Source organism: Sceloporus occidentalis, unplaced genomic scaffold (assembly GCF_023333645.1).
Source record: "Sceloporus occidentalis isolate IW3139 unplaced genomic scaffold, rSceOcc1.0.p SCAF_55, whole genome shotgun sequence".
NCBI lineage: Eukaryota > Metazoa > Chordata > Lepidosauria > Squamata > Phrynosomatidae > Sceloporus > Sceloporus occidentalis.
The window spans coordinates 5,942,634-6,012,885 of record NW_028317035.1 but is presented as its reverse complement, the minus strand read 5'-3'; the positions used below and the strand labels follow the sequence as shown (position 1 = coordinate 6,012,885).

The 70,252-nt window shown below is 42.4% G+C and overlaps 6 protein-coding genes across 7 annotated transcripts; 3 read left to right on the top strand and 3 right to left on the bottom strand.

Annotated features, from left to right (window-relative positions):
- Positions 1–13,473: 13,473 nt before the first annotated feature.
- LOC149287997 (AT-rich interactive domain-containing protein 1A-like) lies at positions 13,474–22,548 on the top strand. The gene is made up of 19 exons (XM_089492236.1): positions 13,474–13,662; positions 13,744–14,142; positions 14,262–14,375; positions 14,774–15,014; positions 15,515–15,604; positions 15,695–15,862; positions 16,122–16,404; positions 16,811–16,950; positions 17,032–17,141; positions 17,236–17,445; positions 17,534–17,738; positions 17,860–17,992; positions 18,075–18,229; positions 18,363–18,498; positions 18,897–19,013; positions 19,128–19,266; positions 19,631–20,519; positions 20,675–20,805; positions 20,899–22,548. The coding sequence occupies exons 1-19, from the start codon at positions 13,474–13,476 to the stop codon at positions 22,546–22,548; spliced, it is 5,499 nt and encodes a 1,832-aa protein (XP_089348362.1).
- A 3,485-nt stretch (positions 22,549–26,033) lies between these two features.
- On the top strand, positions 26,034–27,673 carry LOC149287996 (GPI alpha-1,6-mannosyltransferase 2-like). Of its 2 annotated transcripts, XM_089492344.1 has the most exons (3): positions 26,034–26,114; positions 26,201–27,289; positions 27,431–27,673. In XM_089492344.1, the coding sequence occupies exons 1-3, from the start codon at positions 26,034–26,036 to the stop codon at positions 27,671–27,673; spliced, it is 1,413 nt and encodes a 470-aa protein (XP_089348470.1). The 2 variants fall into 2 exon arrangements, with proteins under 2 accessions (XP_089348470.1, XP_089348471.1); XM_089492345.1 differs by lacking the exon at positions 26,201–27,289.
- A 7,140-nt stretch (positions 27,674–34,813) lies between these two features.
- LOC149287995 (GPN-loop GTPase 2-like) lies at positions 34,814–37,673 on the bottom strand. The gene is made up of 5 exons (XM_089492369.1): positions 37,266–37,673; positions 35,556–35,712; positions 35,285–35,445; positions 35,001–35,128; positions 34,814–34,886 (listed from the first exon to the last, which is right to left on the bottom strand). Exons 1-5 carry the CDS (start codon positions 37,671–37,673, stop codon positions 34,814–34,816), a joined length of 927 nt encoding a protein of 308 aa, XP_089348495.1.
- Positions 37,674–39,619: 1,946 nt separating this feature from the next.
- On the bottom strand, positions 39,620–42,995 carry LOC149287994 (G patch domain-containing protein 3-like). Its single transcript, XM_089492314.1, has 6 exons — positions 42,680–42,995; positions 41,631–42,031; positions 40,572–40,746; positions 40,276–40,451; positions 39,882–40,009; positions 39,620–39,794 (listed from the first exon to the last, which is right to left on the bottom strand). Exons 1-6 carry the CDS (start codon positions 42,993–42,995, stop codon positions 39,620–39,622), a joined length of 1,371 nt encoding a protein of 456 aa, XP_089348440.1.
- A 483-nt stretch (positions 42,996–43,478) lies between these two features.
- LOC149287993 (nuclear migration protein nudC-like) lies at positions 43,479–49,314 on the top strand. The gene is made up of 9 exons (XM_089492362.1): positions 43,479–43,559; positions 46,953–47,030; positions 47,111–47,299; positions 47,531–47,596; positions 47,687–47,809; positions 48,426–48,620; positions 48,744–48,827; positions 49,035–49,153; positions 49,263–49,314. Exons 1-9 carry the CDS (start codon positions 43,479–43,481, stop codon positions 49,312–49,314), a joined length of 987 nt encoding a protein of 328 aa, XP_089348488.1.
- Positions 49,315–50,028: 714 nt separating this feature from the next.
- Positions 50,029–53,778, bottom strand: LOC149287992 (keratinocyte differentiation factor 1-like). The gene is made up of 3 exons (XM_089492313.1): positions 52,845–53,778; positions 51,983–52,057; positions 50,029–50,111 (listed from the first exon to the last, which is right to left on the bottom strand). Exons 1-3 carry the CDS (start codon positions 53,776–53,778, stop codon positions 50,029–50,031), a joined length of 1,092 nt encoding a protein of 363 aa, XP_089348439.1.
- Between the last annotated feature and the right edge of the window lie 16,474 nt (positions 53,779–70,252).

Below are 70,252 nucleotides of genomic sequence, written 5' to 3'. Positions count from 1 at the left end.
ATAACAAAACATTTATCGGAAACCAACCGGCCCAACGACTTTGATACCTACCTACATAGTAACAGAGACATAGACCACTCCATCAGCATCTTCTACAAAATGATCAGAGCCTGCAAAGCCTCAGCCTCACATTGAAGGGCTGGATAAAAATGATATTTGCAAAGCACTCCCCATGGCATCCTACATTGAAATTTTAAATGGCACACAATATGTACCGTATTTGCTCGATTATTAGACAACCCCCCAAAATCTGAATATTTAGAAAAAAAAAGCCTGAATATAAGACGACCCTATAAGAAAAAAGTTTTACTAGTAAATATTCATTCATGTAAACTATTTTTTCGTCTTTAATAAAAGCTATGATTGAGAAAAAATTATTTTGTTTTTATTTCCTTTTATTCGCCACTCTGCCTCCAGAAATGCCTTTTACCCCCTATATGCCACTCTGGCATAGAGGGGGTTAAAAGGCATATCATGGGACAGAGTGGCATAATGGGGGTTAAAAGGCATATCACTCTGCCTCCAGAAAAGCCGTATGCCCCCCATATAACACTCCCCCCCGACTTACCGGTGCTTCGGACTCCCTGGTGTCTGGTGGGGGCATTGGGTGGAGGCCGCGTTAGTTCCGCTGGGGCTTCTATGACTGAGCAACCGAAGGTAATGTGACGCCGGGGCGCTGTCATAGAAGCCTATGTTGTTTTTATTTGGTTAATTTTTTATGCTCTGATGGCATATTTAAAAAAGAAAAAAATAAAGCATAACAAATGTTAAATGTATTTCTGACCTTGTGCCTCTCTTCATGGCTTATATAAGTTTAGTGTTAAAACATTTTGACTACACACGCAGCAAGATTTACTATGATGGTTTATGCATTTGAATCTGAATTTATTCTGTTCATTAAAAAAATGGAACGAGACGTATCGCAAACTTGTATTGTTCAAAATTTATTGTATGATCTTGTCTGCAAATACACAAGAAAACATGTTGCACATCAAAAAATAGCTTCCAATGTAAAAAAAAAAAGGTCAAGATGTATTTACGTATATAGGACATTTTCAAAGTTTGGTCCTAGCGCCAGGATGCTTTTAAAGTTAAAGTTGGAACTAACCTTAGGTAGCTTTTTTTAGTGGTGCTTTTTTAAGCACTCAAACTAATCCAATGATTATGATTTTCTGGAATTGTTACACTCTAAGCAGATAATACATAAAAAGTATACACCGACTAATACCAAGATGAAATATGGCAGGCATACTGATTAGATGAATTTTCCTGGGCAAACTCCAGAGCCTGCTTCCTTTGCCCCATACTTACTGAAATCAAAGTCATAAACAGAGCACATGCTAAATATAATCCAGAAATATACTCTATTAACGCATCCAAATACAATGTGTGGCACCAGGATGACTTATTCTGCGTTCACAAAGCAAGGGACTCTGGTGAACGCACGAGAGCTACAATACATTTCAGTCGCATGTACAGCTGTTGTTTCCTCCCTCCTTTGTCTCCTGCCCATACAGCGGGCCCCCACTCCTCTTAGAAGTCCAGGCCGGGTTTTGCACGTAGCCTATTCAAATCCCGGTGCATTATGGTCAATTCTGGTCAGCCAGAAGCCGAGTCTGCCTGTTATTAAAAAAAAAAAAAAAAAACACACACACACAAAAAAAACGGAGCACATCCACCCCTCCCCCAATGCATTACCCCGGAGTCTTCTCTTTGTGCCGCTGCCTGGCACTGGATTACACCCGCTCTCCCTCGTAACGCCATGCAACACCCAGAAATGTTTAGTAATAACGAGTTAGTAATAACGAATTAGCATACGCATTATGAATGCAGATACCCGTTTAACTTAATACAACCTTGGTTAAATTTGCATGTTTTTTTATAGCAGCCAGAAACACACATATCACGTTTATTTATCCAACAAAAGACTCGGAGAGAATGCTATCGTATAAACATGAGTACATGTATGTACGTATATACATATATATATATACGTACGTCCACACACGTGACCAGCACGTTGCTTAACCGCACAATGAGCTTGATGCCGGACGTACACACACACACACACCTTGTGACGCAGCCGCGCTATAAGGACGCCCTTCGCGATCACGTGATATCGATCCTTCCAGCTTCCCGCGCTCCCCCTCCCGGGTCTTATCGCCCGATTCGCCTCCTTGTTAGGCTATCATATATAAATTACCAATCCGGTCCTTTTATGCAGATCCAGGTCTTGCTCCCTTTCCCTGTTCTTGAACCTATGGGATGAAAGTTCCTTTTCCGTTATCCAATGCAGGTTCCTAATCCTATTCGTATCCTGGCACCTGTATTGTTCCACTTTCCAAGCGTTACTTAGCCAGTAAAAGAAAGACGTCCCAGTCCATAACTTATTGCCGGGTTTTACGTCCCGTGCTCACAGCTCATGTAAGATAGCAAATGTCCTAGCCTGTAGCCGGGTCTTGGCCGATTTCCATGCCCATGCGAAATATCTCCAGCTCCAGATTTTCCAGCTTCCATTATCGTGTGAATGATTCAACACAGCCTTTCCTCCCCTTACACTGTGCTTTGCAGGTCTCGTCCGACTCCAGTTCCAAATTCGATCTCCAGGTCTTACTTCAACTAGCCCATAGGGGTCGGAGTTGTACATTGATTCCCTGGCTTTATTTCCCCTTGTGGACGGTCAGTGATCCTGCTCCAGTTCCTGTGAGTAGTTCAGTTCCGGGTCTTACAGGGGCTCTCCCCTTGTGAACACTCCAGTCCCAAGGCTTTAGCGCTTATTCCATGTGATCCGGTCCGTGCTCCATTCCGCGGGTTTCTCTGTGTCTGCGCTAAGTGCAAGAAGCCAGCCAGCCAGGATTTCATCTTTTTTTGCCAGGTACCGGGTTTTGCGGCCTGTAGCTCCCCAGTCCTGGACTCCAGCTCCGCGCTTTGCGGCCTGTCACTCCTCCTCCTCTCTCGGTAAAATGGCCTCTCCTCCTCCTCTCAACCGCCTCGTGTCCGACTGAGCGGCTCCCCCTCCCCTCCTGCCTGAACCCAGCCCGAGAACACCGGGGGGGAGGCCTCCTTCATCCCCAACCTCTTCTCAGACTTTCATGGCTGCCCAGGTGGCCCCGGCCTCCGGCCCCAATTTGGGGGGAACCCCGCCCGCCGCCGGCCCCGAGCTAAAGAAGAGCCCCGGGGACCCCCCTCCTCCCCCGTCCGAGACACAAACGGAGGCCCCGGCTTCGGCCTCAAATGACTCTGACGCACCGGAGGCAGCCAACGGGACACGAGCTGCTTCGGCCTCCTCTCTCCAGGAGTCCGGTGATACGCCTGCGGCCTCCTCCGCCTCTTCTCACCCGCCTAGCGGGTTTGGCTTTTCTCCTTACCCCAGGGGAGTCTTCCAGCCGGGTCCCGGCCTGGACTACCCGCCGCCCAATGAGGCCTACAACTCCTACCCGGCATACCCCAACCGGGCCTACCCTCCGGGGTACCCTCCTCCTCGTCCGGCCGCCTCCTCAGGCAAACCCCAGGCTCCGGCCTACCCACCACCACCTCGCTTCGGGCCTGCGCAGCCGGCGGCCGCCACCCCAACCCTGAATCAGCTGCTGACAGCGCCGAGCCCCGGGCGCGGATACTCTGGCTACCCCGGGGGCGACTACCCAGAGCAGCACAAAGGACCTGAAGGCTATGCATCTGGCTGGGCCGCGGGTCAGAGGGGCGTTCATCCGCCGGGTAGCCCCGGGAGCAGCAGCCAGGGCCTGCCCAGGACACCGCAGGTAACAACATTGGCAACAACACAGGGAGATAGAGGGTATCGGTGCAATAATCGGTAGGGCTGAGTCACATTGTGTGTGTAAGGGGGTTAAAAGGAGACAGTATAACCAAAAATAGGGGAGGGATCATCGTGGACTATTGTGTGTATGTGTGAAGTGAACATGTGCAAATGGTGAAATGCTATGTGATCTTATGGGGTACTTTATCATATCGTATTGATTACTATAGAGGGGTAATAAGGAGGTAGCCTATGGAGAGTAAGTAACAAGGTATACAAAAAAACCATAAGGGGCTATGAAGGCAGTGCTGTAGAAGGGCCATACATCGAGTTAATACAGAAAGGCACAGGCAATGTGGGGAGGGGGGGTGCAGTGGCAGTTATCAGGAAAGACTGTATTATCAGAAGCAGAATGGAACCCAGTCTTGGTGGGAATGGTGATTGCTAATGACATGACCCTCAAGTTGATGCACAGGCTTGCACTTTTTAGGTAGAAATGTAGCATTCTTATTGGCGTGTCTTCTCTATACAAGGTATTGTGCTCATTTTAGGGTTGTGCATAGGTGAAGGTTAAGAAATCTCATTGCATTGTCTGGATCCTAAATAAGATAATCTAGGACTAATGTTCATAATGGAGTACTATGAGGGATATTGTTCTGATTTGTATTCTTCTGTCCATATACTTGGTCTGAATTTGTAGTTAATGCTCAGTCTTGGTGGCCTCCAAGGGGAAGTATTTTTGCGGGTGCATTCAGGTGAATGCAGCAGTTTATATATTGTCAAGGTCGCTACTGAAATGCCAATTTTAAGGTTTGAAGTGAGTCTCTGGTACATGCTCGCCCTGCATGGTTTAAAATACATGTCAATGTAAAGACTTGTCTTTCTGTCTGGACCTTCTAGTGAAAACGTAATCTTAGGAAGGGGCCAAAAAAATAACATAGTATACACTGTTGAAAATACATTTATGGAATAAATCATTCTTACAGCACTTGGTAAATGTACAGGGATGAAATATTAAAATATGTATAGGAATGCTATAACGCTACCAATTTTCTTATCTTGTGTTAAATGTAAGGGGGGATATTGGCACAATATGGCAACTAAATCATTAGAAAAGCACAACTACTATTTATATTCCTGCTGATTGTAATCAACTCCTGCACATTACTAGACTCAGGTAATTGTGATACAATACCTCCAAAGTTGGTGGAGTTGTATTATGTGGATGCAGATCTCTGTTTTAATGTGGAATTTTTTTCCCTTTTGATTTTTAGATGATGTTACTCATCTCGTGTATTGCCCATCTCTTAGCTGACTTGTATGTAGACTTTAATTAAGTTATGTTGTGTGCAGGCTAGTATTGCCCTTAAGTCTACTAAATTTAAATAACAGGATGTTTTAAAATATTAGTCTTTTTCATAAGATCTTGTGTTCAGGAAGCCTGAAACTTGCTTGGTGCAGTCTATAACTGTAAACATTTAATACCCACAACGGCTGCCTAGGATGTTCTGGTCAAACTGCATTATTTATTTCAGTAGGAAACTAAGCTGGTGTATACACATTCCCAGATTTTATTGAAAGTTTAGATATGGGATTATATTAGTTTTGCGTATTCAATCTGCTGCTTGAGTTGCACACTAGTTGGGTGCTAAATGTCAATGGGTTGCCCTCTCCTCCACATCAAATATTGTAAGAACGGTTATAGCTCTATAGTAAGATAGTATGTGTTACTCACTTAGTTACCCAAGTCTAAGAGCTCAGCCTATGGTGAGACATGGCATGTGCGAGTTGCTTGGTTGATTGTCCCTGGATCTCTATTCTCTACCACAGGGAGGTAGGTGGCATAAATGATCATGCCGTCCGCGGTACCGCAGCCTTTATTATCTAGTGTCGGATAAATGGTAATGCAGAGCATTTTGGCAAAGTGCTGTTGCCACAATACCGTAGCGCTTGATCGTCATCTTGTTCGATTCAATTTAAATAACTTTGTTTCTTCAAAAATAATTTACGTTTAAATCAACTGTGTAACCAGATTTCTAAATGACGTATCTACATGTCAGTAGAACAAGGAGTCATATGCTCTGTAAAGAAGTGTGTACGTTGGAAAAGTGGGCCCAATGTGCAACAGAAGTCTGACCTTTGCTTAAGTCAACACATGCTTTATTTGTGAATGTGAATATTAGTGGTCTTTGTCCCTGTGATAAAAAAATAATCTAATATCCATGCACCCTCGCCAGCAAATAATGTATATTAAAGGGACTCTTCAGTGTCCAATGCAGCCTTAAAGTAGTTTAATGTTCTTTTTTGGTAAGTATTTTACCATGCGTTTATTAAAACTGTTAAAATTTAAATGCTTATCGTTGGACGTTCCAGGGCTGCTGTGTACCACCCTTTCTGCAGTCATGTTTTTCTACCACGGGCTACTTAAAGCTCCTCCTTAGTCCCTGGGTTGGATGCCCTTTCTGTGCATCCACACGGCAGGGTTTTATTATAACTCCCCTTGAATTCTTGCTGAGCCGATGATGATGGAGAGGACTGGCGGCAAGTATGTGTGGATGCAGGTGATGTGTTCGGCAAAACACATCACCTGCAAACCAAGGAGCTTGGCATTTGCAGTTATCAGGGAGACCCCATGGAAAAAAGCATCAGTCGGCTATTGTATGCACTAAATTGTCTAATGGCTAGTGTGCTTTTTAATGTGCTAGTGCTATGTTTAAAGCTTGGTAGCTATGATGCTCCCCATAAAAGCGTATGTATAAACTGGAATTGTGTTCCATATGCACATTTCTGGGAGTAAACTGTGATTGATCTGCAAGAAAAGAATGAGATTGCTGACCAAGGAAAGTGTGCATGTAACGGTATTTAGTTATACTAGGCTCTGAGGCCCTGATTATGAACCGTCTTCCTTGATATAACCTCTTTCCATTAGTAGTGCTTTATAGTCCTGGCTGAATGCTTCTGTTCTCCCAGCTGTCTATGCTGTGTGGCAGATACCAGGCTAACGGTTGCCCTAAATAATCAGGACAGAGTTAACCTTTGCAGACTTTTATGCACAACTCTAAGACGGCGTGTGTTTTTGGTTTTTTTTGTTCTTTTTCTTACCACACAGAAGTTGTAAACTAAATGCTGAAAGGTTGGAGTCATGAAAAATCCAGGTAAAACCTGGCAAGCGCATAGGTCAGTCAATGTTTGCACACTTATGTTGCCTACTTCTGGACAGTGGCCCTGCACAGAGGACTTCATGGTACACGAGTGGTCAATCACACACCATAGGCTTGTCATGTTGCACTTGCACACAGTTGCATATGTGCAGTGTGAATGTCCTGCTGTATGTCCATGACAACTTCTAGAAGCATCTATACTTGTCCTAGAAGCTTAGTGATTTTTTTTTAAGTTTTTTTTTTTGTCTTGATTGTTACACCTTGTGTAGATGTTTTTAGTAACGTGGAATATCACCGGAAGGTTAGACAGCTTTTATAATGTGCATACTTGCAGGAGAACCTTTACTTAAATTAAGTTATGCAGAGGATTTCTACACTCTTAGAAAGCCAGAAATTTGTTGGTTTACACACACATTAGATATTAAGTATAAAGGGATACTCCAGCCTCATATGCACTTTGTCTGTCCTGTGACAGCGATGTGATCCCCTTTTTAAACGGTGTTTCTCTGGTACGCACAAAGTGCATTGAGGAAATTTTTTTGCAGAATCTCCACTACACATTTGTCCGCCCCCCCCCCCCCATCTCTTAGCTATTTTCCCATGCAGGAGGTGTTTGTCCGAACAATTACACATACTCATCTCCAGTCAGTTTGAGCGCTGGATAGATGAGACCCCCACTCACATGCATGGAATGCTCTCCAATTGACTTACTGGAGGTAAGTAATATAGTTATTTTGGAGATTTTACTGAACGCATATGAATGTACTTACAAAATACTTTCATGAACATGCATTCCCTCTTGCTTAAATCACTACCCTTTACTGTTCCTTTAAGCAGTAATGGACAAAGCCAGTGTGTCACCATATATAAATCTCTATGGATTCCACAGTCCTACCTCTTTAAAGGGATGCTTAAGTGTCCAAAGCAGTCTCCTAAAAAAAATAAAAAAATGTGTATTATAGTGCTATGTAAGTGCCTTTAATGTGTCTTAATTAAAACTGCAAAATATGCACTCTTTTAGGAGAATCTGCAGTGTCCCACTCCTTCCATGGTCTTATGTTTGCCACTGATTGGTAGTTTCCTGGGCATGCATGTGGTGGTCTCTTTAGATATTTAGGGCCAAATGCATTTGCTGGGGGGGGGGGGGCACCACAAAATGAAGGGGACCACTCAGTCATCATGTACACTAAAGTTTCAATAAACACACTTTACCTACAGACTGGAGGCTGCCATTGTCAGTCTTGTCGTGTTTTGGGGGACTTTCCTTGTCCAAACGCATTGGGCAATGCCAGTGAAGTCTGTTCCTCCTTAGACTTTCATTAGCTAGTGTCCAGCTGCGTGGTTAACGAGCCATTTCAAGTGTTACCTCTAAAGCAGTGGTAGAAAGAGTCAGGGTGTAGAATTATTCTGGCAGCTGCATATGAGCCATTTGGCATAACAGAGGTAGATTGCAAACAATCTACCAAAGCCGGTTTCCACAAGAAAATGGCGCATCAATTTTGATAACTTTCAATACCATACTAGTTATTTAAAAAAAACTATATGGAGTTATAGCTTTTGAACTTACCATTGGCTCCTAAATTGTGTGTGCTTTGAACAGGGGTTTGAGTTGGCTCTAAGTTTGATACATTACCTACTACTTGTCATGTCCTGTTTACCCATTGTACAAAGCTGCAAAATATAATGGCACCATATAAATCGTGTATATATTTGTTTTATATAGCGCCATTATATTTCTCAGTGGTATATAATGTAACAATCATAGTTGCAGAACCGACTCAAAACACACATAAATAGTCATGGTTAATGGTTCAAAGCCATAACTCTTATATATTTTTATATATAAATATATAATTACCCTTACTTTCTTTGAACAGACTGTTTAGTATTGGGATTCATGTCTATCAATTTGTCATTTCCTGTTCAATATTCTGTTGACATTTTTTATTTGTGAAGATTAAACAACATGTTAATGAAGTACAGCTAGAACACAAACAAAAAGTTTATATTTACTTTCCTTGCAAGGGCCACACAGTACAAATGAGAATGAAACATGTCAAAACATTAACAAAACTACCGTATTGGCTCGGATATAGGCCACCCCCGTATATAGGCCGCACCCTAAAAGTTTGTTGCTTTTTTAAAGAAAAAAAAGTTTTTTTCTTTAAAAAAGCACCAAAAAAACATGCTGCCACTCTGTCCTCCTCCGAGGTATGCTGCCACTCTGGTGTCTCCCGGGTGTCTTGCGGGGCCGGCGGGGGACATCTACGCAATACGCCGGCACTCAGCGGATGTGCCGGCACTCAGCGGATGTGCCGGCACTCAGCGGATGTGCCGGCACTCAGCGGATGTGCCGGCACTCAGCGGATGTGCCGGCACTCAGCGGATGTGCCGGCACTCAGCGGATGTGCCGGCACTCAGCGGATGTGCCGGCACTCAGCGGATGTGCCGGCACTCAGCGGATGTGCCGGCACTCAGCGGATGTGCCGGCACTCAGCGGATGTGCCGGCACTCAGCGGATGTGCCGGCACTCAGCGGATGTGCCGGCACTCAGCGGATGTGCCGGCACTCAGCGGATGTGCCGGCACTCAGCGGATGTGCCGGCACGCGTATTGCGTAGATGTCCCCCGCCGGCCCCGCAAGACACCCGGGAGTCTGCTCTGGTAAGTCTTGGGGGCAGAGGTAAAACGCATCGTGCGGACGGTCACCGGCTGCGGCGATGCGGGTGAACAGCCTCCGCAGCCGGTATCCTAACCCCGCTGCCTGCCCGGGACTGTATGTCCCAGGCGTCGGGCGCTAGACCCCGAATATAGGCCGCACCCTCACTTTAAAGACTTAAAGTGGGGGGAAAAGTGCGGCCTATATTCGAGCCAATACAGTAAGTACTCAAGCCTCTTCCATGTGGTTGAAAGGAACATTTTCATATCCGTTCTCTTCATACAGGCACACCCCACATTAATGTACGCATTGGGGTCCAGGGCATGCATGTAAAACCAAAATGTACTTAAAGTAAAGCACTACTTTTTTTTTTTTTTTCTATTAATGTGTGTACTGCATTTCCACCACAAAATGCTCCAAAGACTAACTTATGTGCTGGCGTCAAGCTAGGATATGTCCATTCTCCCAAAGCGACTGTACATGAACAGGAGTAGTTGTGCTATAACTGTCCTTAAAGTAGGGGTCCTTAAAGCAGGTTTATGGCTGTCCATTGTATGTTTTTACACAATTTTTCCACGGACCGGGCGTCGGGTGTTTTGGATTTCATTCAAGTGCATTATGTTGTGCATTTTACTTCTATTAAATTTATTATAATACTCCACTTTCATTCTCACTATTTATTTCACTATTCTTACTACCCCCCCTCACTATCTACCCTTTCCCCCTTTAAAGTTAACTTACCGTCCAGGAGTCCTACAGTGGGAGCGAGTGCGCACTGCTGAGCGCCGGAATATGACATCATTCCGGCGCTCAGCATGAAATGCGGCACTGCAACTGAGCTAGAGGTCTCGCGGAAGAGACTGAAAAATTAATGAGCGACCACTCAGCGCCCCTCTCTTCTCTGCGTCGGGGGTGGGGGGGGAAGACGGCGTTTGAAGCCATTGATTCTGGGACATGTGGTCACCCTATCGTGTGGGCCAGTTGCTTATAGGCCACTTACCGGTCCACGGCCCGGTGGACTCCCCTCCTGATTAAACTTATCGGGTGTATAAAATCAAGCACATATACAACATAGACCGTAGTTTTCAAACGTGGTCATAGAGTTCCACCTTTGCCCCAAGTCAATGGTGACATTTCTGGCCTGCTCCACCATAAGTGCTATTGTTGTGAAGTGGAAGTATCCTTGAGTAAAGGCTCACCTACAAAGTGATAGACCAGACTCGGGTATAGCGTGTAAAAAATCACCGCCCTCTGTAGAATCACCCTCTATAGAGTTCCAAACTGCCTCGCAAGAACTGTGAGTAAGGAGCTTTATAAAATGGATTTCAATGTCCAAGACACTGCACACAAGCCAAATATCATTATGCTCAATACCAAGAGCCGACTGACATAAACATCAGTGCCTCGTGTTCCCAGAACAGTGGGGGCTGTTATACCCACAAAGATTTAGAATGGGATATCCAACAAGCTCGTATGTGTCTGGTGTCCGCAAGCTTTTGGTCAGTCTGTATGGCACTCAAACTGACAGATGCGCAAGGTTAAGAAGCAGTTCTTAAATGTGTGTTTAAAAAAAAAAAATAAAAATAATAATAATCTTACAGAATTTGTGATACTACTTCAGTCTTCCTTTAAGTACAGAATAAAGTTCACAAAGCAGCGCAGTATATGGGGCTGGTACACAGAAACCAGGTGTAGTCGCTATTTTGTTTATGCACCAGGATAGAGCCCTGCGCGGGACTGTTTTCTTCCCGCTGAATTTCTGTCCATTACACGTTGCGGGAACAAGCGGTGTTCAATCCCGCCCGCTTCCGTAAACATTCTGTCACAGCTTTTGGAGACTCATGCTCGTTCATTCCCTCAGTCACGCATACTCGTTATTCCCTTACCTGAACTGCAGATTTCCCGCACACTCCCGCAAGGCTGCCTTCCCTTTGCTCGCACTATTGGTCTGCCCAGGGGAAGCAGGAACAGAGCAGAGTCATGTGACTTAAATTCACGTGACTCCACTGGGTTCCTGGACGGAACAAGAGAAGACTATGTATGCGAGCAACGCGAAGGCAGCCTTGCGGGCGTGCACGGGATTACTGGGACCCGCAGGTACAACACATGAAAAAACGCCCACACCCTCAAGTTTTTTGCATCCCGATGCAGTCCTCTACACCAGGTTAAAGTGTTACATCACTTATCACAATTTGGGGGGTGGGAGAATTGTCTCCAGGATGACACTGTGGGATAGACTTGGTTTGGGGCTTAATTATAGTCTTCATACAGAATCAGAGCTTGGAGTGTGTGTGTGTGGGGGGGGGGTTATGTAAATAGACTAATATTTATTTGGAAAAGTGTATATAAGCTGCAAGTCTGACAAAATTGTGTGTGTGTAGTGGGGGGGGCTTGTGCAACACAGGAGACAGTACATGGGAGCAACGTGTGCAATACAGACTTATATTGGGTAAGTCCATGTATAATGCATAGTTGGGCTGCACAAAAGAATGCATGATGCTTTGGCAAAGTTGAGTGAGTCTCCTTGTATTGAGAGCAAGTTAATTCCACCTATGGAAGGAAAATTGCACTTGGGCAGATAGGGTGGCACAAGTGTCCTGTGTGTATGGGCAGAATGCTGTTTGCTCATTCAAAGGGACAGCTGCCCCAAATATTAAGAAAAATATTACAGCTCTGTAAAATTCCTACTGGAAACAGCCATTCGCTGTCAGTAAATATCTCCCATTGAAATTGATGGCTGCCTAGACGTGCATGAGCAGCTAGCTGGCGGAGAGTAGCTCATGATCCAGGGAGTAATCGGATTGCTGCTATGGAATCAACAAGGAATTTGTTTCCCCTGTTGTGGCATAATTGGTTATTGCCCCAAGTAGGGTTTTTTGCCTTTTAGAACTAGGTGTGAAAGATTCAACTTGAACATTGTTTTAACATACTATACTATACTATACTATGATCACTCATTCCTACATGGAACTGTAGCTAGGAGCAGGGAAGCATGCTATTTGTATTGAGTGTTATGAGGAATCCCTCTGTTTGCATGAACAAAACTAATAGCGGTAGTACATTTTTAAATGGCATATGAGGGCTGGTGTGTACCTCCATTGAGAAAAGAGAAAAAAAAACCTGCTTGCACAGAGTGTTCTCAATTGTTGGGACCAACGTTTAAATGGCAAGATGGTACAACTACAAAAACTAACATACTCTGTCTATGGTATTTCTGGTTTTTTGTTTTTTTTTTGTGCTGGACAGAATAAGATGCTAAGAACCTTGTGTTCTGGGTACTTTTTATTTACTCTCAACTCTGCTGCTGTTCTCCACCCCCTCACTATGCTTACCAGTCATGCAAATTAGCCATGTGGCCAACTCCCAAGGCCAGAGTCCTCTGCCCCCTCCTATTTTATCTCTTCTCTATGGCAGAAGGACTCTTGGTTAGGTGTGGCGGGCTCAGGAGGACAGATCTAGAATTGCAGCAGTGAGTCCTCCCCCAGCCCCCACCTCGTGTCCCTACAACACAGATCCTGTCATTCATTGCCTGCCAGCGCTCAGCACCAGACAGTCGGCTCTTGGCCGCACTTCAGATGGGTGTACAGCTGGGACCTGTTATACTTCGGCTGCTTGCCCTTCTAGTTATAAATAGCTCTTGCTGCCTGCCTTCATTAGCCTAGTCCCGGAGGTAATGAGCAGGTTAATTATTGTGGGAAGAAGGCATGCAATGTGATGTTGGCCTCAAACATATAAATGGATAGTTTTTCACCCATGTTAACTACACAGCATACAAACATTAACTATATGGATATTAGAAGTCAAATGTACAAAATTTGTAAGTGTACAGTTTGGGTTAAATTAGATTCTTGCTATGAGTGATTTGTTTTTTGTTTTTTATGTCCATAGCCTGCTAGTCCCATGGATCAGATGGGAAAGATGCGACCCCAGCCATACGGTTCAGGTAACCCATACGGTCAACAACAGGGAGCTCAGCAGGGACACTCTGGGTACCCAGTGCAGCCTTACTCCTCACAGACCCCACAGCGATATCCCATGACTATGCAGGGTCGAACTCAGGCAAGCATGGGCATGCAGTATGGGCAACAGGTATAGTTGAACATCAGTGTTTTCTCGTTTTTTGTTTTTTTTTTCCTGTGAATTTTCTTAATGATTCTTTTCTCATCCTAGATGGCTCCATATGCTCAGCAGGGTCCTGGCTCCTATGCCCAGCAGAGCCAATCTCCATACTACAACCAACAGAGCCTTCATCCTCCTCAGCAGACAACACCCCCACAGACGCAATATTCGCAACAGCAGCCGCAAGCTTCCCAGTCATATTCCCAACAGACCCCTTCTTCTCAGCCACCCCCTACCCAGGCTGTGCAGCCCACATTTACCCAACAGCAGTCTCCATCTCCTTCTCCTTATACACAACAGCAGCAGGGTCCCCCGACAAGCTCTCAGAGCCAGTCACCATACACACAGACTCCACAGTATCCTAGTTCACAGCAGCAAGGGTCATCTTATCAGTCACAGGCAGCACAGCAGGGTGCATCTTATTCCCAGCAGCGCTTCCCTCCACCACAGGTAAGTGGTCTTTATTTCCATTGTACTTTGTTTTTAAAAAGTTTTGTGCCAGGTCCTAGTTACATTTTCTCTTACTGTTCATGTCAATGCCTCATGCTCTGCTCCTTCTTCTCTCTCAGGAGCTCTCTCAGGATTCTTTCACATCCCAGGCTTCATCCACTCCGTCTTTAGGTTCCAGCAAAGGACAAGACGACCTTAGTTTAGGGATGCAACCACGGCCCTCAAGTCTCCCGGTGAGCGAAATATGTTCTCGAATGCATTCCTGCTTATGCATGTTTGTGTGTAGAATCCTTGTGTCGCATTTGGGTTGGTAATGTGGAAGATTATTCCAAGGTTTTCATGGACAGACGTTTGACCCAACGTTAAAAAATCTGAATTTAAAGAGCTAAATTGTAATTTGTTTTCTGCCCTGTTCACAAGTAGTCTTCCTATATTTGTTTACCATTCGTTCCACTGTAGGGAAGCTTGCTAATGTATCGGTTGTCAATTTTAACCTTTTATAGTTTTATGCTGTACAAAATGTTAATATGGATCTAAATCAGCTAAGTGGATCTTAAGAGAATATGTATATACCCTTTATGTTTTTGTGTGTGCAAAATCTTATTTGTAATTTTACTCTTTCACATTCTAGGATCTCTCTGGCTCTATTGATGATCTTCCAATGGGTGCAGAGGGTGCTTTGAGCCCTGGAGTTAGCACTTCTGGGATTTCTAGCAGCCAAGGAGAGCAAAGTAATCCAGCCCAGTCCCCTTTCTCTCCCCATACCTCTCCTCACTTGCCTGGCATTCGTGGGCCCTCACCATCTCCAGTAGGATCCCCAGCAAGTGTGGCTCCATCTCGTTCTGGACCCCTTTCACCAACTGCCGTTCCTGGTATGGAATTTCAGACTCAAACTAAAATTTGTAAACAATAAAAATGGTTAACAGAAAATTTTGTAATACTAAAATTACCCTAATATCTAAAGATTTAATTTGCAGCGCTAAATATATATTGCTTGTATTGAACTGGTCTGTTTTTCCCCAGCTGTGCCACCCTGGTAACCCTGAACTGGGTCAAGCAATTCCTTTCACAGAATATGAATAACTAGTACTTTCTACTTAACAGTAACGAAGACTAGCTAAAAGCAAATAAGTTACTTTTACGTTTCCCCTTCTTACTGTTCCTTTTGGTGGCTGTTTGCTTTTGTGGGTGAAGGGGAAATAAACAGCACAGGCAACTGATATGATAGTTCTGACATCTCAGGCAGTTATCTGCTTTCGTTATTTTAAATGTTATTTTGTTTTTAATACAATAACACTGATTTGAAAGGTGGGTTTTAATACATTTTTAAAGTGACAAGATCCCCTTTAACTTTACATGGCCCTATTCACAGGAACTCAAATGCCTCCACGTCCACCAAGTGGGCAGTCGGATGGACTGATTCACCCAGCAATAAACCAGGCTGGCCTTGGACAGGAGAGGGGTGAGTTCTGGACAATTTTGACAAAATACATTTTGCAGTGACCATCTATGTATATGTAGATCTGTCTACTAGTATTTCCTTATTTTTCAGGGTACATGCAGAGGAATCCACAGATAACCCAGTATGGCTCGCCCCAGCCTGGCCCTGCGCTTTCCCCACGCCAGTCAACAGGGGCGCAAATGCATGCAGGAATGGGTCCCTATCAGCAGAACTCAATGGGAAGCTATGGCTCTCAAGGGGCTCAATATGGGCCCCAAGGTGAGTTCCTGCTCCTTTTTATGCAAAATCAGACAAGCTAGCCATCAAGTGGCTTGTAGGTCATAACAAATTGATGGCATGTCTATAATGCCCCAAGTTAGCTTTCATGGGAACTTGTTATGTATGATTTCTGCCAATCAACAGTAAAATGTATTTTTGAGCATTGATAACTACACAGAATATTCATTTGTTGCTATGTGATCATACGTAAGTGTTTCTTTTTTTTTAATAAGTATTTCTTCCTCTCCTTTTTCTGTAGGAGGGTACCCTAGGCAACCAAATTATAACACAATGCCTAATGCAGGCTACTCTGCAGGAGGAATGGCTCCATTGGTTGGAGGAGGGCAAATGCATGGACAAGGAGGCATGTCTCAGTATGGGGGACGGATGGGCCACTCTATGGGTAACAGGCCATATGGGCCAAATATGGGTGCAATGCCCCCACAGGTGGGATCTGGGATGTGCCCACCCCCTGCTGGTATGAACCGCAAAGCACAAGAAGCTGCTGGCATGCATGCCACACCCAATTCCCTTCAAAGCAGGTGAGCGAACAGAGCGTTGGGTTTCTTCTACATTATGGTTTCTCATCTTATGCTATAATCCTTGCTGTACTTCAAAAATGTTTAATTCCAAATATTAAATTTGGAGAGCTTTGTTATACACTTGTGGAAACTTGGTTTAAGATGTCCTATACGGGGGTGCACTTCAAAAATTGAGAAGCTCTGTATATGGGTTTCAGTTCTGTGTCTTGTGTAAAATGGTATAAATATTTTTTGACCATTTGGTCTCCTAACTTTTTATTGTACTGTCCTGTAAGTGCTTGTGCATGGTATGTTCTCCATATTTAGTGATAACTTGCCTAAACATATATCTTGGTAAATGTTCTCAAGGACAGTATGTATGTTTGCTATTGAGTCACATGTATTTTTTTTTCTTCATCTCGTGTAGGTCTCCAGGATATCCTAACATGAACCAAGGTGGGATGATGGGATCTGGCCCTCCTTATGGGCAAGGAATGAACAGCATGGCGGCTATGATGAATACGCAGGGCCCTCCCTACATGGGTGGCAACATGGCCAATAACTCAGGTGTTTGATTGTTTTAGGCCTTTGGTGTTTAATTTTGTGCATGTCTGTGTTGTGTACTGATGCTCAGGATCTCTCTTACAGGCATGGCTGGCAGTCCCGAGCTCATGGGTCTGTCAGATGTGAAATTAACACCAACTCCAAAAATGAACAACAAAGCAGATGGAACACCAAAATCAGAACCCAAATCTAAGGTAATATATTGGATAACAAGTATTAAAAAAAAAAAACTAAAAAAAAATTATTTTTCCTATTGAGGAATTTTTCACAACCTTGTTCTACCCACAGAAGTCAAACTCCTCAACTACTACAAATGAGAAGATAACAAAACTGTATGAGCTGGGGAGTGAGCCAGAAAGAAAGATGTGGGTAGATCGATATCTGTCATTCACAGAGGAGAAGGCTATGGGCATGACAAACCTGCCAGCTGTGGGCAGGAAGCCTCTTGACTTGTACCGACTTTATGTGTCTGTCAAGGAGATTGGAGGGCTCACCCAGGTCAGTTGGTGCATTTTTTTTAAGTGCTTTTTTATTTATTTTATTTTTTTCTCTCGAGCCTTTTTGACATTGGGTAATTTACTTCCAGGTAAATAAGAACAAGAAGTGGAGGGAACTTGCAACAAACCTTAATGTGGGCACATCAAGCAGTGCAGCCAGCTCCCTAAAGAAACAGTATATACAATGTCTTTATGCCTTTGAATGCAAGATTGAGAGGGGAGAGGACCCGCCACCAGACATATTTGTATCAGCAGAAGCTAAGAAACAAGCTAAAATCCAGCCACCTTCACCTGGTAAGTGGTTCTGGAGCCCGCCTTGGGTTTTTCTCAGAACTCTCCAAAAAAAATGTCAGTACTCTGAAATTGAATGTGATTGTAACTCCTGCTAAAGTTGTTCTAAAACTGTATCCTCCAGCTGGTTCTGGATCCATGCAGGGACCCCAGACTCCACAGTCAACCAGTAGCTCAATGGCAGAAGGAGGGGACCTTAAGCCCCCAACACCAGCATCCACTCCACACAGCCAGATGCCTGCCATGCAAGGCATGAGGTGAGAATTGCAGTTAGTGGGGCACACTCTTGGGAATATCAAAATGTTAATTTGGTTTTAACCCAACTGTCTGTCTTCACAGGAACAACTCTGTGGGTTTACAGGATGCATATGACGGTTCAGATACCTCCTACCAGAAGAGAAACTCCATGACTCCTAATCCTGGGTACCAGGCTGATATGATGGGTAGGATGTCATATGATGCCAGCAAGGATCCCTATGGGGGCATGAGGAAAGGTTTGTGGCTGATAAACCTCTAAATTAAAATATCCTTTATTCCTTTCTCCCTCTTAGCACCCCACCCTAACGCACTTTATCTGACTAAAGGGTTTAGTGTGGTCAGTATATTCATGATTCCTTTATCCTTCAGGTGCAGATGCATTCATGTCTTCAGGGCAGGGACCTAGTGGGTCTATTGGAGATCCCTATGGACGGACAGCAGGTCCTCCAATGTCAAACATTGCACAGCGTCCTCATTATCCCTACAGTGGATATGACAGAGTGAGGTGAGTGAATATTGCAAAGGCTGATATTCAAGGGGAAGCTTGATTACACTTCATTCTGTCTTTAAAACATTCGCTGGCTTTTTTTGGGGAACCTATGTTCTGCTCAGTGCTTGATAATGATCAGCCTTGGCCTCGTTTAGGATTTTTAGCTGATGGCAGTCAATCCTAATGCAGCATGACTGGTGGTCTTTTAATTATAACAAGATTAGTCTCTTGCATAAATTCCTCTGTATAAATTTAAAAACAGATCTTCATTATGACAGTTCATCCTTTTTACATGCCTGTTGCTGATTCAATTGTTATATTGCATTGATCTGGCAGTAAGCTTTGGCACTGGGTGGCTTTGTGGGAAGTTGGTAAGGTAAGATTTAACTTTTTTTTTTTTTTTTTTTATTCAGAGGGGACCCCAGCCTAGGCCCTGAAGGGGGTATAGTGAGTGGGGGAACTCAGCCAAATATGATGCCCTCAAATACAGACAGTGGCATGTACTCTCCTGGACGCTACCCGCAGCAGAGGTGAGGACTTGATGGCTTGGTGTATGTGCTTTAAGAGAGTGTTAAAAGCATAAGATATAGTTGAGTTATATATGGCGTTTGGATGTTACAAAAGTGAAACCTTCATGTTAAAAGGAGATACAGTAATCATAGAATATATGCTCTATCTTCTCTTAGGCATGACTCCTATGGTAACCAGTACCCAACACAGAGCACAGCCTCAGGCAGCCCCTACCCCAGTCAGCAGAACCCAATGTACCAGCAACCTGTAAGTGTCACAATGTGCAACTTGTATTGCCTTCCTGCCTTGGTTTGCTGTTACCCATTTCATATATTTTTTTTTCTACGCTTCCCAATGCTTAGTTTGCTTTTTATTTTCTTCTATGGGTCAGTTTTCAGTGGTTTACAGCTCCATGGTTTATCCTCTTCCTGTGTTTCATTACCCTTAGCTTCTGAGAAGAGAGAGCATGCTGTTTTCTTGGCAAGATTAGACCATTTTATCTGCCAATCTAGAATTGCATAATTCTCAGTCCCTTTCCTACTATAATGTGCTGGACTGAACTATGCATTCAATATGGCCTTTCACACAGTTTGTGTCTTTAAAGCTTCTTTATCAATCCACTTTGGTTCTTCCTCAGAACTACAAGCGACCAATGGATGGTAGCTATGGACCTTCTTCGAAACGCCATGAGGGAGAGATATATAGTGCTCCATACAGTGGGGCACAGGGTACCCAGGGTCAACAGCAGCCGCCACCCCAGCAACAGCAGACCCCTGTTTCTGGAGCGCCAGCTCCACCTGGGCCACCCCCTGCTGCTGCCACTTCTCAACAGCCCCAGGATCCTTATGGGCAATTTGGGAGCAACTATCCACAGGGGGGAGAACGACGGCCAGCACCATCTGGGCAGAATCAATTTCCATTCCAGTTTGGACGTGAGCGGGTGTCTGCCACCCCAGGCAGCAATTCCCAGCCACCTTTACCCCCTAGTGTAATGGGTAACTCTGGGGAGGCATCCCAGCAGGGAGCAATGTGGCAAGGCAGAAGTGACATGAGTTACAACTATCAGGGCAGGCCAGGGCCGCCCCCTGCAGCTACTCAGGGGCCTGGCTATCACACTGGACCTCCTAGAGGAGAGGAAATGATACACTCAGACCAGCGCCTTAGTCATGAAAACCAGTGGCAACCTCATGTTAACAGGCAACAGTCCCCTTATGTGCCTGCCCCAGGCCCACCTCTTACACGTGCCCCACCACAGCCTGGGTACCAGGCTTCCCCTAGCATGCCCAATCATCTGCCTCAGGTAGCTAGCCCTGCCACTCCTCGGCCCTTGGAGGCCCACACTTCACCAAGTAAGTCCCCCTTCCTGAAGATGCAAAAGGCTGGACCACCTGTGCCTGCCTCACACATTGTGCCCACACCGACCCAGCCACCGCTTATCCGTAGGGACATTACTTTCCCTCCTGGGTCTGTAGAAGCCACGCAACCTATTCTGAAACCAAGACGAAGACTGACATCCAAGGATATTGGTGAGTGTTTAAGAGTGGGAATAATGTGTGTATTTTTGTTAAGGTACAATGAAGTCCAACTTACAGAAGCATTATTTTTGCAATCCGTATGATAGGGAGAAAAGCGGTGGGTTTTTTTCTACTTTCTCTCTAGCCTAATATCCCATTCTTTCTAGGAGCACCAGAGGCTTGGCGCGTCATGATGTCTCTGAAATCTGGTCTCCTAGCAGAGAGTACCTGGGCACTGGACACAATTAACATTCTACTGTATGATGACAACAGCATCATGACCTTTAACCTCAGCCAGGTGAGTTATACTAATCTGTATATATGTGTGTGTGTGTGTATTTAATATAGAAATCAAAATCAGTCAACCAAAACGCTTTTCTTATATTTGTAGCTTCCTGGGTTGCTGGAGTTATTAGTGGAATATTTCCGTCGCTGCCTGATTGAAATATTTGGCATCCTCAAAGAGTATGAAGTTGGAGAGGCTGCTCAGAAAAGCCTTCTGAAACCTTCCATCAATGAGATTTGCAGTCCTCTTGCAAGTGATGCTGAGCTAAGTGAGGATGAAGACTGCCAGTCTTTGACAGACGGTGAACCCCAAAGTGAGGCAGAAGGAGAGGAAGAGAGGAAAGCATTTTCTGCCCCCTGTGCTGCTGGTGATGATTGCCTTAAGCAGGCCAGCAAGTTTGATAAACTCCCTGTGAAATTGGTTCCGAGAGAAGATGCCTTTGTGTTGGACTGCTCACACAAGTTGGGCCGACGACAAGAGTTTGACAGTGGACTCTTGCATTGGAGGCTAGGAGGTGGGGACACAACGGAGCACATCCAAACCCACTTTGAAAGGCGCACTGAACCATCTGCCCGCAGACGGCCACAAACTAAACGACGCTCCCGAGAACAAGTTTCTGCAGCAGAGGATACTGCCCCCACCATAGATGATGTCCTGTGTGCCCGGCCTGATTCCTTGTCACCAGTGGCCAAAACAGCAGATTCAGAGTTTGCATTGGGAGGTAGCTCACCTACACAAAGCAGGCATGGTCTGAAAATATTAGAGGATGAACCACGCAGCAAAGATGAGACCCCACTTTGCACACTTGAGGAGTGGCAGGATGCGCTTTCACGGCGATGCGTGTGCATATCCAACATTTTGCGGAGCTTGTCGTTTGTTCCAGGCAATGACTTGGAAATGTCGAAGCACCCAGGGCTGCTGTTAATCCTTGGGAAACTTGTGCTTCTTTACCACAAGCATCCGGAACGCAAACAGGCACCTCTCACTTATGAGAAGGAAGAGGAGCGGGACCAAGGAGTGAGCTGCAACAAGGCAGAGTGGTGGTGGGACTGCCTGGAGATGCTACGTGAGAACGCACTGGTCACGCTTGCGAACATCTCAGGACAGCTAGACCTTTCCCCTTACCCAGAGAGCATCTGTTTGCCCATACTCGATGGCCTGTTACATTGGGCGGTTTGTCCATCGGCTGAGGCTCAAGATCCATTTGTAACTTTGGGCCCCAATGCTGTGTTATCTCCTCAGAGACTAGTGCTGGAGGCCTTGAGCAAGCTAAGCATCCAGGACAACAATGTTGACCTTATCCTGGCCACACCTCCTTTCAGTCGTCTAGAGAAGCTGTATGGGACCTTAGTGAGGTTTTTGAGTGACAGAAAAAATCATGTGTGCAGGGAAATGGCAGTGGTGCTCCTAGCTAACTTGGCACAAGGGGACAGTTTAGCAGCCAGAGCCATCGCGCTTCAGAAGGGCAGTATTGGAAACCTGCTAGGCTTCCTGGAGGACAGTCTAGCAGCCACCCAGTTTCAGCAAAGTCAGGCTGCCCACTTACATGGTCCTTCTGCCCCTTTTGAGCCCACCAGCACGGACATGATGCGGCGGGCATCCAAAGCCCTGCTGGCTTTGGCCAAGGTGGAGGAGAACCATACAGAGTTCACACTGTATGAAGCTCGCCTGTTGGACATCTCTGTCTCTCCACTCATGAACTGCTCTGTGTCACAGGTCATCTGTGATGTCCTGTTTTTGATTGGCCAATCATGACGGCAGCAGGGGGACATCCTCCCAGCATCCTCTGCGCCTCCTGTCACCGTAGAACGGAATCTTCCCTGACTGGTTCCTCACCCACTTCTTTCCCGCTCCCTTTTTTATTTATGCAAAAACTTTGTCTCAATCCACTGTCTGCCCCAGAGAGGAGACATGGCCACCATTGTGGACCTTCCCTTTGCCCTACTTCCTCTCTGTGTTTTGGTGTTAACCAAAGCTACTGTATTTCAGTGAATTTTTTATTATGTGGGGGAAGGGGCTCCACTGTACTTTACCTCCCCTCCCCCTTTCTCTACTGCCCCATTTTTCCCAGACCTCAACTAAGCCAAGCATTGGGCCTACAAAGTCTAAGGAGATAAAGACTTCTAAAGCACCAAGGAGGGATGTGGAATCCCTTCTCAAACACCCCAAAAAATTAAAAACTTGCAGGATTGCCACCACCCTCCACCTTTAGACTAGAATTTGTGTCCTAACCCTTTTAAAGAGATGAAAACTGAAAAAAGCCTGACATAAGACTTTACCTTTTTTAACTGTGCTGAGCAACCCTGCAGAATCCAACCGGAGCTGGAAAAACCCCACAACCTCAAAGACTCCAGATTTAGGTTTTTAAATGGAGAGCGACTGAGCGCTTTTTAGTTTTCCGGATGAGAGACGCAGAAAGGTCGCTTTTCCCCCAAAGTTTCATGTGAAGCAACACCCTTACCTCTTTAAACTTAGATTGTAATAATCGGAGATCGCCTCTTATAACTGGTTTTAACCTTTAGCTTGTAGGTTGCAAGCTGCGATGTCTGTATATATATGATGATGTACATTAAAGACACACCTCTTGTATTCCTTATCTTTCCCTCACTGTCATCACACCCCATTCTTCCTCCTGCAGCTAAAGGGCGCATGGTTACTCTTAAAGATTTAAGAGTATAAGATGAAAGGCCCTAGCCACCTTGCGGAGGCAAGAGTTTCCCAATGGACTGTCCCGCAGCAGTTCCCATTCCCCCGTTTCTTCCTAACCCCATCACCTTTGTATATCCAGCAATCCGATCAACTTTTAAAGGATTATCTTCCCGTTTCCAATCAAGGTGTGAGGTTTTGTTTTTTGTTTTTTTTGGTTTTGTTTTTTATTTTGTTAGTTTCAGTTCCCAAAACCATTTGAGATTTTTTTCCAGCAGTTTCTGCATATTTGTAGCTCTGAAAAATGTAAATTTCTGCCTTTTTTTTTTTTTGCTTAATGAATATATCATTTATTCAGTATGAAATCTTTATACTCTATGTTCCCGTGTTAAGAATAAATGTACATTAAATCTTGTTAACAGTTTGTGAGGTGTTTTATATCCACACTTATGGCACCAGTGAAGAACACGTAGTGTTTGCTGAGTAACTGTGGTTACTATTAACATTATCGCAACACTGAAAATGCTCCGTTCCTAGTGCTTATTTCCAGTCGGCCTCCAGGTGCATCTTGCCCATCTGTTGCAGGCGTTCAATTGTAACATCTGCAGGGCTTGGTTTGAGATTTTTGGGGCGAAAAAGTTCAGCATAGGATTGGTCTGCTCAATTTCTTTTGGCAAATGAGTATTGCTGCAAATGGCGAGGGCATTTGTTTACCATTGGGCATCAATGCAGAATACAGTCACGCTATATAAATTGATTTAAGGTTGTCCTTGGGGGTTCAAAATCTCGCCAGAGAATTTAGTGTATAAAAACAGCATAACAATTCTTGTGTTGGGAACATAAAAATTCCAAGTCTAAAACTGTATTTATCTGCACTTGTAAATGAGCTGCAAGTTTGTAGTAGGTATCCGATGTATTTAAAGCAAGAAGTAATGGGCACAGACATAGGCCAAACGGTTCTTATTTGGCATCATTTTGTTTCTAGGTTTTGTCGTCCTTTTATTTTTTTTATTTACATTTTTTTTGTAGCACTGGGAAAACTGTTTGGCCCTTCAGTTTAAAAATGTCAGAAGTCAGCAAGGGCTGGGCTTTGTTGAAAGTGCTCAATGCTCTAAGATCATTGTTGGAGCTTTGATGGAAGCACACCATGAAATCGTTATTATATATATTTCAAACAATGATTTCACAGATCCCACACATATTCCAAACGATTGGCACGTGAGTGTGGAAAGGAGGGCTGTCTGAAGAGGGTGCGCTCGGTGGTATAAATGTGGATTATATTCTTTACTTTGTCTCACTTTATATTTCTGCCACGAACAGAAAGCAGTTGCTCTCAGCCATTCCCTCTCATAAACCCGTGTGTGGGTGGTTAATATGTCTGTATAAAAAGTAATATCTTTTCTGTTCATACAGTTGATTAAGCATTGTATATTTTATCTGAGAACATTAAGTATCTGGCAATATTCTGGTAGTGGCAGAAGTTGCGTCACTGAACAGCATCTTTCTGTTCAGCCGAACAGCTGTATGTATTACTATATGCAGTTCAGGCAGTATTAACGGATTATGTGCGTGTTCGGTGTAGCTGTTCTAGTTTTATTGTAAATACTGTCCATTGGAGAATCACAGGGGGAATATTTGCCTAATGGCTGTCTCGTTTTGGGCTTTGCAATTGTCTGCCAAGTGTGTGATTTATAAAGGTTCCCTTGTGGATATTTGAGGGGAAGAAACATATGGCCACTAAATGTAAAAAGTGCGCGTTATTATAAAAAAAAAAATCGTTCCGTTTTGGATTTAAGCTGACGCGGTCATAACTCATTTTAACGTCCACACCACCAAGTAACAGACTGATGGCGGTTTTCCGGAAGTTGGCGAATTTCCTGTCTGGCGGAAGTGACGAACCCGGAAGACCATAGCGCAGGTGTGCTTTACTCGTGTTTCATCGTTAACAACGCCCTATTTGTGTTAATTCTGTCGCGCGATGATTTCTAAAATAGCATAAATCTTGGTACACTATACGGTAAAACAGAGGAGCAAGTCCAGGCTGTTTCGCGAATGAAGCTTTGCAGCGGCTTATGTTCGAGGCTGCTTTATTATTTCTTGTTCAGGCGCTCCCTCTACCGGGAGACGTGAAGTTAACTCGTGTGTGAATGCGTATATAAAATGTATAACGGCATCGGATTTCACTGCGTTCTGTATCGGGGAGAGATTAATTAACGAGTAGCGCATAACGGTTTTGAAGTATTTAAACAAAATGCATTCATTTTAGATGCACGTGGTATATTATAGGTGTCATACACGGTAAAAATGCCTGTTTCAGTGTTTGGAATCCGATAGATGAGCCTGTGATGTGAAACAAGAGTTGGAAGGAAATGCACTGGCATTTTAAACCTGCTCCCAGGGGCCAGTATAAATTGTGCATATGGACGCTTTGAACCCACAACTATTTAAAAGGAATCAACTCTGCTTCTCCATGTATTTATGAACATTAACACTCCATGCAGCAGATCCATGTTTTATTTGGTTCATGGAAACGGAAGTTGCATTGTCTACCTTTCCAGGTCTTGTTCCAGTGACGTTTACTGAAGCCTACCGAAATGTGGGGTGCCCAGGACCCATTCATAAAGGAAATAGTCCGCTTTTCCTTATGCTGTCGAGGAATCACTCTTGTAATGCAGGTAAGAGGTGTCTTCCTTGTGGTGTTATCACTATAACCATGCACATAGAATGTAAAGTGCTTTTTTTTTTTTTTTTTATCCAACAGTTTGTGTTCAACAATTTGATACCAGATCACCAGGCTGATGCCTTTTCCCCTCCACAAACCTCTTCACCCAGTTTTGCGGACCAACTGATGGAGCTGCTTGTAGGGGGCCTAGGACGATGGGATGCCAAACATTTCCTCTTCATTGCAGAGCATGGATACCTGTATGAACACAACCTGGCCTTCTTCCCTTTGCTCCCACTTAGCATTGCTGGTGTGGCACATGGCTTACTTTTGCCGCTAGCGTCGGTGCTCGGCTTGCACAGTAGACTTTTGCTGTCGGCTGTTTTGTTGAACTGTATATGTTTCACCCTAGCCGCAGTCTCCTTGTATCTTCTTGGCTGTCTGGTTCTGCAGTCACGCCGTAATGCCTTCCTGGCAGCGTTACTTTTCTGTATGAACCCAGCCTCCATCTTCATGACTGCTGCATATTCAGAGACAGTGTTTGCATTAGCCACCTTCATTGGGCTATGGCAGCTGGAGAAGCGCAAGACTCTTAGAGGTTGGGTCTTTCTATCCTTTGCCACGGCTGCCCGTGCTAATGGCTTAGCTAATGTCGGCTTCTTTTTGCATTCGGTAGTACAAGCAATTGTGGTGGGACCGTGTAATTGGGTCAAGACTAGGAGGATGTTTTTAGGAAGCCTGGTAGTCATTCTGCCATTTGCCATATTCCAGTCTTTTAGTTACTGGAAATTCTGCATGGTGTCTTCAACAGAAGATGTACCTAAAGAACTACTGCAATTGGCATTAAACCACGGGTATCGTATATCGGGTAAAAGCATACCTGTCTGGTGCTCAGCCTACTTTCCGGTAGCATATTCCCACATCCAGAGTGAATACTGGGAAGTTGGATTTCTCCGTTACTTTCAGCTCCATCAGGTACCAAACTTCTTTCTGGCAGTACCTGTAGTATTGCTAAGTTCTAGTGCAATATGGGAGTATGTTCGTGCCAACCTACATCTATGCGTGACTCTGGGACTTTTTGGAGTGCAACAGAAACCCTCTAGTGGATACTGTGGACCTCGAGTTTTCCTGTACATTGCTCATATTGCCGCACTGATGGTTTTTGGAGTCCTGTGTATGCATGTGCAGGTAAAAAGATATTTGCTATATGGCAGTATGTGATAACGGAGTATATATACATGTGACACTTAATGTAGGTTGTGTGAATATATCACTCTTAGGTGCAATTTTCAATTTGTGCTGTCTCTAAATTGTTTCTCTTTCCCTTAGGTTCTCACGCGTCTACTTTTCTCTTCCTCTCCTGTGCTATTTTGGTTCTGCTCTCATAGACTCCAACAGAATGAGCCATGGATGTGGGGGCTTGAGAGAGGTTATTTAACATCCAATCCTGCCCTGCGCCTCCTCCGTTCTTGGACATCACTACAACCCCAGACAAAAGCTGTGCTGGGGTATTTCCTAACATATTGGATCCTTGGAACAGCTCTGCATGTCAACTTCTTACCTTGGACGTAGCTGTTGAAAAAACTGCCGTGTTAGCATATGCGCTGTAAACATATATACACCCTTGTGTGTTATACACACAGCATTGGGTTTCCTGAAGGGTATATACTAAATATAGTATACATACATATATATTTATTTGTTTAAGCTGTGTGATCAAAGCAACCTGTGTAAAGCTTATTTCTCACAGCACACTGACATCGCATCATTGTTATTGAGTAATAAAATTAAAACATTTCTATATAAGTATGTATGTATCGTCTTCTTTCATGGGATGGTGGTTAAAATTAATGCAGAAGCTGCTGCATGTGGCAGACTACAATTTAGTGTACTTGTAGGGGTAACAGGATAGTTTGCAAGAAAGGAAATTAGAGATTTGGACACTAGATCGAGTCTATGCTCTTGCGTGCAAGCCAATGTGCATTAGGCCACACGGCGTTTTTTTGTGAAAAAACGCTGCGCCCAGATGTTAGCTGTTCTTCAATAGGAAATCGCACGATGCCATATCCACTTGGTGTTTTTCTGTTTGGTGTTTTTCTGCACTGTGGCAGTTTTTCAAAATCGCAGCATGTTGACACTGGCGTTTTTTGCAAGTAAATCTTGGCGTTTTTCTCCAATAGAAGTCTATGGGAGAGAAAAAACACCATGAAAAAGCCATGTGGGTTTTGCCTTGGCGTTTTTTATGGCATTTTTTTTCTACAGTTACAATGCAGAGGATGGACCCAGTATCTGTGTGTCCTACGAGAAATAGGCTGGAAACAAACAGTTTCACACAAAACAAAGTTCATATTGAACTTTACACCATTTGGAACAAACATCCCATTACAAACAAACCAACTGGATCCTGCGTGCCAAAAGCAACAGCAAACAATTTGCACCATCATTTGGGGCCAATCTTCCTAGAGGAGCAGACATTCGGAATAAAGCATGCTTTACAAACCACAGAAAAGACACAAAAGGGTCCGCCGGGGCGTTTTTAAGTAGAACTGTACCAAGGAAATGACATCAGGAGGGAGCAGATACTTGCCATTTATCCTAATCCCTTTTAGCTGGTTGAAAATTCCAACGTGTAAAGGCTGGAAAAACTGCCTAAGGTCAACAGCAATTTCCACAGAAAGGCCAAAACGCAGGTAAATGCAGTGGCAGTTTTCTTGGTGTTTTTCCTGGCGTTTTTACATCAAGAAAATAGCGCAGGACAAAAACCTAAGTGGAAACCTAGCCTTAGGGTAGTTTTTGTTTTCTTTAGATTTTATAAAAACTATTTAGTTGTCTTTGTGGATCAAGCAGCATACCAGTGTGGGCTATCCTCTCTGTAGTTTATTTGGCCCCTAATAATGTTTAACTGGGGAGATAAACCGGCAGTCTTAGGTTCTGTACAAACGTACACAATTTGTTGAAAGTTCTTTGTTTGGAATCCTATATAATATTTACAGCCAGTTTGCAGGATGAAGTCTGTTCCATCTTGTTGCTGCTATAAGGTTACCCTGTCCACTATTATTGGTGACTTAAGAATAGAGATTTTGCCCTAGGAGTATGCTGTTTCTTCGTTGATTTTTAATTGGTGCAAAATGATACATACACTGTAGCTTAATAATATATCAAGAGATGGGCAGCCTTCTAAAACTGCCTGGCTGCCCTGAATTTATGGGAACTAGCAGAACAGTACATTTTTTTGTGACTGAAATGCAAGACCGTACAGCCAAATTAAAAAGGTATCAAACACAGTGGTCAGTTTACTGACTTAAAATAATTATTGTGGAAAGAAGAAATATTAGCACAAGAATTCCAGGATAAAAAGGGATGCATATGTGCAATCTACACTTGTCTATTAGATCAACTGGTTCAACAATACCCTATAATACAAAAAAAGCAGTATATATGATGCATCACACACTACAGTGCTTATCAGCCATCTGCGACTGTTACGTATCTTTTTTCCTCTTTATAGCTGTCCATGGCAGCATTATACATTATGCCCGTACATAATTCTTATATAAATAAGTGTGTGGTTTTTAGAGTGAGTCTAAGTACTCCACCCTGTACTAAGTACTGCACCCTGACACTTACCGTAGGCCCATCTAACACTAACTCTTGTCATCTAAATATTACAATTGCAAAATTACACAACTCGACCTGTCCTACCAGGGCATAAAATATGCATCAACCTGCGCTCAAAGGGTTAAATGTGGGCTGGCAGGTAGGCTCCAGACAAAGGCCCAGTGCCACGGCAGTGTAACACAATGTGCACTTGGTATAACAGAACTTTTGTAAATGTCCCCCAAAACAGATGTAACGGCTCCATAAAACAGAGACAAAAATAACCGTGTATTCTTCTGCAAATAATTTGTGCGTGCACGAAATATGCAGCATTTCCCCAAAAAGTTACAAAATACAACCAAATATGGTATATAGCGATAGCACAGAGAACAATAAAAATCCTGTAAATCCTATTTGTGCACAAATTTGGTGTGTCTATTTCTAATTGAAAACGCAATTCCCCGAAATAAAATACTCCGCTACTGCACTTCCTCACTGCCTGGGGGTTGTCATTACCTAAGGACCGGAATGCATCATCGGCCATTCCTTATATGACTGTGTACCGGTGCTTGTGCCTGGCTGGCTGGCTTCTGCTGCCAAGAGTCCAGGCAGTCGTTCTAATGGGCTTCTTGGCACAGGTTTTAAGGACGTACCGGCGCATCCTAGGGGAACAGAAACAAAACCTTTTTTTGGTGGTGGTGTAGCTGTTTAGACAATCGGGCAACCTAGTGATGTGTGACGCAGCGGGCTGGAAAAAAAACACTTTGCTTCCCATGGGTGTCTTTGTTTCTGCCCCTGCACAAGTGGTCGCTTTTTTAGCACTCCAGTGCGGACGCAATCTGGGTGGTGACATCAGATGCCACTTGTGTGAGGATGCATCTTGCTGGAAATAAGGCTGCAATTTGACACCTTAATCAGAAATCCACAATCTGTACTTACTAATGACATCGGACACTACGCCCCAGGAGACACTTAAGAGTGCCAGAAGCTCATAGGTAGAGGGGCATTCCTATTAAAAGCTGGTCAAATCAAATGTTTAAAACAAATTAAAGCATGTACAAGCTTTATTTCAAAAACTTTGGCCAGGGTTGTCTGAAAACTGTAAACTTCATGGTTGAATTTTGATCTCATAAACATACCAATGCATGTGAGACAATGCTGTTCTCGTGGGATGTTGAAGCAAAACCAGAAAATGTACCAGCAAAACAACTACATTGTCTATAGTAAAGAAATTATTTATGGAGGTAACTGACCCAGATCAGTGTCCCAGAGTGCCCTTCTACTTTGCAGGGCTTCTTCGTGCAGAGCTCTGGAATAGGGTGGCATATCGCTGCTCTCCATCTAACACAGTAAACCAATGTTGGTTGGCCGGTCCACTTCCGCTTGGTACCCGCAAAAAAAGAGGCTGGAGATGCTGGCTGTTAGAGATGTTCCCTGCGTCCCCATCATTCAGTAAAAATCAAGAATAACTATTGTATAAATATACAACAAAACATTATGTGAACAAATGTTTCAGCCACAGACAGCCTTCTTCAGAGCAAAAATTATATTACAGGCAAAGAAGCAGAAGACATACCTTCTATTTATGCAGACATTCTCCTATGATAAGACTATTACATCTGTAACAGCCTTTCTTACTAGTACTCAAGAAATTAGTTGGAACCGTATTACAGTGTAAGGGACGATCTTCTCTAACCAACATTTCTTCAAGATTCTGTCATGGAATCTTTATCTTTATGGAAAAATGGATGTATCCCTGCAAGCTAGATCTCTAACTAACTGTTCTATTGTGTTCGGAGTCCTTAACTTTGTGGCTAGCTAAAGTGATCATTGAAGGGTCATAGCCTCCATCAATGAACCTTTGTGGTACAGCATCCATCTCCTGAAGAAGAGCATAGAAGTGCCCAAATTAAAGACGCAGTGGGAAAACTCTTCAGATTTAAAATAGTGTTTCTATCTGTATCTTTTCAATAAATTTTAGCACTCCTTTTACCTGATCGTTCCAACCACAAAATTCCTAAATTTCACTGCATACCGTATGGTACCTTGGATACTCTTAAGATGATCTACAAAACTTGAAAGTGTGCTTTCAGAGCTCTGCCAGATGAAGAATAAATTATCAATAAAACAAAAAAGCATACAAAAGTCCTGTTATTCTAGCTTGTAAACTCATTTGAGCAGGACCCTCCTCACCTGTTGTCTCTGTAAGTCATATTGTTATGTTACATACTACTTGTCTACCCATTGTACAGCGCTACAGAATTTGATGGTGCTATATAAAACAAATAATAATAATATTGTATAGATCTGTAATATCATATTGAGACATAAACAAATTGGGAGTGAGAAAGGGTCATATTGCTCCCCATGGCAGTGCCCTGAATTTGTCTATAAAATTTGTTTAAATTTAAAGCAATTGTTAGCAAGAATAAAATGTAGTCTACAGGAAATATTTTGGGGGTTTGTCATCATGGTCCTGACTTTATCCCCATCTTTATATCTTATATGTTATTTACTGAAATGCCCTTTTGGGCGCCTCCATATTGGCAAAACTATAAAAAAAAAAAAATGAAAGATCATTTCATCAAACACAAAAGCATACTACGCAAAGCTGAAGATACTATTCAGAACATGTTCCTATAGGACATTTGGAACTGGGCAGAGACTATTCTACTCAGAAAAGAATCAGAATTGATGTTTAAACTGAACACACTTGCTCTTAAAGGTTTCAATAATGATTTGTTTTTTCTCTTGATTAGATAATCAAAAATATGTCTCACCTTCCATCGTTGCCTTCTACATGCAAACCCTCTGCCCCATAAGTAAATTTGTCCTCTAACTTAAAAAAAAATATATATATATATGGTTTTTATATACATTTTTATTTCAGGACATCAAACTACAAGCATAAAGACATCAAACTGATGACAAGGTACATGTCTGAATTCTGCAGAAAGAAGGCAATCCCAAACATCCCAATATGCAATATGAAATACTTTTAAGAATCCATCTTTTATTAATAAAGAATTTGCCTGCTTGAGAAACACATTGTTGTCACTCCCCTTCAGCTGGTATGAAGCTTTAACTTGCAAATCCTAACACAGAGTCTCTACGAGCCCCCGATTTGAAATAAAACAAAAACAGAAACTATATTTGAATATTTTTTTGATATTGAGATTATATCTAACCATTTATTCTGTGCTTACAGTCATGCCTTGAATCCTGGTGACTGTTTCCTCAAGAATATTTATATGGATGGATAGATTTAGGATTTGCAAAACATTTATTTATATTTTGGACATTTATCTATTTATTCATCAACTAAAGGATTTGTTTTCAAGATCTATTTATGTATTAAGGTCATCTATTTATATATAAGGAATTATTTACATATTTGAATTGATTAAATACTATTTATACTTACTGTGTCTTACAAAGCTTACCCCGGTAAGTGGATATTTTATGGCACAAGTCTTTTGACCTCAGCATGTTTTTGTTCTTTTGCTATTCTGCTATTTTCATGTGTATTTAATATTGTGTGAATAGGAATAAAATTATTATATAACAGTACGTTACCAGGTGATGTTTTTCTCACCCTTTGACCCCCAGGGGATGGGACTTCAGGTGCATTTTGGTGCTCAGACAAGCAAGCATGTGCCTCAGATCATTCATGTCTGCATAAATAGAACGTATGTCTACTGCTTCTTTGCCCGTAATATAAATTGCGCCCTGAAGAAGGCTGTCTGTGGCTGAAACGTACGCTGGCCTAACAAGATTTTTACTGTGTGCCGTAGTCTTTCTCGATCTCCACCTGAGGTAGGACAGAAACGTGGCCCGCTTCGGACAAGATGTCGCTCCTGAAAAAAACCCAAAGTATTATTGGAGTGGGTACACTAAATGAGAAAGAGCACATTAAGGTTGAACAAAGACAGAAAAAAATACTGAAACTGCTTCCGTCCTTAAGTGTAAGATTTGTGCAACCTTAAAGAATTAACCCGCTTTGATATGCGCTACCAAATTATATATTTTACTGTTATCTGCAATGGGGGAAATGTTTGTGAAAGTTTCCCTTCCACTCAATCACAAGACTTTGTAGGGTTCTCAGTCTGCTGTGTACCTGAAGTCTTCTTGTATTTGCTCAATTATAAGACGACCCCCCAAAATTTGAATATTAATTTAGGAACAAAAGAAAAAGCGCTGCAGGGGATCTGGATCTTAGTCTTGTAGTCAGACCTCTACTTGAGGTCTGATTAGACGACGACCTTAAATGTAAGACAAGGGGTATTTTTCTGAGCATTTGCTCTGAAAAAAACCTCTTCTTATACTCAAGCAAATACGGTACTAAGAAAAATAGTATAAGCTTAAAGAAAGCAGTCACTCTTTTAAGCTACAAGACATAATACAGAGCATTTGAGATATTACACATAAAAGTTGTAAATGGCTGATAAATACCTCCCATTTATATCTAGCAAGCAATTTTATTAAAAAAACCCCAAAGGTTATTTCTAATTGGGGAAAATGGTACACAGGCTCTCTTAACTTATTAACTTATACACGCTATTTGTGGCAATCCCTCCCCCACGTACCTCGTACCTGTAGGTCTGGCGCTTGGAAGTAATTGTGTAAATTGTCTGCCTCTCTTCTTGTTGCAGATATGGTTGATAATCCAAAAAAAATGCAAATGGTCTCCTACATTTTAGTTAACAATATGTGCAAGGCCATGCATGTTTATTCGCTTCCATATATCCTTTCCCATTCTGAAGCTCTGCACTTCTCTTAGCATCTCTTTTTTTACCTGCGCGCCACAAAAAACATTCTGTTTCAGTACAACATGTTGCAATATTTTGTGCCATAAAAAAGATGCAGTTTGAACACTGTCTTCCTGATGACAAATGGAAAAAAAAAAAGCTTGGACTGCAAAGAATAACTTTTCTTTTGTTTAACGATAAACCTTCCTCAAGTGTCCATATTTATTCAAATTCAGTACAAAAATAACACATTGGCCACGTTACAATAAAGAAAGTTGTCTAAACTTCGGGGCACGGCCCCTTTTTCATCCTGTGCCAATCTTTGTTTTAGTCTCTGAAGCTGTAAGATTCCTTTAGATCAAGAGCATCACAGATCTAGAGTCTGCTCCTCCACTGTGCGCTTCTCTTGTTCCACATATTTTTCTTGGAATGCCAGAGTCCTGCAGCAGTAAAGGTTAAGGAATGAACAAGTACAGGCCGGGAACAAGTAAGGATAAATACAAAAAAGAGAATGTGCGTTAAGAGAGGAAAGACAAAATATTTGACTAGGATACGATGTGAAGTGAAAGTCAGCTCCCACTGCAACAGACATGAGGTTCCCGAGAGATCTTTGATCCTCCCCAAAGCAAAACCCACTGGCTTTATCCACTGCAGCTAGGACTTTCCGCAGGCTCTGCTCATCCTAGGGAGGAAGAGTAAGTCATTTTAAGTAGACTCAAACATTTTAAGGCACACACGTGCGTTTCAGCAGTTTATGTTCGATTGAAACTTTCTTGAACAAGTACCCACAAGTCTTTATTTTACGTTTTTTCAACTCATCTCCTTATGACCCTCTGACCTTGATGCTGAGTGGGATGAAAGTCACCAGCCCATAATCCTCAATGACCTCAGCCAGCTTCTCATGAAGTCGCCGGTGCCGTTTGAAGAAAGGGTCTGCGGTCAGGTGATCGACCAGGTAGGAAAGGTCCATAACTTCAGTGTAGTAGTCCAGATTAAATGCTGCAGAGAGAAGGAACAATTAGCAAGCATCATATCTACCTTCAAGATTTCACCTATGAATTTACACTTCCACTCTTTTGGTTTGTTCTACCCATTGTGTCCATCCTCACCCAATCGACCATATTGCTCAATAAGGTCCATCTTGGACAGGATGTTGATGTGTGGTAGCTCGATATGGAGCATGGTGCCTAGTGAAGTACACAGCACAGAGATGTACTTAGCCGGGTCTGTGCAATAATGGGAGTCCACAAGATGTACGGCACACAGCTGAAGAAAAAATGTGAGAAAGAGAGAAAAATACGTTTAAAATCAGTTCTCACCAGACACAATGTGTTAACTATGTCATCCATGCACACAATGTGTACCATATGCATAAATCTGTGGACTGGTTACAAAAATAATGCTGCACCTTAAAGAGGAACCATCACCTCTTCAGCTTTTGCTATATATATATAGTTTCTTCAATGTTTCATTTACAAACGCTGTCTGAACCAGAAAGAATCAGTGATGGGAAGAAGTATTTGTTTCCTTTGCGCATACAGTACAGTCCTGCATACACTAACGTAGGGGGGAAAAGACAAAGATTTGGGTGCATCGTATTTTATTTCAAAAGGCTTCCTTTTTCTGAAGACCTAAAAGCTGAAATTGTCAGTCGTATCATATTGTGTGTGTCCCTCCCTGTGTGTCTGGCTAGGTAATTAAGAACAAGCCATTCTGTTGCTTAACACATGTAGTACAACAGGGTGTTTTCTAGTAGATTGAGCTAGATTGTAGCTAAAGTAACAAAGCTATTTCTGATTTCAAATATCTTTTACCGTATATATTTTTTGGCTGGTACAATGTATGGTCGAAAAGTCACCCCTACAAATGGAATACTGTCATATTTAATTGTCCCACATTGAAAGCTCTATCTAATATTCCTGCTGTTATGCTATAAGAAAAAACACAAATATACAAATGGAAAAAAGGAGTTCCACTTAAACTTTTCGATTAGCAGAGCATTGAGAGCATCCCCTAAATCCCTATGCCCAGAAATATTACAGAGCTTTCAATGGGTTCTCCTTTACACGCGGTAAACCTAGTGTTCACTACTGACGAGTATCACCTTTCATAACGGCTTCGGGGACAACATGGGTTGTGTAAGAATGTTTGACATCATTTGCGGCACAAATTTTTATGCAAATTAGTTACACGCTGTGTGCAACACAATCACAACTATTTTTTGATTTCCAAGTCGAGAGACCTAGTGCCCTGAACAGCAGAGGATTATAAGAAGTTGAGTATTATGTAAAACATAGGAGCAAAGTTACTATTTATGAGATGTCGGCGGCAAATATTACATTATATATATACATACCGTATATATATATATATATATATATATATATATATATATATATGGCTAGTAATCTTATGACACAGCTAAGGCAGTGAAGCTCTGCAGAATGTTTCACACTGACACACCATGCAGCGCAACCAGAGCATGAAGGTAGTCATCACCTAAAGGAACTTGCCATTGTTGGGATAGCAGGTAACTGAGGCAACTGAAACTACAACCCCAGTTAACTGATGCCTATATTGTGCCCCCTTATGGAAGAAAACCCCAACAGCATTTAGGCTTGCGGGCTATATATCTTCCTCCAATCATCCAGACATACGCACATTTCTTTCCATTTAGGATCATGAGAAGTGAGGTTTTTCAGCATTTGAAACAGTGTATTAATTACTCCTTTAAAAGCATAACACATCATGAAGTGAGAACCCGTCAGCCTCACATGTTAAAGACCCCTGATAATGTTGCCCCCTCCCTCTGTTCTTACCCGAAGCCCCCATTCCCCAAGGCAGCGTAGTATCTGTGGTAGAGCCGGGTGATGTGTGTACAGCTCCACCTGCCCTGGGCAATCAAACAAGAAGTACGTCCCCCGCAGGCTTTCCAGCTTGGCTCGCAGCCAATCTAAGTTACTCTGTAGGTACTCCATGCAGTAGAGCAGGGCCCCATTGGGCCCCAGACGCAGTTCTGACATCACCTCCCCGAGTCCCAGCAGCTCACGCAGACTGACAGCTGCCCCGGGTTCCTCCTCTCCAGCTGGGTCCAGATTGATAATGGAGGCCTGCCGCCCCATACCAGTAAGCAGAGCGTGCATGGCCCGTACATACGTAGTTTTCCCTGAGCCCGGGGGGCCGATTACTGCTTGGCCGAAACCAAGGAGCGAGCGGCGCTTATCCATTTGCGCCTCCATGTTGCGGAGGAACGAGGGGGAACTAAAATACTAAGGCAACTTCCGGCGGTGTAACGAGAACGCGAACCTTCCAAACAGCGGCCTTACTAAAAGGTTCCGTGTGACTTGTCCACAATCAGCGCTGCACAGGCGCCACCCAGGGACGACATGTGGGATTCTTTTTAGAGGAGATGTAAAAGAACAAAATAACACAATTCACAAAAAAATTCACTAAGTAGGAGATATATATATATCTCCTACTTAGTGAATTGTGTTATTTTATATATATATATATATATATATATATATATATATACACACATATATATACACTAGGGCTGAAACAACGAATCGATAAAATCGATAATAATCGATAACGGAAATCGTTGTCGACGATTTCCGTTATCGATTAATCGAGTGATCGATTCGTTGTTGGAGCACTCGCCTCTTTTTACTTACCTCCGCGAGCGTTCCCCGCTTCCGCTACACGCGCCTTCTTTTAGTTGCGGTTCGCTCTGTGCGAGTGGCTCCGTTCGCACAGAGCGGTTCGCTCTGTGCGAGTGGCTCCATTCGCACAGAGCGATTCGCGGGGGTGGGGGTGGGGTTTCAGGGGATGCAGGGCAGAGTGGGGGTGGGGGGGGCAGGCCAGGGTAGGAGACTGAGTGCAGGGTGGGGGTGGGGATGCAGGGCAGGGTGTGAGTGTGGGGGCAGGGCAGGAGACTGGGTGCAGGGCAGAGTGGGGGTGGGGGTGCAGGGCAGAGTTGGAGACTGGGTGCAGGGCAGAGTGTGAGTGCAGAGCAGAGTGGGTGCAGGGTGTGGGGGCAGGGCAGAATGTGGGGGCAGGGCTGGGTGCAGGGCAGAGTTGGAGACTGGGTGCAGGGGCACAGTGCAAAGTGCCAGGGCTGGGTGCAAAGTGCCAGGGCTGGGTGCAAAGTTCTGGGTGCAAAGTGCCAGGGCTGGGTGCAAAGTGCTGGGTGCAAAGTGCCAGGGCTGGGTGCAAAGTGCCAGGGGTGGGGCAAAGTGCTGGGTGCAAAGTGCCAGGGCTGGGTGCAAAGTGCCGGGTGCAAAGTTTCTTGAACAGTAATAGTCCACCTCTTTTCAGAATGTTTGGGGTTATTTTGTTTCATAAATATTGTGTTTGGGTTTTTGTACTTTGAAAATATTGTTTTTTTATTACATCATAACAAAATAAGAATGTTAATGTAAATTTTAAGTTGTTTTTTAACATCCAGTTCATTAAATTATTTTAAATAAACAAAAAATTTGCATATTGTTTTTTTTTATCCGATTAATCGATTAATTGAAAAAATAATCGGCCAACTAATCGATTATTAAAATAATCGTTAGTTGCAGCCCTAATATACACATATACACACACACACACGTAAATAAAAAAATATACCACTTTTATTTAAATAGACCTTTTTAGACATTATAAATAAGCATTTAAAAACATAACCATTACATTTTAATGTAGTTTTCAAAATACTAGAACAAAATGTCACTCACGGAGATTTAAGATCATTTCCCACACATTACACTTCCACATTTTTGGGTTCTGACACACTGACATCTGCAACATTGTGGAGCCATAACCACTGATCCTCTCATTTGCAAATAAATATTACTGTTCATGTGTTTATAACAAAATTGACCCCAGAGCATGCTGTACACGAAAAGATAAAAACGTATAAAAAGCGATCGTACAAGAATAATCAGCTCTCCATCTCCTTATAAATGCAGAACAAGAAAAGTATCTTTTTTTTTTTTTTAGTATTTGTAGAGTTGGAAAAACATGCATATATCAGGGGCCTGATAAAAGTTGTCTGCACCCTCAATGGATGCCCACAATCGTAAAACTTTTGGGGAAAAAAATATAAAATCGCTGATGCTGAGGTATGAGGCTTTTTCACAGATGATCCACACACTTGCGTTCCATTTTTCAAACCCGCTCTTCACTTTCTATTAGCGTAGACTTTATCAGCGCGATGCTTCATGGCAGTGGAAGGCTGGCGTCGCAGTAGCGCGTCTCCCATGTCTACAGAAAATGGCTCATCGTACACAGTAGAGATAAAATGACTGGATTTTTGTTTTTTGGAGCAAAACGTTTGCAACTTCTCTCCATGGTAGCTGTTGGAGACAGTTATGTAAATCATAAGTCAACGTCTTAATATAACGTATGCAATATGCATTCTACATTCAAATAACTAAACTCACCCTAGGCCTCTCCTGCACTTAGGGTTCTGCCCTTCATTCTCCAATGCATCTGGCATTCCCCTTCCACTAGCCCCTAGACCAGAGCCATCTGTCCATCCCTGACGCTCCATCAACCGACGTCCAATGCCCTGAAAAGAGAGGAAATGCTTATCTACATGTACACGAATACATTTAAGTTTATGCTCCAAGTAGGTGCCATATATAAACCCCTTTAAAGCTATTGTCTTATTGCTTACTTTAAATGTATAAGCATACAAACATTCAAAATCGGGTCTCTTAAAAAGGATTGTTGACAACGAAAAGCCATATGTATGAAAAGAAATGACAGAGGATTCATTTGAAGATTGTCACAGTCATGTCATTGGGTAACACAAATTCAAAGCGCACCCCCTACCTTTGTGAATCGTTCAAAACCACCCAGGCCACGAGAGCCCCCAACTTCCAGACCTTCACGCCTCCTCGTCTCTAAGCGCATTTTCAGGTAATCTCTGGCATCCTTGTCTCCAGCCCCGTCGTCATAATATCCACTCATATCCACATCCCAATCGTCTGCTGTCTGCTCATCAAAATCTAAAACCAGAAAGGCGAAATTAGCAAACAAGTGGCCACACGCAGTAAAAACAGAATTAACTAAGAGGGTTTAGTCCTTGAAGTAGGAGTTAGAATAAAAAGTGTTTACCAATCCATTACCTCCTTCCTTTTCCTGCCATGTCTGAGCATCAGTATAGAAAACTAGACCAGAGCCACCCTTCTCCCACTTCAGCTCAATTTTCTCCTCGTACAGCCGTTCCTTGCTCCGTTCCTGTGTGGTAACATCATCATGCAGGGCCTCGTGTCTTTCCCACTCTTCACACGTGTCGTTGTCCTAAAAACATAATACAATCTATTAACAGCAATAAACTGAAGGTTTTTCTATACACCAAATCTAAAGATTCTCCCAAATGAAGACCCAATCATAAGTAGACAGCAGATGAAAACCCACTCATCTACTCAGGTGTGTCCCCCCCCCCTGCTATAAAGACGTTAAGCTTACTTAGCCTTGTCTTATAGTCATATCCCATACATGTTTAAGTGTCCCTATACTGTACATACAAAACACGCTACGTACACATCAGGACTTTTTAAAGCGCAAAGCACCAGTTTCTGCATGCATCGGCGAGAATAAATGAATCGCTAGTGCTATAGTCTAAATTTATAGCTACGTACACCAACTTCAGTAGTGATGTCAAATTCAAGATAAGCTACTATATATGAAGCAGCATAGCTGGATGTAGATGTAACTTATATGGAAGAAAGGACTGGATCCTACTGATATGAGTTACATCTATCACCATCTGTGCTACTTCCTATAGTAGCTTATCTTGTGTTATCATCAGAAAGTATGCAAAAGCAGTACATGGATCAGGGGCACATGTAGAAAATGTACACGTGTGTGCCAGAGTACTTAAAAGCAGGTCAGGAAATTCACTGTATACACATTGTGACACTAAGGGTTTATCTACTAAACCTTGTTTAAAGCGGTCAACTTAAATATGCATTATTAAAAACGAACTACGGTGAGGTTCTCCTAGAAGATGGAGCGAGTGGGTCCTGCAAAATTATTGTCATTATACAGACAACTGAGCCTCCTTTTCACAGCAAAACTTTGGAATTGGCCTTCTCAATGGATAAAGAAGTTAGTAGGTTGAAATGTTTTAACTCACAGATCGGCCCAAGAACGTTTTATATATAAAATAACGGTACACTTACATCATCAGAACCAGAATGCTCATCTGAAGCCACATCTGGTCTCACCACTTTGATTTCAGATTCCTCCGTAATTTCTTGTCCACTAGCAGTATAGACTCCTTGCTTCCCCTTCGCAGTCTCAGTCCCACGATATAAAAATGGAACCTTGCCATATCGCCGGCCCTTGCCGGGGAAGTGTAGACCCAATTTGTTGATGAGCCTGGGGGGCAGACGACAAGAGCGGATCATCTGCAGGAAGAACTCTGTGGGGGTCCCCACATTGCCCTGAGGCATTAGTGTTGGAGGGTTGAGCTCAGACAGCTTTCTTAATTCCGCAGCAGTCACAGGCTTCTCCTCTTCAGATCCCAGATGTCTTCCTTCAAGAAGCTCTCGACGTGTCTTGTAAGGGAAATCAGGTGGAGCTGTTGGGTTGGAAGAAAAATAACGAGGCTATTTAGCAACATGTTGAGGCTACAAACAACTTTTTATATGTAAAGAGACCGTTGAGACTGGGGCAATCCATACCTGGGAACGCTCAGGGTTTTGCCCCAATCTCATTCCCAGTGTCATAGTCTGGAGCGAATGTCTTCATACTCTATGTTGTGGTCATATCTTAAGATTCAATCTTATTAAGATTCAATCAATTAAGTGTATCTTTGAATAAGGACAAGTCAGTTTTGATGAGGACTGGTATTACAGCCATTTAGTTAACAAGCATTACGAGTAGCTACATAATTTCAGGAGTCTCAGGGTCATCTCTTCTAGAAAATTCCCAGCAGGCCAAGACCGGCCATCTGGCACACCAAGCAAATGCCCGACGGGCCGCTGACCAACAGCACCACATATTCTCCTGACACAAATGTCAGTCAGGCCCTAATTCCCAGGTATGCCAACATGGCTTTAAATTATATAAAAATCTACTTCACTACAGCTGTACAAAAATACTAATGTTAGTTTCAGATTTCACTATAAATCTAGTAAAGATTTACCGAGCACAGCCATAGAGCAGACAATAAATGACTTTGGAATACTACATTTCGGTATTTAGTTAGTAGTGCCCTTAATTGTACCTGGCTCTGGACCTTCGCTAACCCTGCGAATCTGACACTGGCCGGGGGCCAGGCTCCCGTCTGTATCCAGCCAAGGCTTCCCGTGATACATTTGCACGAAGCTCCCGGCCCTGTCCGGTTTGACGGCCACAGGGCAGCACCGGGTGCCGGTTCTCATTGGCGCGGGCCCCAGGCTTTCAGGCCGATGTCGATAGTGAAAACACACAAAATCGTCACTCTCCGTGAACTGGCTGAAATAATTCCGCAGCTGGGCCGAACGAAAACGGCACGGAATCCCAGTAACTACAAAGAGAACCGACTTGCACGGTTCCGCCATCATGTAAGCGGAAGTAGTTTAATCATGTGACTGACCGCCATCTTGGTGGAGAACACAAATTTTGACGAGAGGCCAATCTTACTGAAGGAAAATAATGTATTGCATGGGAAGAGCCATCTTAGTGGGAGGGAAAGGGCACGATCACATGCCCGTCCGCCATTTTGCTAAACTTTTTGCTGTACTTCGTATTTATTTCCTCTATTAAAAATTTAGAATTAATTATTATCTGCCGTAAGCGATACTGTCCTTATGGAAACTGTGCGCTATGAGCTGCATTAAATAGTTATGACTCTGGCACTGGTAATCATTCATTAGAGAGAACGCCAACCATTTTCCCACAAAAGCTGCGGTTATGTGCGTTGCTTGTTGTCATAGCAACCTATAGCGTAAACCGTAAGGTACGCTGATTGGTTGAGTTCAGTAGGAAGGAGAAGAGCTGATCATAGATCCGGAAGCTGTGTGGCGTGCGTTGTACGGATAAGGATGGCGGGTGCTACGGATGATGAGCGGTTTGATGGGATGCTGTTGGCCATGGCCCAGCAACACGAGGGGGGCGTGCAGGAGGTGAGGGCCCCCCACACACCCTACCACATGCTTTTATTGCATTCAGCAGGCCGATTGCGTTAAGGTGTCCCTTTAAATGGCCAGGATTAACACTATCGAGATCCATTCATTGTCATTGCCCAGGCTCCGCTTGGCGTTAATGAACTTGGCGATCTTCGCTTAATATGTATTCCTGTCACGCCTTGTACGTTTTCATAGTGACCGGGTTCACGCGCTCGAAGTTCCTTCACTAGAATGTCTTAATGTAACTATTCACCTTGACACGTGCTTCCACATTTTCTACGTCCATTGATTTATTTTCCACTTTGAATTTAGATCAGACTATAGACCGATCGTTGATCACTATTAATTTACCCGGTAGATTCAGCTCTGTATGTCAGCCTCCTGCGTTTACATGTGTGAACCTCCACACATATTATTCTCTTCTCCGTTTTTCCGTATTTTTTGCGTTAAGTCTATTCCGTTGGGGCTATGGATAAACGGTTATTGGGGTCGAAGTATGGAAAGTGGTCTTATCACCATAGCAACCGATGCTTTGGGCATATTAAGTAGAACCATTCCATTGGTCATGCGATCCAGGCAGTCAGTGGAATATTCCTGACCATTTGCGATGGCTGTAAAACCATCCCTTGCATTTAAATCTCTTTATACTTATGTATGAGCTGACACAATGCATGAAAACTATCCTCTTGATATCGTAGTATCAAGTTTTTTGCTTTGCAACTGTAAATTTACCTTATAACACCCTGATGAGTTTAAGCTGTATGAAAGATGACGTGAGACAGTAAAGCACATTTGGGCAGATTTTATATCTCATCCCTTCTTCAAACCTGAGTCACTCATGTAGATCAGAGAAAAAAAAAGGACTCCACTAGACATATGAAGGTGTGCTGTTGTATCTGGCAGCAAGACATTAGCAGCAGATCCTTCAACAGTACTTAAGTGGTACGTGCCAAAGTAACATCCACATGAATGGCCAGGATCCAAGGTTTCTTAGTAGAACATTGCCCAAAGCATCACACTGCCCCCACCGACTTGCCTCCTTCCCATAGTGCATCCTGGTGCCATGTGTTCTTCGGGCAAGGGATGCACCCAGCCATCAACGTGATGTAAAAGAACATGTGATTCATCAGACCAGGACACCTTCTTCAGTTACTTCATGGTCAAGTTCTTATGTTCACATGGCCATTGTAGGCGCTTTTGGCCGTGGACAAGGGTCAGCAAGGCTGGCTACATAGCCCCCTACGCAATAAACTGCAATGCACTGTGTGTTCTGAGACCTTTCTATCAGAACCAGCATGAACTTTTTCAACAATTTGAGCTACAGTAGCTCGTCTGTTCAGTGCTTTTCCTTCCTTGGACACCTTTTGATAGGTACTGACTGATGTAGACCCGGAACACCCCAAGAGAGCTGCAGTTTTGGAGATGCTCTGACCCAGTCATTTAGCAATCACAATTTGGCCCTTGTCAAAGTCGCTCAGATCCTGATACTTGCTCAGGTTTCCTGCTTCTAACACATCAACTTTGAGGATGAAATGTTTATTGCTACCTAATGTATCCCACCCACTGCAGTGATAACAAGATTACCAGTGTTATTCACTTCACCTGTCAGTGGTCATAATGTTATGGCTGAATCAACCACATGCGTCTAACACTCAAGCTTCTTAAGTCTTCTTAACTTTCACATGCTTTATTTATGATGTACCATCACATTGTCTAGTTGCTAATGCACCATGTTTTATTAATGTAGTGTTTTTGTTTGTATATAGTTCATCATTTTCTACCATCCATGGGTGATGACACCCGCCCATCCATGCCTAAATTAAAGTACAAGACTGGTTGTTTGTGACTGTTTTTATATGATCTGGTCCAGCAATGCCAAATCTTGCATGAGACAACCCACAATTAAGAGCAATCATGTAAATGTTTTGTTTGGGAATTTGTGTCCCGAGCTCTGTAGAGAATTTCTATGTAAATACTCTACAAGGACATTTTTTTTTAAATGCAATGCCAATTTACTAGGCTTAGGCTATGGTGCCGTACTGGTCAATGTGTGTGGTAGGGTTCAGTTCTTAACCTTAATTCTAGAGGAGAAAGCATTGTAAGAGTAGGAACTTAACTAATGCAGGATGTCTGCATGCATCTGCAGTAATCCGAAGGTGCAGACGGCTGGGAAGTGGGAATTTAAATGTTAATATATTTATTGCTTATATATCAAGATTACCATATGGTGCATAATTCAACTTATATGCATGTTCATGCTCTCCTAATGAAAGGTATAACGTTACACGTTTTATTGCCACAGGGCAAGTGTTTGCAGATCTGATGCCCGTGTAAACAAGCAGGGTTTCATTTAGGAACTCCATAGTTTTCTCGTATTGGTGACCATTCTATGCCAATATCCCTCTACCATGATAGGCATGCTGATATGCCACTAACATCAAAGGGGACTTGCCAAGCAACTCTGCCAAATGTTTCACAGCACCAAGGTATGCAGAGTATGGGGAGGCTGGGGGGGCATCATAGATTTCAACCATTTGAAAAGCTACATGACTGATAATTTGAACCCCCTGTCACCATCCCCAAAGGTGAACATAAAAAAAAAAAACTTTCAGCATGTCCCTAAGCTTTTTTTAAGGTACAGAAGAATTGCCATGTCCCACTAAGGCTGAGCTGACCCTGCCTCATGCATAATTTAATGAGTGAGGAGACTGGGGAAATACCAGTGATTTTACTACGCATTATACAGGGCCAAATAAGGTCTTCCTATAGCAGATGCTCATTTGGGTTGGCCCTTCATAATTGCCAAGAGAGTTTCATAACTACTACACAACTATGTATTTATATTGGGCAGATACTATGCATTCTAGTATACAGTACTTCCCTCTCATAGCCTAAAAATGTCAACTACCAGTGACAGATAACTAAGTAGAACGCTAATCATCAATATGGAATAGGGCTCACTTTGTATGTTTGGAAATAGGTGTACACATTCAGTGATATCATCTCGTATAATTCTATGCGAACTGACCTAGAATAGATAAAACTGGAAAATATATGATAGAGATCAATGTTTAGGGGTTTGGCAGCAAGTTAATAATGGAGCATTACAGAATGATAGGATTTTCGTTTCATGGTGTACTCCCCAGCCAATGTTTGTGTGTTACGCAGCTCTCTATATATATATAAAAAAAAATAAAAAAAAATGGGCAGCGCAAGCAAATTGATCATTGAAGACATTCAGTATCTAAAGAAATGTTTGTTTTTTTTTTACTTTGCTGTATTCTGTAATTGTATTTCAATTTCTCAAGCACACCCTGAATCAAAGTATGTCTATGCTGTTCTGAGGAGAATAGTAAACAGCAATTTCTTGTTATTTTATTCCCATCGCAGCTGGTGAACACGTTCTTCAGTTTCCTGAGACGTAAGACTGACTTCTTTGTAGGTGGAGAGAGCGGAGCTGCTGAAAAGGTGCGACAGTGGTTTTAAAGGGTTTGTACGGGGTAAGAGCTAGTTACATGTGCATCAACCTGATCCCTGTCTCTTTTCAGCTCATCCAAGAAGCTTTTAAGCACCACAATAAACTGGCCCGTGCCGCTCTGGATAAGAAAGAAGCTGATCGACTGGAGGCAGCAAACCGGGAGCCTGTGGCTAAACAGAAACCAATGGAGCTTAATGAGCCCAGGATCACTGAGTTGACTGACGAAGAGGCAGATAAACTTCAAAAAGAGATTGATAAAGTTGGTACTTGTGTGATCCCTTTAAAAACTATCATTCGTAGCCTTCCATCCTAAGCTCCTTCAAACTAAACAAGTTCTCTGAATATCTACCGTGAATTTAATAAAGCTTCCTTGAGTTTTTATATACCATTTACCACTATAATAATCCGGTGGTATGTACGTTGTACCGCAGACCACAGGTTGCAAATGTTTAAATGCAATGCATATTTGATCACCAACTCTCATTCCCAGAGCAAAGCTGATGAGCAGAATCAGAACATCTCAGAGGAAGCAAAGGAACAGCCAGAGTCGCAAAAGGTTAAATGCATTTCCATGGCCACCCCTAGACATACTTTGGATATATGTTTTACTGCTTATCAGCAAATTTAAACTTGGTCTTTTAAACAGGAGGATGATGATGATGACGCTGATGGAGAGGATGAAAAAGACAAAGGAAAACTCAAACCAAATTCAGGGAACGGAGCTGACCTACCTCATTACCGCTGGACACAGGCACTGTCAGAGGTGGATGTAAGTAAGCGTAAGCCAATATTTTCTTTTATGTTCCAATTGAGGTGATTTGCTTCTTTTACATTAAAGTTGCAGAAACATGTACAAATCTGCCTTTTTTTTCTTTCTGCTGTAATAATTAAAAGGTGAATCATACCTCAGTAGAATAACTGAATTTTGCCACCAAAAAGGTACTTAACAAAAGTTTATAATCGCCCAAACCCTGTGAACAGAAAGATGGCTGCTCCCACGTAACATTGGTGACTGATATAATATATACTTTTTTTAATTTCCTCTGCAAATACCATTAAATAGGTTTATTTAACGTACTAAACCATAAAAGGTAAACTTTGGGGAAAAGTGACATCCACTTTAATACTGTGGTGTACACGACATTGATTTGTATTTGGGTGTGGACAAGATTTTAGTTACTAATACGGAAATAGTAATGTGGCCCTGTTCTGATTCTTTTACACTTCTGTTTCAAAGAGATGAACATGGTAGAATACAGAAACAACCACAACAGCTAAATGTTATCTCCTGAATGACTTTGCCTTAAGATGACATAGGCAAGAACATTGTAGAAGCAATTTAATAAACTTGTTTTATTAGCATATTTACACCTATCTCCCCCTAGTTGGTTGTACCGTTCCCAGTTTCCTTCCGGCTCAAAGGAAAGGATGTAATTGTGGATATCCGGAGACGTAGATTGACTGTTGGCCTGAAGGGTCAGACCCCTGTGTTGGATGGAGAACTCTACAATGAAGTCAAAGTTGAGGAGTGTTCTTGGTTAATAGAGGATGGAAAAATGGTTACTGTCCATCTAGAGAAGGTATGATGTAAATTAAGGGTGACTGGTGATGGCATATCCTAAGCCATTCTTCAACTGCATTAACCCTGTAGAAGTTTCCATGCAATGTCACAATTGTGCCTGAATCTTAGTTGTCTCTCATAGATTAACACAATGGAATGGTGGAGCCGCATAGTGAACACAGATCCAGAAATAAACACCAAGAAAATTAACCCAGAGAACTCTAAGGTAAGCACAGAAGCTAACAGCGTGATTGACAGAGGGTTGGTAGAACCAGCAAGCCGCCACCAACATAGACTTTATTTTGTCTCTTTTTAGTACTGTCACAATATTAAAATACAACTGTGTGCAAAATACAATGGGGGAAATTTAATATGAAAAGACTTTTCCCCTCCTTGTCCTTCCTGATGAGTTTTATACATTTTACTTCTCCAGCTGTCAGACCTGGATGGAGAAACTCGCAGTATGGTGGAAAAAATGATGTATGACCAAAGGCAAAAATCCATGGGGCTCCCAACTTCAGATGAACAAAAAAAGCAGGACATATTAAAAAAGTGAGTAAAGAAACCTCAACCTTGTGAGCATGTGGATTTAAACAAAACTGTCATTTAAGACGCTTCAAAACATTTGTGAATTAGTGCTTACATTGACCTTTTATTGCAGGTTCATGGAACAGCATCCAGAAATGGACTTCTCTAAAGCAAAATTTAGCTGAACCTGCCTTTCCCCCCAGAAAACCAAAGAACAGGGGCCATAATTTCTTCCAGTATACATGGTGATCACGCCTTTCAATCTTCTGTACATTTGTTGGCTTAAATTAAAGGTTAAACAAACTCATCTTGCAGCATTTTTAAGGTTCCTAGCCAGGCTTATTATAATAATTATGTATTATAGGAGGTGTGACAAACAAGCCAGAGGTACACAGGATTCTCCATCTTGACCTACATACACACTCGCTTCAATTATTTCTGATGCAAGTTATTCCCGATATCCACATTGTGTCCAAAACTGGGGATCGTGTTCCTATTTTATTTATTCACCTGAATAGAGCATAGAAAGTGTGTCCAGGGAGTAGCAAATACATTTTCAAATATCCTATTCCAGTAGCATCTCCAAAATGTAGATGAGGAAGGAAGGCCATTTCCACTCTCAAAAAAAATCATAAGTGTCTCTAAAGTAGAAAGAAAAACCAAATCCAAGTGACTGATATTTGAATACCCCATAATTTTACTAGCCTCCCCAGAAAAACCATAGGTAGCAGGGTGAGAGCAAAAGTGATGCTGCAGCTTCCACCTGATCGAAGGATCATACAGTATGTGTGATATAAGGCACCGAGTTGTGGTGGTCCTCCCTGGCCCATGATAAAGCAGCTCCTTGATAGCCAACATTCAGTTATGCATGACACGTTTGGAGTTCGGTCCACAAATCCTCAACAATAAACTTTAAGCAGAGGTGTCCCTGAGGAATCGGTTTCTGTATCCTGCAAGGAATCATCTTTCAGGAAGGTGGTGCCTGCAGAAAAAAACAGTGAGATAAAGACCAGGTAATGCACAAACCCTATTTTCCCATAAAACCCACAAACACATTCTTTATCTAAACGAGGTGTTGTTCCACCTACTTCACCTGAATCAGTTGGAAACGCCCTGAAAGTTTATCAAATGTTTAGGTGGAAGGATGATTTGCATGATATGCTAGAGCATTAAAGGGGAACCATCAACAATAAGCGTAACTTACACTTTTTTTGCCCCATTATAATCTTTGAAATGTATTTTTTTCACCTCAGGACAGTGGAGGTCCGAGGCTCAATGTGGCAGTCTGTTTCCTGTTCTGAAACACTTTGTGGGGGGGTGAATAATGACTCCATAACACCCACCCGTGCAGAATTCAAAGAAACCATCGCTGTGAATGTGCTGCCCGAGACACCATGTGACAAAAGCAGCGTGCACACATACACCTTTATATCACCTGCTCCTTTGGTCTGCACACACATATACTTGAAACCGTCAATGGACAGACGTTTGACCCTCTTATGGGGGGGAGAACAAAACAGATTCAGAATACTGACACTAAACATCCAACATTGTTTATACGCACCATGATCAAGCCGACAATTTATTTTAGATTGTAGCTTATACTTTGGAAGTTACAAGGTCTCGGCTGATGTGTGAGACTCAGTGTTAAAATGCCTTACTTTGTAGCGTTTTAAGATTAATCGTAAAAGGTAAGGCAAGCATACATTAAAGCAAATAGGGAATCTGGATTTTTGACTCAGTTTTTTTTTTTATATACTGTATCACTTAGATTTAATCTCAATGCAAGAGTAGATTGCACTTTGTCCCCTCATGGCTTCCATGAAAGATGAATTTAGTTTAATTGTAATTTACAAACACAAACATCTAGTGTAATGACATAGCAATAGCCGAGTTGTACACAAAATAAGACTTTACAAATAAACAAAATATCCAATTTACTCACTTTATCGACTAAAGAGTATGCATGACGTGGTACAGATTAGTTTATTTTACTGCCAAGTAGCAGATTATCTGTGAAATAAATGCAATAACAGGCATGCCAATATCCTGTCTTCTGAGCACAGTTTAGCAAACATGGCATAAAATACCATGACTTGGCTTAGTGGAAAATGTCATCTCAGAATGAAAATAAAAACAATATAACCTTTAATTGTTCTGACAGAAGCCGTACAAGCTCTCACTGACCCCGAGTAATAATTGTGTAACGAGCTTATAAAATAAGAATTTCACACATTATATAAGCCATGTCTAAGGATACCTGTATCCACAAAATGTTACAGTATGAGACCTGTAAATTAATGTAACATATATATATATATATATATATAAACTGTCAGATTATTTAACAGTCACTAGTCAGAGGGGGTTTACTATTAAAAGTACAGGGCGATACATTGATGCTGACATTGCAATACTAAAAATATTTACACAAAAGGTACCCGTTAGTAAATCGGTTACCAAATGGTAACCAGGTAGCCATATTACAGTCTGCAAACATGTCAATTTTGTAACCACGTATGACCAAAAGGGCTACACTTGTCTCTAGACATTCCCATTTAACCTCCCAGAAGCAATCACAAAAGCTCCTAACAGCTAGTTTTCCTATTAACATGGCCAAAAGAAGCAAAATTTCAGCCATTAGACCAATATATCCAGATCTTTGCTTTTTTGCCATGGGCATGGTATGATAAGCTGTTTGGTGGTATTTGTGGGCATGGTAGACCCATTAACAGGTTTAACGGAAAATAGATATTGTATTTTTTTTTTTTTTTACAGTGAAATGTCTGAATGTCTGCAGAATTAGTTGGATGAGACTGTGTGTACACAATATACTTTGCAGTTATTACACACCTGGGGCACTGTATCTCCTCATGTTCCGTGCTATAATATCGGAGTTTGTTTCTTCTGAAATCTTAACATCCAAATCTACAAAGACAAAATTGTTGAAACTACTTAGTGGAATGGAAATAGCGAGGTAGAGATGGATCGGAAAAATGTACAATATTGTGGAAAAGCAGGTAAAATGTATTTATCATCCCAAACAATATAGCTAAAATATGGGGCATTATAAAATAAGATACTAAGGCGTTATTTGGTCTTTAATCAGGGAGTATACCACTGGCTAAACTTTGCCTATAGGCAATATGAGCAATGTGGCCCTGTATAACAGCAGAATTTAATCCTTATTTTTATTTCATTACCTTAACAACTTGAAAATCAAATACTATTGTACATTGTAATGCTCTATAGAGGTCAAGGAGGTGGTTTGGAGTAACAGCTCCTAAACCCATGGTTGAAGAACGGCTCTAACTCGATCCTACATTTGTGCGCTGATTTATGGGTTATGAATCTGATTTCTTTTTTTGTAGAACCCTTATTACATAATTGAAACGAAAAACCGTGAGCTTTGAAATCCTTCCTTCATCAACAAATTGATGGGGAGGATAGAGAGTCTAATCTTTTTGAGGATTTTTTGGAGAGAAACAAATACCACCTGTTCTATTTAATCATGGGGGGAAGTATATGAGCATATTAAGCCCTAAGACTTCCTTAATGTCTTATACAGGTATTTTTTTTCTCCTTCTGATGGATGTTTCAAGTTTATCACAATGTAAGACGGTTCATAGTTATCATGGTTTGACCATTAATAGAGTTATAAGAATGGTATCCCATTATTGTGTTCCATTACATTATACCCCATCTACTTCCGTACCATCCTGGCTTGTGAGACCGGACTCTTGCATGGATTCGTTGCCGCTGTCTGGAGCCTTTCCACCATTACGACTGTTGTGCCGCTGCCCTCCACCTTTCTCCCTTGCAGAATTCGGAGGTCGTGCCCTCTCCTTACGGGTGCTGATACGGATGATACCTCTGACAAGCCGACACTCTGCATCCTGCTCCTCCAACTGGTAGTCCTGAGTTAGACTGCTTATTAGCTCTGTGATTTGGCTGCTCTTTTCCAGGAAGACTGTTTCTGAGGTACACCTGGCTAGCTCATCAATCTGATGGAAGCTGAAAAGCTCAGTCAGCTTTTGCCAAATTAGAACATCTATCTCGGCACTGGACATGGAGCCACTCAATCGAGAAAGTTCTGGATCAGACTCCCGCAGTGAATAATAATCTCCTGCAGAGCTGCGGGGAGCAGGCGGTGCAGCAGGTGGATCTTTGCAAATCTCAGTGTCTGTAGTTGCAGTAGTGCAGGGCTGCTTGTACACTGGAACACCCATAAGTTTAAGATCTGGGTAACTAAAACTGTTACCCAGGCCAGCTTTCTTTCCCCTTTCTCCCACACGACGAGGAGGAGGGCTGCCTGCAGGATGACCATTTAGTGGGCCACCATCTGGGATTTCCACAGAACATGGAAGATACACCTCAGCTTCCTTTTGGGGACAACGGCTGCAGGACACCACATAGCACAACACAGCTTTGTAGGTATCCCAGGCACGGGAAAGTTGGGGACAGCATTGGGACTCTTCAGGGGAATTTTCAGCTGAGCCAGAAATAAAGGTGATATCTTCAGGTGGTGTTTTCTGCCGAGAACCTGAGGTATCACATTTGGTTGATGGTGAACTGTGACGGGATGGAGAGAGATGACCAGGAGGAGAGCCCCGGCCACGGGGAGCGGTCACAGGATGGGGTTGTGGCATTGTTTCACAAACTAGGCCTAAAGTAAGAGAAGAGCATCAGCTATACCAGGTTTCCACGACATACAGTTCACTGGTTAAAGAGAATGGAAAAACACACATTTGTATTGGTGAGGGTGCTATTGGAGGCCTATGTTTCCAAGCCAAAAACAACAGTAATAGTTGCTAGCAAAGTTCATGCACCTCGTAATTTAAAAAATATATATATTTATATATATATATATATATATATACACACACATACACACACTAAAAATAGATCACAAATAAGGCAGACATAAGTAAAGCTTTACCAAGTATAGCAAAGGTTACTGAGATACAGGCTTAGCTTAAAGGTGGGTATAATGTAAATAATGAATACTCCAAACAATAGAGGTGTGCATCAGATATAACAGCAATCACTGAACTCTCCATACGTATTGCCCTCCTGATTTAATGCTTTCCACCATTTTTTTTGTTACCAAATTATCAGCCAGGAGATTAAGGTATTTTAGGTACAAATTATCAGACTGCAATAGGTAAAATGTAATTTCTTAGACAATCGCTCCTTTACACCAAATAGTTCCGAAGTTACTTCTATTACCCTGCCGAGGAAAACAACTCTTCCCGTTTCACATTAACTCCATTCTATAACTTGTTCCATCTGGAGAAAATAAACACCTTGCTCCAGACTCGTATTACCTCCCCAAACTCAGATCTATCTGCCCCGTGTTTCCCGACTACTTCACATTCGTTACATTTTCTCACATTGCCTTTTTCACAGTCGGTCAGGGGGTCTCTGAAGTTCGGTTCCGGTATTTTCCGGGTCTCTCGCTTTCGCCAGTTTCCGGATCCGGCCAGTACCGCCTCTACCTGCCCGCCAGGTGAGCCTCTTGGCCACACCCCCACCTGTGCCACCCGAAGCCGCCCCCAAGTGACGGATCAGCAATGACCGTTCTACCTCTACGGACCGCCAGAGGAGTCAAAATACTGAAACAGCAGGCGGTAAGGCAGTAATTTCCGAGTACTATGATTATCACATTACTTAACTATGTACTGACATTCACAGCAGAAAAAGCCGTCATATTGTCAAAACTGCACAGTAAGAGTATAAATACAGAGGACAGTGTTACTGAGGAACGAAATACATTGTTTGGAGGCCGGGTTGCTAACTGCAAAGTGTCCTTTAGTGTACTATAGATGCTGGGGTTTGCGTCACACCTTTACTCCTCCTATGGGTTGTGGTGACGTCACACGCTGCTAACAGATCTGCAGAGCTGCAGGAGTAAAGTAGGAGGACGTAAAGGCATCACTGGAGCTATACACAACGAGAGGAAGAGTGAGACACGTCCATTGTGGAAGCCAGGAACTGCATCTTATGTATTAAAGAATTATTTGCCTGGGCAAGATATCTGGTAAAGGGAAGACTCATTCCAAGTAGAGAGACATCCCATGCATCAGACCTACAAGAGATAGCTGTCTTGGATTTTTGTTTCCATAGCAGAGAGAATCACAGCAGTCATCATCGGCATCCTCAGCAGTAAAAGAGAATTTCCGAATCAATCTTACTGGACAGCTGGTACTATCATTCTCTCAGCTTAAGACAAAAAGGCACCTCAGCTTTTCATAACAGAAACACTGCACCACATACAGTACTCCCTGTGAAGGCGACCCCAAAGCATTTCAAGGATATTGCTTGTACTAAAGCACTTCTTTTATTTTCTGCAATCTTTCTTTGCTTCCAACATTAACCTTCTTAGTCCCCATGCCCCTTGCCCAGGGTAGTGCATTGTGGAATTTACAGAGGGTCTTCACTCCAAGTGGATCTGTCAAAGAATCCCATAGCAAAGAGGAGAAATCTCCACCTTCTACGCGATCGACATCCTTTTGGAAGTCTTCTCGTGCAGTAAACCTGTTTCACAGAAGACCTGCAACTGCTTCTTGTCCTGCCCCAAAGCGATCGACTTCTGCTCCCCATGATTTCTCTCTAAAGTTAGCCTCTGAGAGTGGAGCATCTTCTGCGTCTCCTTCTTCTGTGGAAAAAAGTATATCCGCTACCGAAAATATAATCAGTAAGTCAACTTCTGCTCCTCAAACATTCACATTGAAATCCACTTTCCCCCATGCTTCCTCGAAAATCAGCACCACCCCCAAAAGTCCTGAGGCACTACCCAGTGAAGGTTCCAAAAATGCATCCCAGTTAGAGTTAACAATATCTCACATGTCACCTTTGGAGCATCAACTTTCCCCCTGTGGTGATCACCAGGAACCTGTTCTTCCCCCCTCCGCAGACCTTTCATTGTTGGCCTCAAAAACTCTATCGTTGGAGTCTGCTCCCACATCTCCATCTGCTAATAAAATCAATCCTTGTACACCAACTACTTTTTCCTCAAGTCCGTTAAGCTCACCATCAAAGGCCCCAACTACAAATTCAGTTCCGTTACGACCTTCCTCTGGTTCCTCATCGCTCAAGTCATCTCCTGTCCACTCACCCCTGAAATCTCCTTCTCAGCACTCTTCCTCTGGAAGACCACATGCGCAGAGTCAGCAACTCCCAGTGACCCCAGGACCTCCATGGTCTGAGATTTTGGAGGCCAGACGCAGGTTGATGGCGGTAGAGGGAAGGCGTCGGGCACTCTGTGCACTGGAGATGCGTGTGCAGCAAGTGCATTATGTCTTCCTTCAAGCAGAATTACGGGTGGCAAGGCAGAGGGAAAATTTGGCACGCCTTGTGGAGTCCACAGGACGGGCAGAGGTGCAGGCATCGGTTCATGGGCAGCGAATTAGAAAAGCACTTCGCAAGCATAAACCACGACTATTGGCCTGTGCTCTTTGTGTTCCATGGGGAAGCAGACCTGAGCGCCGGGGTGGACAGCACCCTCGGCACGCACGATGTGCACCTTTTCAATGCAGAATCCAGGTGCTGAGGGGCTGTGTAGGGGGTGAGGATTTGGGAGCAAGAGATTGATAAGAGAATCTCAGAAAAGCCATTTCCTTGGGTAGATGTGTACCGGCTCACAAATTGCCTTTGTGCACCAATAAGTGGTGGTGTACCCAACCTGGTACAGGCTCGAAAGCCGTTGCTCAACATACCGTTTACTGTTTGCGATGTCCTTGTCTTAGTGGCTCAAGATGCTTCCTTATACTTACACTGTCTATAAATGTGTCATATAACCCTGTTCTTTATCATGCATTAGCACTTTATCTAAATTCATTTTCATGATGCAAAAAATCCTTAGCAATTCTTCCATGCTTCATTTCCTGTTGTTAGCATATTCTTGCTACCAGTACCATTGCCATTAAATCTGCCCCAGGTTTTTGCTTTATGAATGCCTAAGAATGCATTTAAGTCAACTGATCACTTTCTGATCAGAGTAAAAATAGCAGGAACATTGGAGTAAAAATTTAAAAAAGCACATTGTTAAATTGAGGACAGTTGCCTCATTCAGTACCAATGTCTGCAGTCTTGAAAAAGGTACAGCAGAAAGTCGTAATGTTTGGTGTCAATTCTATATGATAACCCTATGTATAGAATATTACCGTAAATATTTAAATAGCCAGGAAGTGCCTACTGTACTAGGAGATGACAAATATGAATGGGAATATTACTCTTAAGTGTTTCCACGATAGAACTGAATATGGATTGTCCTAATTATACTTCAATAATACTAGCTTTGTATACCATATATAAGCTTACATTTCTGCACTACTTAGATTTTCATCTTCACTAAAGCTGAGATATATGGTGTCATTTTACTAATATTCTATAGTTATTTAAATAGGCAAACTGAACTTAACAAAACATAACTTAGATATACATTTACTTCCCCTATACCAAGCTTGCGCAATCATTTAAGAGGATATATATACTGGTAATTATGTAAACGTATATAGTTGTGGTTTTCACGCCAATATTCAATTAAATAACTGCAGGAATTGAAATCTTAACCCAACTGTGAATGCTTTCACTTAAATTTCACTGTGCGTTTTCAAAGATATGACGCCTACTTGCAAAAGTTTGTTGAGAGTGCTACACTTTTTAGAGGACCCCGATTTGGGGGTTTAGTAGTAGTAGCAGCATGGTGAATGTTTGACACCGGTTTCGATCAGGTTAAAGTCCCACATGATGGTTTGTTTATCCTAAATCCTATCCAATTCCCATAAGGAAGTTCTGCAGAACTTTTTGGTTTAAAGGGATAGATTAATATGCTCCAGCACTCATATGGCGAACGCTGCTGGTGGGGTTTCAGACCCCCATGTCCATACATGTAAAGCTCTTCCATTGGTTTCTAGTGGAGTGTTTTCCTGCCACTGACTGGCTGTCAATCCACCACAGAAGAGCAGGGTAGCTGCAGAGCTGCAGCTGCCGCATCGGGTAAGTGTATTTTTTTGAGAATACAATACATACAGTAAACTGTCCCTATAAGTGCTTACGATGGCTTGAGTGCTCCTATAACTTCTTTGTCAGTTGATGGTAAATTAAAGTGCTATTGGGTCAAACTTGAGCCCTACTGTTAGGCAGTCAGTGAAACAAACATCATCTAGTTCACTTAAGTATGAATGCCCTGTTAACCTCCTTATATAGGGGAAAGTATCCCTTTCATGTAATGCAGTAGCACACATGAACCCCAAATGGAAAGGGTGTACTACACATGCAACCAATATCTATTATTGATAGTTAATCATGGTAAATGTGCAATTCCAAACCAAAGGACTAATCTTGTTTTATTCATTGGGTTATATTCCCTAAAGAGTAACTTATCTGTGAGTTGTGTTGAGTTAAAGCATTCCTTCTCTTTGCATGTCCTATACATTTATAGAAGGCTGATTTGGTCATTCTTGCAGAGTCAAGCTTTGTGATGTAATGTATGCTTGATATGCTAAGAAATGAAATATTTCAAACTTGGCCCCACTGAGTAATGCACCACAGAATATTCTATATTCTAGATTAATTACATTGCTCTTTTAAATTCACATCTATCCATCTATAATGTAATAAACAGATTATTAAATACAATCTGTTATTTGAAAATAGACACACAGTTCTCGAAATCTGTAACGTGTGAGAGTATAGCCATGAAATATTTATTGTTACTATTATCCATATATACTAAATTTGTATAGAATATATAATTAGAGAGATATCAATATACTATATTTTGTTATGTGTGGTATTTTTTATATCCTAGTACCCTCAGAAAATGTATTCTACATGTATGTGTTATATATATATTAAATAATTAGTACAATATTAGTATTGTAGTAATAGACATCTGAATGTATTTTCTTAAAACACCACAAATAACTTAATATTTTTAGCATTACATTTAATACATATTTTCTTTTTTTAAATGTAGCTTTATCAATGAGTGCTAAACAATTTATTATTATAATGTGCAACAATGTAAACTGAATTAGAAGATCCTGGAGTTAAAGCTTTACTGTAGATTGGCGAAAGTATTGGAAAATGTTGTGCCTTAGCTTTTGCAAGGGGCAGTTATGGACAATGTATATTGTTTTTCAGGGTTTCAGCACAAAGTATACCAAAATGTTTATCAGGATACGGCATGTTTTAAGATTTTACATGATGCTGTATATAATTGGAGGTATTTTAAGGGGTGTACAGAAAGGTTTTGCGGCTGGGTGTCATTGTGTTTTAAAGAAAATGTCAACACATTTACTGTTCTCTGGGGGGGGGGGAAGAAATTTGACTTTGTCCAATTTTATTTAGCGATTTTTTTATTTATTTTTTATTTTTTTTGGGGATGCGAATAAAAATGTCTCCTGTTTTCACTGATGACATAGTTATGCCAGGTTACGTACTCAGGGCAGAATGTTTATGAATGTATTTTCTTTACGTGGGATATTATAGAAATACTGCGTAGGTAAATGATGGTTGCACTTCAGCATATAGGAATGTAAAAACGTGCTAATTATACACTGGATGTTTGTTTGTTAAAGATGTTGTTTATGGAAAAAGAACTGGGTGTAATGGTTGACAATAGTGTCTTATGCCTAACACAGGGCAGAACCTGAGATTCTCCAGGAGTGTGCTAGCTAGGCATAATCTTCTACCAATGGGCCAGTGGGGGAGACCAGACATCTCATTTGTAACCGGCCCATTGATCAGTGGCACGCTGAGAAGCCTTATTGGCAAACAGGGTGATCTACTTTAGTTGCAATTGGCCCTGCATAATGTATTATTATTATACTTTATTTATAAAGCGCCGACAGATTCCGCAGCGCTGTACAAGATGAAAATTTTACAGATAATGACAAGTACAGTACAGCAATTGACACACAGATACAAGAGGAATGAAGGGCCCTGTTCCTGCAGGAATTTACAATCTAGGTAGATAAGGGGTGAGAAACAGGAGGTGAGGACTGCGTGGTAGTGAATGACTTTAATGTAGGGCAAGATAAGGGTTGTAAGTGGGTGAGAGAGAAGTTTTGATGTTTATGTCAGTAGTAGGCTTCCCTGAAGAGAAAAGTTTTTAGGGAGCGTTTGAAGGAAGGTAGAGTTGGTGAGAGTCGGACAGCACGGGGAAGGGAGTTCCAGAGGGTTGGTGAGAGGTCCTGTATGTGGGCATGGGAGGAGGTGACAAATGAAGATGCAAGGAGCAGGTCATTGTTGGATCTTAGAGGGCGGGCTGGAGTATACTTGCTGATAAGGGAGGATAGGTAGAGGGGAGCGGCGTTAGTGAGAGCTTTGTAGGATAGAGTGAGTAGTTTGAATCTAATTCTGCTATGGAGTGGGGAGCCAGTGGAGGGACTCGCAGAGAAGTGCGGAAGATGCAGAGCGTTGGGTGAGATAGATTAGTCTGGCAGATGGATTGAGGACAGATTGGAGGGGGGATAGTGAGGGGGTTTGTTAAATCCCTTCATTGGTCTAGTTCCGTATGACACCGGGATAGGCCACAGCAGTTTACCCTTCATAATGTATAGTGATATCAGGAAGTTGAGCTTTCCTGCAAATTCCATCTTTAGCGAACATACCCCATTGTGTATATAGACATGGGAACACTAGTGAGGGATCGGATCTAGAGCTAACTTACCAGAGAAAACAGCACAGAGAAACATAAAGGGGAATGTTGTTTCTTGGACAGCTACACCTCAGCTCTCTTTGATGTAGGATGTACAAACATACAATAGTGTATTGCTACTAAAATATATACCATATGTATTATAAAAAAATAAGAAATGGTTTACAAGGATTTTCATGAAGGAGAGCAAGTACTCTTTCATCATTCATTGGCTGGTTTACAATATGATGTGCCTAGAAGTACATTTTCATAGAGGACATAGGATTTGTTATAGAAGGTTATGCTGGTCTAGCCTTTCACTGGGGTTGTCATTTCAGATGTAGTAGAGCTTCTAAAACGATATTAACTGGAATATAACCTCTCAGAGTCTGCCAGAGACTCTTAATGGAGCTATACAGTGAAATAGTTTATACAACAAGCACTGAGGAGGTAATAATCAAGGGGAAGCAGGAAATGCACTTATAGATTTAGTAACTGAGCTTTCCATCTTTATTTATAAATGATGAGCTCTTGGATCTATGTACATGGTTATGTTCTGCATTAAAGTAATATTTCCTGTGTATGGTACATATGTTAAAGCCTTATGAAATGTCTCTTTAGACTATATGTATGCTATAGGAGCTTGCTAGAGTGGTCAAGGCACCTGTATCTGTGATCAACAATAAAATGTTTATCTTATCTAGAATTTCCTGTTTTTTTTTATTTGAGTATTTACACTAAGGATTGCCTAAAAACGCATCACTTCTACAAAAAACAACAGGGAGCTGCATTCTGAATATATACATTAATATCTATAGACAAGGTAGGCGCTGGCCTAATTCGGAGATGTATGTGGGGGCGCCTCCTCAGCACCCCACTTAGATCACCTGGATGAGCAGGACCAGTTGGGGAGATCATGGCTCTCACTCCAACTGGCAGTCAATAAAAGGAGGGGGATAGATAGGGGACATATCCCATATGTGGGGATATGTTAGCATGTGTGTCTGGGTATTTTACTATGTGAACATGTGTCTTTGGGTATGTTAGCATGGGTGTCTGGGTATGTTAGAATGTGTATCTGGTTATGTTAAGTAAAAGTGTGTGTATGTTAGTATGTAAATATGTACATCTGGGTATGTAAGTAAGAGTTAGTGTGTTTTGTGTAGTGGGGGGTATTTTAGTGATCATGTGTCTGCGTATATTAGTATGTGTATTAAATTAGTATGTGTGTCTGGGTATGTTGGTGGGTGAACATGTGTCTTTGATTTGGTATAGTAGTATGTGTGTGTGTCTGGTTATGTTGGTTTGAGTACCTGGGTATGTTTGTATGGGTGTCTGGGTGTGTATATTGGTTTGTGTGAATGAGTGTGTAGTTGTGTTGAGGTGAGTGTCTGTGTGCATGTGTGGGGATGTGTGTGTCTGGGGTGTGTGATATTGTGAGTGATCCTCCCAAAGTCAGGCTCTGGATCCACCCCTGGCTTAGCAGGGAAGCTGTGTGCACCACCATGGAGCAGCGAGACTGAGGCCTTGCACTCTCACCACATGACCTCAGCTAAGAAAGAGAAGAATACTGAAAAAAATGTTTTTTTATTTTAGTATAGTTTTTTTTTTTTCATTTATAGCATATCAAACATAGAAAAGGGGAATCTTGATTAAACCAACATATGGTAAAAATGGCAAAAATATAAAATATTTAGAATTCCTCTGCACTGGATTTACAAATGACTCCCAAGCTCAACAGTGCAAAGAAGTACATGTGAAGTAAATTAGGGCTGCAACAACTAATCGATAAAATCACTAATAATCCATAATGAAAATCGTCAATGATTTTCATTATCGATTACTTGAACTGATTTATTCTAATATAAAATGCCCTGGAAAATACCCCTTGTTTTATAATCCGACCTCAAATAGAGGTCTGACTATAAGACTAAGATCCAGATCCCCCGCAGCGCTGCAGGGGACCTGGATCCTCCTCTCTGGCAGCCGGTGAACCTCTGCTACTGCCCGCCACTTCCACTGGGGCTGGAGCTCTGTGATAGAAGGCATGGCAGGGGAGTATACGTCATATAGAGGGGCATAAGGTACATCTGGGGGGCAGGGGGGCCAGCCTGGGGTCAGATGTGCATAACTGGGGGGAGGTTGGCAAATGAAAGGGAAAAAAACCAAGAAATGCATTTTTCTCAAACATAGTTTTTATTAAATATGAAAAAAATTGTTTACATGTGAATATTTACTAGTAAAACGTTTTTAGGTATTAAAACCTAGTTTGAAAAGTATTGTGTTTGGGCTCTTGTACCTTTAAAATATAGCTTTTATTATTATGTCAGTAAAATAAGAAGGCGATTAGAGAAATACCATTTTGATAGAGATGTTGTGTGCACAGAATACAATGACACATGTTAATTAAAATTTGCAATTTTTCATTCCACTGTAATTTTTAATTCCACTGCAATTTTTCATTCCACAGTTTGTTTATTAAATTAATTTAAATAAACACAACATTTGCATATTGTTTTTTTAATCTGTGTAACAGAAAAAATTATCGGCCAACTAATCGATTATGAAAATAATCGTTAGTTGCAGTCCTGAAATAAATAGTGGACCCAGTTTAAAAAAAATCTATTTACTGGGGTAGAAAGACAATGAATGGTGTAAAATCTGGTTATTTTAAGAGGCGACACAAAGCCGATGAATTAAAGGTTGAACCTGAATAACCTTCACAAGTTAGGGACGATAGTGCCACTGCCACCTGGGGGTGATGCAGACCAGCAAAAACTAAACTAGTAATGGGAAGAACATAGTGCGTGTCCGTTTATGCCTGACCTGCAAAAATACAAATAAACAAATAGGCATTGCGACTGGCTTCATGTAAACTAGTTATGTCACACTGACTTACACATACTTACCAGCAGTCTTACAAACTGTGAAAGGTTCATTTGTTTTTTTCCTCCTGGCTGATCTCCATGAAATCCCAGGAGACGCCATATAAGGGCCATTCTGTACACTATAAACACTGCTGTGACTTGTGCAAAGTTAATTGTGTTACTCACCATCCTACTATGCATGGAATCCTGAGGGGTTGGGGGAGGGGGAAGGAGTCTCCCTCTGTTTTATTTTTATATTGTTGTCTGAATAAGGGAGAGATGACTGTTTATCACTTAAAACCCGAAGGAAAGCCTCTTCGAGTTTAAAACTAGAAGAAAGCCGAGCTTCTCACCAACTGTGGAAGATATTGTTTGAGGGTGTGTCACTGGAAAAGAATGAAGTCATGCTTGCAACACAATCCAAAGAAGCCACTGACATATGGGTGTGTTTCACACTCACAGCGCCACTCTTGCACAAAAAAATACAGGAATATCAGGTGTTAAAACCCCAAAATGAAGCTTGATTTCTGATTTAGCAACTAGCACAGGGAAGCCTACGTGTGACGCAGGCCTCAGCTCCAGCTTTATGACAGTAGATGTGTTTGGCCAAACCAGTGGCGTACCTAGAGTATTTGGCACCCGGGGTGCATCCTGTATGTGGCACCCCCCTCCACCAAAATATAAAAAATAGAAATCTGAAAAAATAAATTACATTTACCCAGGTATGGTACAGCGTAACTCCCACCACTATACACTAAGCCAGACATTGCTGTGGTAGGCTTCTGCCCCTAAAACAGCCTGTCTGTGCCACCGCTGCCCATTTAGCAGCCTGCCTGTGCCACTGCTGCCCCTGAAGCAGGCTGCCTGTGCGACCCTTGCCCCTGAAACAGCCTGCTTGTGCTAAATCTGCCCCTGAAACAGCCTGCCTGTGCCAAGTCTGCCCCTGAAACAGCCTGCCTGAGCAAACTTTGCCCTTGAAACAGCGTGCCTGTGCCAACTCTGTCCCTAATCAACTTGCCTGTGCCAACTCTTCCCCTAATCAACTTGCCTGTGCCACCTCTGCCCCATAATCAGCCTGCCTGTGCCACCTTTGCCTTCCTAATCAGCCTGCCTGTGCCACCTCTGCCCCCCTAATCAGCCTGCCTGTGCCACCTCTCTCCCCTAATCATTTCTGCCTCTAAACACTAACTTACTACTAACTTACTAACATTCATTCACCCACTTACTAACATTCACACATTCACTCGCCCGCTCCCCTTTACCCCTCTCGCAGATTTCACTGGTCTGGGGGGGCGCCGACCATCATCCAGGGGCCGTGCAGACGCCTATGCGGCCCGATGCTCACCTAACGCGGGCCGGCAGCTTACTGCTGTGGCGCCCGCGTACTGTATGAGGAAACTCATAGGATCGCCCTCCTTTAGGTACGCTACTTGGCCAAACACTATGTGTGTTATATATGTTATATATGTTCAGACTCCCGTGTACATGCACATAATTTGCTCACATTGATTTTAATAGAAGTGCTTTCCCGTCACTGACTGGCTGCTTCAAGGTGCAGCCAGTCAGTGACGGGAAAGCGGTGCGGTCATACCATGGAGTAAACCAGCAGCTGTAGGGCTGCAGTTTCTATTTTTAAAGGCTTCTGAAGAATGCATATTAAGATAATCACAGTGTATGTATCAGTATGTATGTTAGAGAAACCGGTTGCTTGTTATGCCCATGAGTGTCACGTCCTCTACGTCAACTGCATTCTGGGAGAGATCTTTGGTGTGGACACTATATATATATATATATATATATATATATATATATATATATATATATATATATATATTATTTGAAGATTTTTGAAGGTGTTTATTGCAATCAGTGTTTAAAACCTAAAGATGTTTCCTTTTGTTTCAGGAAACACAAGTCGCATACGTGTGACACAGACCAATAAGGTTAATGTGCTTTACAACAACGTGACAGACCATGGTTTCTAATAGACTTGGGCGCCTGCCAACTCTCCGTGTTCGTCTTCGTGGGGAAAAAAATCTTCGTATTCCACAAATTTTCACCCGTTCCTGTGTTTGGTTTGTAGATTCTTTGTGTTTGTTTTTTTCTTCTTTTTTGTAAAAGGGGTTAATATGGGGTTAACGTGGTACGCACTACGCAGCAGCTTTGGCACCAGGATTTTAAAGGTCTGTACGAGCAACTCTATTGGTCGCCGGCAGGGGCCTCCTCTGCCATCAACCAGTGAAGTGCAAGACCAATAGAGTCGCACGTACAGACTTTTAAAATCCTGGTGCCGCAACTTGGCTAGGGGAGACCACTGGTCTCCCCGCTCCAAGAGTTAAAGGTCCGTACGAACAACCAATAGAGTCGCTCTTACGGACCTTTAACTCTTGGACCGGGGAGACTTCCGATCCTGCTAGACCCTGCTGGGTTATCCGTTCACTCCGATGAGGCTCAGATCACAGACACTGGGAGAAATGTCCACATTGGCCCCAATGTGTCAATATTTTGTGTGGCCACCATTATTTTCCAGCGCTGCCTTAACCCTCTTGGGCATGGAGTTCACCAGAGCTTCACAGGTTGCCACTGGAGTCCTCTTCCACTCATCCAGGACGACATCACAGAGCTGGTGGATGTTAGATACCTTGCGCTCCCCCACCTTCCATTTGAGGATGCCCCACAGATGCTTAATAGGGTTTAGGTCTGGAGACATGCTTGGCCAGTCCGTCAACTTTACCCTCAGCTTCTTTAGCAAGGCAGTGGACGTCTTGGAGGTGTGTTTGGGGTCGTTATCCTGTTGGAATACTGTGGCCCAGTCCCCCAAAGGGAGGGGATCATGCTCTGCTTCAGTATGTCACAGTACTTGTTGGCATTCATGGTTCCCTCAATGAACCGTAGTTCCCTAGTGCCGGCACCACTCATGCAGGCCCAGACCATGACACTCCCACCACCATGCTTGACTGTAGGCAAGCCACATTTGTCTTTGTACTCCTTACCCAGTTGCCGCCATACACGCTTGAAACCATCTCAACCAAATAAGTTTATCTTGGTCTCATCGGGCAACAGGACATGGTTCGAGTAATCCATGTCCTTAGTCTGCTTGTCTTCAGCAAACTGTTTGCGGGCTTTCTTGTGCATCATCTTTAGAAGAGGCTTCCTTCTGGGACAACAGCCATGCAGACCAATTTGAATCAGTGTGTGGCATATGGTCTGAACACTGACAGACTGTCCCCCCAACCCCTTTAATCTCTGCAGCAATGCCATCAGCACTCATACATCTATTTCCCAAAGACAACCTCTGGATATGACGGTGAGCACGTGCACTCAACTTCTTTAGTCGACCATGGTGAGGCCTGTTCTGAGTGGAACCTGTCCTGTGAAACCACTGTATGGTCTTGCCCACCGTGCTGCAGCTCAGTTTCAGGGTCTTGGCAATCTTCTTATAGCCTAGGCAATCTTTATGTAGAGCAACAATTATTTTTTTCGGATCCTCAGAGAGTTCTTTGCAATGAGGTGCCATGTTGAACTTCCAGTGACCAGTATGAGAGAGTGTGAGATCGGTAACACCAAATTTAACACACCTGCTCCCCATTTACACCTGAAACCTTGTAACACTAACAAGTCACATGGCACCGGGGAGGGTAAATGGCTAATTGGGCCCAATTTGGACATTTCCACTTAGGGGTGTACTCACTTTTGTTGCCAAGGTTTAGACATTAATGGCTGTGTGTTGAGTTATTTTAAGGCAACAGCAAATTTACACTGTTATACAGGCTGTACACTCACTACTAGCAGTGTGTCATTTCTTCAGTGTTGTCACATTAAAAGATATAATACAATACTTAAAAAAACGTTAGGGGTGTACTTACTTTTGTGAAATACAATATATATATATTGTTTTTTCATTTGTTGACCAATTTTGGTGCGGATTACTTTTAATAAAAGTGGGATTTTTTTTGGGGGGGGGGTTATTTTTGGTTTTGGTCCAGAATTTTAATTTCAGTGCTTCCCTACTATATACTAAGCTAGACACTGAAGTGGTAGGCCTACACCACATCAATGTTTGGCTTAGTATATAGTGATAGGGGTTATGCTGCATTATTGTCAATGTCTATCTCAATGTATAGTGATAGGGATTACTCTGTAGCCCCAACTATACAGTTCTAAAGTGTGTGTGTGTGTAAATGTGTGTGTGTGTACCACATACAGGATCCGCTCCAGGTGCCAAATACTCTAGGTAGACCCCTGCGCCCACTGCAGCTGAGGAAGTTCTAATGAAACGCGTCCTCCATGTGTTTAGTGACGCTACCCAGGCCAGGCACAGTCTTCTCAGTGGTAGGTCTTCTTTTATATATATCATTTTTGTTTCTCCCTGTACATTGTTTTACCCTTTATGGGGCAGGTTGACTACCTTATCACTGTCTGATTTAGTTCATCTATTTATGTATTTACATTTAATATTGGAGATATTTTCTATATATATATATATATATAAATTCTATATTGTGTTTTGTTTTTTTACTGACTATATTGTGTTATTTTTGTCTGTATAGGTATTAAAATTATTTTTATATTTATCCAAGCGCTGTCTTCTTTGAGTTTGTTTTTATCTAGGTACGCCCCTGATGGAAGTTATGCTGTTTCTAGCAATTGTGGGAGAATAGTCATCTTTCATAAACACATCATTTCTTACTCCCTAGTTTACTGTTATGACACCCCAACATTTTTTAATGGTAGAATTGCTTCTCAGCCATTTGGCCACAATTAAGTATAGTACTTGGTGATATCTTGCATGACTGTTGTGCTAAAGCATCACATGCCAATGTGAAAGACTACATATCTCGTAAAGCACACATACTTGAAAATTAGGTCTAGAGCGGCAGATATGCTTGAAACGGATACATAATTGCAGGTATTCCAAGCAACATGTTTATGAACCACTGAACAAAAGGAGTCTGGACTCTGAGAAAATAAAATTTATTTTTTTTGTAGTTCCAATACCCCAACAACTCAAGGAGTAAAACACACAACTCTACCCATAAAAACACAGTTTTACACTGCTTCCAACACAGGGACACATGGAAGTGATGGTCTGGTGTGAGACAATTTTGAGTGATATAGGAAGCAGTCTTGATCATCCAAACAACACATCATCACCAGAAAAAGGTTACATCTCCCCATTGCAACCCAAATGAAACATAAAGAAGGCACACGCCTAGCTAAAAACATCTTGTCGGAGGTTTTTTTTTTCCCCCTTTACAAAAAAAAAAGAAAATATATAACACAACTCTGACCCCTTCTCAGCATGTAATTTGGTTTGGTTTAAGGAAAACAGAGCGAGGCAGTGTGATAGCAGGGAAGGGGTTAACTATGTGCTAGGCTTCCGGGAATGAGCTGAGCAGGCAGCTTGGAGAATGAAGTCACCAATTGTCAGGCACTCCCAGGCCTGGATCAAGCTGCCTAAATTTGGTCAGAGGAGAAGAGATTTGCAATTGTTCTCGACAGGCAGCTATGCATGCGCCAAAAATATAATCCCTACCTAGAAGTATTGAAAGACTCATAGGGGATAGTATTCCCCACTCCAAAAAGGTTCATTGACAGATTGTGTAACAGCACAGAGCTCCTCGAAAACATGTAAAGAATTAGATTTTAGCCTCCATGCCAGATATAACAATCATATTTTGGTGGCACTTGTCTGGTAGGATTGTTGTCCGTTTATTGTCTGCCCGGAAATACACACAAAACAAAAGAGGAAGCCACCCAAACGTTGCATAGCAAGATAGACTTGGGTCATCTTGGTGAGAACATTTCAGACATGCCTTCTACGCATCCCTATTATTAGTTGCAATTATTTAGTAGTAGCTATGGCACATTAGCAAAAGTGGAACAGGTTCCTTATTGGGTTTAGAAAGCTCATTTAAATGCATGCTGCCTCCCTTTCCCCTTAAACAAGAGTGTTATTACCCGGTATCACAACCTAGAACTGTGAAGATTCCTTAAAAGCGACAGTAAAGGCAGACACCCCAAATGCATAGCTAATATGATATAAACTGTCCAAAGGTTGTGTTGGTTTAGCATGCAACTCGGCACCAGATATTTCAGTCCGAGTTTTGTGTTGCATTAGTAAACAGATTTCAAGTTGGTTGCTGGTATTTTTATAGTAAACACTACTTTTGTTGAATGCGTGTTAAGACTGAGCACCTTATTACCCCTTCTAAAAGCAGTAATTACACCTTTCCTCGGGCCACTTTCCCAATCAAATTAAAAACATGGAATGGGCCCCCCCATGTGGATTTTTTTTTTTTTTATTGTGCGTCAGGGTCTGTTTTGCATATACTCAAAATACTTTACCATTTATAAAACGAAAATGTATGCTTTAGATATCGGAGTTTCTCTGTCTCATTTCAGTCTGCACCAAGTCGTCTCTACTGCAACCAGGAAGCATTAGTATGTACAACTCCCAGACAGGCTACTGAATCGGCAGCTAATCATAATCACACACATACACGCTAGCACGCCATGAGTGTTCATTATGACCGCTATTGCCACTTCTGTTGATGTCAGTAGCTCTGTCCCCACTGGCTAGAGAGGGCGTTCCACCAAGCATATGTT

Excerpts from the sequence above, each read along its gene's own strand:
- LOC149287997 (XM_089492236.1), top strand. The coding sequence starts at position 13,474 with ATGGATCAGATGGGAAAGATGCGACCCCAGCCATACGGTTCAGGTAAC. Across the intron at positions 17,446-17,533 it reads AGATTGGAGGGCTCACCCAG|GTAAATAAGAACAAGAAGTG; the intron begins GTCAGTTGGTGC and ends ATTTACTTCCAG. Across the intron at positions 19,014-19,127 it reads GGACGCTACCCGCAGCAGAG|GAGATACAGTAATCATAGAA; the intron begins GTGAGGACTTGA and ends TCATGTTAAAAG.
- LOC149287996 (XM_089492344.1), top strand. The coding sequence starts at position 26,034 with ATGTGGGGTGCCCAGGACCCATTCATAAAGGAAATAGTCCGCTTTTCC. Across the intron at positions 26,115-26,200 it reads GAATCACTCTTGTAATGCAG|TTTGTGTTCAACAATTTGAT; the intron begins GTAAGAGGTGTC and ends TTTATCCAACAG. Across the intron at positions 27,290-27,430 it reads TCCTGTGTATGCATGTGCAG|GTTCTCACGCGTCTACTTTT; the intron begins GTAAAAAGATAT and ends TCTTTCCCTTAG.
- LOC149287995 (XM_089492369.1), bottom strand. The coding sequence starts at position 37,673 with ATGGATAAGCGCCGCTCGCTCCTTGGTTTCGGCCAAGCAGTAATCGGC. Across the intron at positions 35,713-37,265 it reads TTGGGGAATGGGGGCTTCGG|CTGTGTGCCGTACATCTTGT; the intron begins GTAAGAACAGAG and ends TTTTTTCTTCAG. Across the intron at positions 35,129-35,284 it reads TCATCCCACTCAGCATCAAG|GATGAGCAGAGCCTGCGGAA; the intron begins GTCAGAGGGTCA and ends CTTCCTCCCTAG.
- LOC149287994 (XM_089492314.1), bottom strand. The coding sequence starts at position 42,995 with ATGGCGGAACCGTGCAAGTCGGTTCTCTTTGTAGTTACTGGGATTCCG. Across the intron at positions 40,747-41,630 it reads AGCATTCTGGTTCTGATGAT|GACAACGACACGTGTGAAGA; the intron begins GTAAGTGTACCG and ends TTATGTTTTTAG. Across the intron at positions 39,795-39,881 it reads AAGTGCAGGAGAGGCCTAGG|CTACCATGGAGAGAAGTTGC; the intron begins GTGAGTTTAGTT and ends TGTCTCCAACAG.
- LOC149287993 (XM_089492362.1), top strand. The coding sequence starts at position 43,479 with ATGGCGGGTGCTACGGATGATGAGCGGTTTGATGGGATGCTGTTGGCC. Across the intron at positions 47,031-47,110 it reads AGAGCGGAGCTGCTGAAAAG|CTCATCCAAGAAGCTTTTAA; the intron begins GTGCGACAGTGG and ends GTCTCTTTTCAG. Across the intron at positions 48,828-49,034 it reads TTAACCCAGAGAACTCTAAG|CTGTCAGACCTGGATGGAGA; the intron begins GTAAGCACAGAA and ends TTACTTCTCCAG.
- LOC149287992 (XM_089492313.1), bottom strand. The coding sequence starts at position 53,778 with ATGCCACAACCCCATCCTGTGACCGCTCCCCGTGGCCGGGGCTCTCCT. Across the intron at positions 52,058-52,844 it reads CGGTCTCACAAGCCAGGATG|ATTTGGATGTTAAGATTTCA; the intron begins GTACGGAAGTAG and ends TTGTCTTTGTAG. Across the intron at positions 50,112-51,982 it reads GAGGAGATACAGTGCCCCAG|GCACCACCTTCCTGAAAGAT; the intron begins GTGTGTAATAAC and ends TTTTTTCTGCAG.